This window comes from Nicotiana tabacum, chromosome 14 (genome assembly GCF_000715075.1).
Source record: "Nicotiana tabacum cultivar K326 chromosome 14, ASM71507v2, whole genome shotgun sequence".
NCBI lineage: Eukaryota > Viridiplantae > Streptophyta > Magnoliopsida > Solanales > Solanaceae > Nicotiana > Nicotiana tabacum.
Genome location: NC_134093.1, coordinates 109,198,380 through 109,270,468, shown reverse-complemented (window position 1 = coordinate 109,270,468; position 72,089 = coordinate 109,198,380). Strand labels below are relative to the sequence as shown.

At 37.9% G+C, this 72,089-nt stretch overlaps 1 pseudogene; it reads right to left on the bottom strand.

Annotated features, from left to right (window-relative positions):
- Nucleotides 1-37,987: 37,987 nt before the first annotated feature.
- Nucleotides 37,988-38,780, bottom strand: LOC142169161 (uncharacterized; annotated as a pseudogene).
- Between the last annotated feature and the right edge of the window lie 33,309 nt (nucleotides 38,781-72,089).

Genomic DNA, 72,089 nt, shown 5'->3' with positions numbered 1-72,089 from the left:
AGAACTACTCTGACTGGTACCCCAAATGATGAAGTTGTAACTACTAACATGGTCCTTTGGGTCAATGCTTGGGTGAATCATCTATGGGGATGCAAATTAGACCATGAAAACATCAAAGCTCACACCCTCTTGAGAATATCATCTCTGATCCTAATGCTGGAGTGCAAACTAGGTCATCTTTGAGAAAGCTATGTGCACTAAAAACATTCCTCTCACAGGGTGAGCATAAAAATATAAAGGAAGCTCTAAAGGATCTAGACTGGATTATAGCCATGCAAGAAGAGATGAATCAATTGGAAAGAAGCAAGGTCTGGCACTTGGTGCAAAGACCCAAGAATAAAACTATCATAGGTACTAGATGAGTGTGCAGAAACAAGATGGATGAGCAAGGAAATATCACAAGGAACAAGGCCAAACTGGTAGTTCATGGATGCAATCAAGAAGAATGAATTGACTATGATGAGACATTTGCACATATAGCCAGAATGGAAGCTATAAGAATGTTGATAGCCTTTGTTGCATACATGGAGTTGACCTTGTATCAGATAGATGTAAAGAGTGCATTTGAGAATGATTACTTGAAGGAGGAAGTGTTTGTTAAATAACCCCCTAGATTTGACCAAGCCCTGTAGGGACTTAAACATGCTCCAAGAGCTTGGTATGAGAGACTCTCAAAATTCCTCTTAACCAATAACTTTGTAAGAGGAAAGGTGGACAACACACTATTTCTGAGGAGTAAAGGCAAAAATCTTCCGATTGTACAAGTATATGTGGATGATATTATCTTTGGGGCTACTAATGAAGTAATGTGCAAGGAATTTGCTGAGATGACTGGGAATAAATTTGAAATAAGCATGATGGGTGAATTGATCTTCTTCTTGGGGTTGCAAATCAAGCAAACACCTAATGGAACCATGATTCATCAACAGAAATACATCAAGGATCTAATGAAGAAATTCAACATGAACTTTTCTAAGTCCATAGACACTCCTATTGCCATTACAACAAAGCTGGACCTTGATGAAGAAGGAAAAAGTTTGGAATAGAAGTTGTATAGAGGAATGATTGGGTCACTATTTTATCTCACAGCAAGCAGACCTGATATTGTATTTATTGTGAGATTGTGTGCAAGATTTTAGGCAAATCCCAAAGAGTCTCATCTGAAGGCTGTCAAAAGAATACTTAGATATCTTAAAGGGACTCCAGCTCTGTGGCTGTAGTATCCTAGAGGGTACAACTTTGATCCAGTTAGTTATGCTGATGCTAACTATGTAGGGTTTCATATTGACAGGAAAAGCACTTCAGGAACAAAACACTTTCTTGGTTCTTGCCTGGTGTCTTGGAGAATAAAGAAGCAGAACTCAGTGGCTTTGTCTACATCTGAAGCTGAATGTGTGGCAACAACATCTTGCTATGCTCCGTTACTGTGGATAAGACAACAACTAAGGGACTATGGTATTAATGTTGATTATATTCCTATTTTCTGTGATAACACTAGTGCCATAAATATTGCTGAAAATCCCTGCCAACACAAGAGAACTAAGCATATTGACATTAGACATTACTTTCCCGGAGACAATATTGAAAATAGGAATATCTCAATTAACTTTTATAAAACTGAAGACTAAATTGCTGATATTTTTCCTAAAGCGCTGAGTAGGGATCACTTTGAAAAGAAAAAAATAGAACTGGGTCTAATTAATACTTCCAACTATGTTGAACCCCAATGATTGGCAAGAAAATTTTATAATTAGATGTAGATGGTCGAGTATAATATGTTTGATTCAGTCTCGTGCATGTCTTGAGCACACATACTCGCCTAGAAAAGTCTAGGTGATAACTATGTCTTATGATACTAACCTATTATACTGAAGCTTTATTGCAAGATTGAGTAAGGAGTTGCTAAGGAGTTGGTTCTTTGACTCAGATACGTGCCATTTTGTCTTAAATCAAGGATTAAGGGGGAATCCTAGAGTAATTAGAGTCTAATACCTTCTAAAAGTCTAATAGTCAAAAGTAACCGTTATTAGAGTCCCGTTAGAACTCAAATTCAGTTACACTCTTTCTTCCAGTCAAATTAGGACTACCATTCTTTAAAAAGCCCTCTTGTGATCCATCTCTCAGACATCACTGTTACTCTTAAACCCTAAGAAAAAATCAAAGAATAATCTCTCTCATTTTTTCAGCAATTTCATTCTATCATCACCATGCCTAAATCAAGCCAAACTCCCTCTAAAGCAAAATCCTCATCCAAGACTGAAGCGAAACCTAAGAACATGAAGCCCAAACCTAAGAAAAGTGCAAAATCGACCAGTGAACCTGCACCTACATCTGTTCCCTCTCTACATATACCCTCTATTGTATCTGCACCATCGTCCCTTGCTCCCATTGCACCTGTTGTTCCTATATCTACTGGACCTTCATATCCAAAACTATCTTTCCATGCACATATGTCTGCTTCAAAAATGACCTCTAAACCCACTAAGATCAAGGCTACGTCAAGAAAATAAGTTAAAAGCGACAAGGTGGTGATTCGTGCTGTTACTAAGGAGGACATAGTGGTTACAGAAGCCATGGCTCAGGGGGAATCTATGTCAACTACTACTGATCAGGTAAAATCACCTCCATCAAAGTTAGATGTTCTGATTTTTGCTATTGAAGTTGTACCCTTAGAAATTGTTTCACTCATAACTGACAAACCACGAGTGGAGAAAACTGCTTTAGAAATAGAAATTGCAACTCAGGAGCAAGAAGGTCCGTGTGAAAGCAACAAAATCAGTTATCCCTACAAGAAAATAAGTGTCCCCTCCTGCTAGGACTCTTCTCCCTAGGAGTAAAAGAAAGGCTGTTGATGAGAAGATCATTAAAGAGTCCAGAGGTGCTAAGAATCCAAAAAAGCAAGCTCCTGTTATTGAACCTGTAGTTGAGTTGGATGAAGAGGATGAGCTGACTCTATTCTACAAGCAAATATACCAGCAAAGAAGAGAAATACTGTTAAACCCACCAGGGTATCTACCACATCTACGAAGGCCAGTGAAGGAAAGAAAAAGAGGGTTATACCTGTTGTGGTCGACAAGCTTACTGAATTCAGGAATAGAAAAGTGTTGAATGGAAAGATTCTTGCAAACACAGATGAGAAAGGTATGGCTCAGTTAGTTAAAAAAATTGAACAACAGGGATGGATACATATGTTTGTTAAGGTATTTCCTCCTGTGTGTGCCTGCTGTGGTGGAGTTTTAGGCAAACATTCAATTTGATGGCAAGGTGGTCAAGAGTTTTCCAAGGGGGTTTGAGATGGAGTTTGATGCTGAAGAGCTTGGGTTTCTACTGAATATTCCCTTCTTAGGATTTGACAACTATCTGAAGATGAAGTGGCCAGCTATAGACAATGATGTGGACACATGCATTGTGGTCACCAGAAAATTTTCTCAGAAGTTTGAGTTGGATGCTCCCCGGAAGGTGTACAAAAATAACATGACTCCTTTTCACAAAATGTTGTTACACTTTGTGAACTCCTACATACTATAGAGATCTGAGAGGAGACATGAAGCCACCCTACTTGACATGGTTGTGATGGAACTGCTGGATATTGGTAGAGCCATAAATCTTCCTAGCATGATGATTTAGCTCATGGCATGCTATGCCTTATGGATTCATGCTAACTAAGATGTTTGACAAGCTTAATATTGCCTTGCATGAGCTTAAGTTTGGAAACCACATTGATGTTATGGATGTTGTTACACTCAAGTAGTGTGGATATGGGGAGATTAAGGCTTGAGGACGAACAAGTTCTACTATTTTACCTGGTAACAGTATGGCTGTTGAGCTCTCTAAGAGGTTAGAGCTGGCTCTTGAGGAGAATGCTAAGCTTAGAGAAGACAATGATGAGTTGAGAAAAGAGACCAGACAACTTAGGGAAGAGCTCATAAGGGACAGAGAGGCTCATGCCCAACAGATTGCCACCCTTGTGAAAGCCTTGACCCCTTCTTCTTCTCACCCTTGAACCTGGTCCTTCACCCCATTTCTTCAGCTTGTTTTGTTATCCAGTGTTGCTTTATGTTTTTTTTTTCTTCTAGTTCTGAGTAGGTTGCATGATGTTTTAGTTTATTTTGATCTAATAATTTTAGTCAAGGCCCTGGACTTAATTTGGCACCACTAAATGAATCCATTTATGTTGTTTTAATGCTTCGCACATGGTTGTTTCATCAGCTTAGTATATTTGACTTGATAATTATTGAGATTGTATTATAGCCTCAATGGACATGAATCTTGCATTAACTGTGCTTAGTCTATCTAACATCTTTTTTGCCTATTTGATGATGCCAAAAGGGGGATGATAGAGTTGGGGTGTTGTGTGGTAATGTAGCTTGGTTGTGTGCTTGTTGTATACCTGTGGTACTTGCTCTGGATCATTGTGTGGTTGTGATGTAAGGTGATTACTTGGTTTTATGTGCACAAAGTTTGTCATCTTCAAAAAGGGAGAATATTTTTAGTATTGAGGTTTTGATGATTAAGAGAGTTTTTTTAAGAGAAAATTCTCTAACAACCAAGTCCTCAACGTAGCTGTTAACTACTCTTAGAACCAGGTCCTCAAGGTTGACGATTGCATGTTTTTATACCGGGCAATAACCTTATCACAAAGTTACCCAAGTCCGACGTCACGCCCCAAACTTGGGGGCGCGACCGGCGCTCAACTGACTGAACCCGGCCGAGAAAGCCTGTTAGATTTCCTTCTACCCAAACTCATCCATGAATAAAGAGGAGATGCACTCCATTAATCAAATAACGAAAAGATTTCATTAACAACTCCCATTTCATTTTCATTAGTAACTTCATACATGATTTCTAAAATATTACAAGTTTATAGATATAATGAAAAATATGTTTACCAAATACCAACATTTTTAGTTTAATTCCCAACATCATACACCACCCACAATCTATCTACGAAGCCTCTAAGTACAACAAAACAGTAGTATGGAAGTGCCGACAACAAGGCTCGTGCTATACCTCAAGACACAAAGTGTAACATCAAGTGACATTGGGCCCAGAATAGAGTAGAGCTCACCAAAACCTGCCGAATAAAGAGTGACTGCTATTGAGGACCAAAGTTTCCCACTGATGAACCACCTGTATCCATTGAGGATGCAGCGCCCCCGGCAAGAGGGACGTTCATATGGAATAGTACTAGTATGTAAAGCTAACTATTCACTTTTCAAAATAGAATGCCAATATAAGAAAGGAAAAATCATAGAAACAGCAAGTCACAATCAATGATATCCAAATGCCAAGTTAAAACATAATAATTTCCAAAATATGAAGATAATATATTTTTTGGTTGGGAGATCTTTAGCACCGATATACCACTATTTATTGGTTGGGAAATCCTTAGCACCGATATACCACTGTTCACAATACCATCATTCACAATACCAATACCACCGTACTTTTATCACGGAGTCTGATCACGACCCGGTCGGCTAGGCCATCTCATCTGAAATATCAACCACAATCACAATTTCAATTATAATTTCCAGCACAATCACCACCATGTGTGTGGCATGGTATCCAATCACGACCTGATCGGCTAGGCCATCTCACCATTATGTCATGTGAATCGACATCACCCTTTTCTATCAATCATCTCATCCCAATTAAGGGAAATAATTTTATCACATCAATCTCATCCCAAATAAGGGGAATAATTTTATCACATCAATCTCATCCCAAATAAGGGAAATGATCACAATCCACTCCTACACCGGCACATGTAGTTTCGGGGTTAGATTATTTCAAACTACCCTTCCTCGGTGACTATCAATACTCCCAAAAATATTTTTGATTTGCATACAAAGGAATCAACAATACAAATGCATTTACCTCATAACCTTTCACACCATTTATAGCCTCATTGGCATTTTCATCCTCTTACAACATCATTATTTCATTGGCTTTCTTGGCCATACATATGATTCTTCATTCATGGCACAATGGCCGTATTTCATATTCCACACTTTCATTTCTTCCCTTTCATGGATCATCATCATAAATATCAACAAATAAAATATTCCAGAAATCACAACTTTAGGTTCATTAGTAATGAATGCTTTAAATACAATGGATTCCTTTCCAAGAAATAGAGTAAAATGATTAGCAATCGAAGCACAAATTAAAATCATAAACAAGTAACACACCATTTATTCTTGAAATACTTTTCCCCAAAAAGGGCAAGACACTATTTTCACTCACGAATGTGTAAGAATGCAAAACACATTGAAAATACTCATAAAATATAGTATTAGTTAAAACAGCCACATTGGGACATTACTTGAGGACGTAAGATTTTAGGAAAATCTACTTTTGAAGCAATTTTGGAATAGTTGAATCAAGGCTCATTTTATAATCTTTCTCACATTATTTCATTTCATTGGAACCATTGGCCATAAGTATAACTTTCATTCTTGGCACGTTGGCCACACTTTTTATCCCCACTTTACTTATTTTACTTCCAACCATCTTTATAGATTATCAACAATAAGACATATCCAATCAAGACTTTAGGTACACATATGAGCAATTAAGAGTCTTAAGCATATTGGGATTTTCTCACATAATTTAGCATCATAACCTTATTTGGAAACATGACTCAAAGACATAGCATTTTAATACACATATCATTCTTGAACACATTCCCAAAGGATAACATAATGTGATGGGAACATTCGGAACATGTTTTGAATACATAATTCTCGACACTTTGCATATTCGGGAAAATCGAATTTAAAGGGAATAACTCGAGACATGAGAATAAGGAACTTGAGCCAACCATACTTGAAACTTACGGGAAGATCATGGAATTCCTTTCTAAAAGAGTAGTTTAGCCAACATACCTCAATTGAGCTTCCTTAAACTCTAAAATAATCCAGAATTCTTAGAAACTTCAATCTATTCTAGAAATATAACAAATTAAACCAAAATTAGGAGGATGATCATGGTTAAAGCTCATTTGAGTATTTTATCAAACACTAGGTGTACATTAATGTTTCAAGGTACTCCTATGGTGGATTCCATTATCCCAAACCCATTATCTACCATTCTTAGCTCAACAATCTTCTTACACCCGTTGATAAAACATGCAGGCAAGATGAACAACTCCCATGCCCAAATATTACCTTAATAAGTACCCAATTCTAGATAAAATTCAAGATTGAGGGTTAGGGTGTAGATTCTTACCTTTAGGATGAAGACCTTGTGGGGTTTCCTTGTTAATCTTTCAAGATTTGAGCAAGAATTGAAGAACAATTGTTGAGGAACACTTTCCCACTCTAGGGCACTCTCTCACTCTAAAAATATCAGGTTTTAGCTCAAGAAATGACTTAACCCCTCTCTCTACCCGGCCTTGGGGGTATTTAATGGGCTCTTACGTGTGCGATCGGGCACCTGGTCGCGCATCTGGTTGCACACCTGAGGCAGAATACCCTCTAATATGCGCGGCCGCGCATATGGTATTGGTTAGGTAAAATGACCATAACTTTCTGTAAATTTATCCAAATGACGAACGGTTTGATGCGTTGGAAATTAGTCTCAAAGGGATTTAATTTTATAGGTAGATCACCTCCTGAGTCTTTATATTTTTGTAGAAGCATGCGTTTGAAGTAGTATATTGTGCGAATTGAGTCATCCTTTCCACTTAATGTATCCAACTTGTTCCACACAAATTCTTGCCATTCACAAAACTCCTTAGTATTTTCCAACACACCTTAAACACATATTTTCATTTCAAAATGATGTGGTTCTATCCCATGGGTCTTCTTTAATATTCAAATACGTTATTCCCAAATACTGCTGGCGCACTTTAAAATCTTAAATCATTAGGAAATATTTAACGACGCCTTATTTTCTCCCCCGCTTAGGATCATTCGTTCTTGAATGAGGGTCAAAATTCATCATTAGCACCCAATGTGACTCAGTTGCTATAACATACACCAGCAATTCCAAATTTTTGACTAACTCCCTAAATTTCCTAAATTTTTGCCAGAGTCTCCCCTGTAATTGGGGCCTATCCGCCTGCTAGAGAATCCCAAACATAAGTGGTATCTAGACATGAGTTGCACATATTTAAATCATAACAAATAACAAGGAACATTTTGAACCACAACTATTTGGTTATACAGGCAAGAGAGAATACTTCCTTTACTTTGACGGAGGCAGATCTCAATTTCCGGACTTATCTAACAAATATGACAACTAGGTACCTCTAATAAGCCAATTACCCATTAACTTCACCTTCAATAGTTTCCACCGGAACGATAGGCAAAGGATTTCCAGCAACCTTCGGAAACCTAGATACATGATACATCGGGTGCATGGAGGACAACGATGGGAAAATATCATACTCATAGTTTGGCCTATTTCCTGCAATATTCCATAAGGCCTAATGTGACTACACATACTTTACCTTCCTTAATAATTCACCCAATATATTCATAGAGAAAATCTTGAGAATAACCCGTTCACTTTCTTCAACTCTAAATCCCTACACTGAACACCCAAACTAAACCTTTGGCGACCTCCAACAATTACTCTAAGATGTGCTAGCTTGAATATTACCATAAAAATTCCTATCCAATATATTTGATCATGGGATAGGTTATTATAAATAGGAACAACAAGGTCCGAGATTGGGATGGAATTTTTCAAGAATCCATTAACGTGCTGAGCTGGGCATTCTAGGAGGTTATATCCTAAGATACATGAAGATTACTACCAATAATGCTAACATGGTTAGTCATTGTGATGACATCATTAATTCGACAAATGATGCATAGAGTTTCCTAGTAGTCATTGATAATATAGGGACCATGTTCATGATTCTGAGATTTAAAAGAAATAAGTCATTTAGACATGTGATATATGGGAGGCATGGTTGGGAGGATAAAGACATTAGAGTTAGTTATTCTTGGAAGACTAAGAGTCATAAAAAGGACAACAACAATTGTTTCATTCTATATGTGCCTTGTTCGGCAATAGTAGGCCTCAAAGAGAAATAGCCAAGTATGTGACACCAGTTGCCTCTTGGAATATAGGAAAAATCAGTTTAACTCGAAATGAGAATATTCTAGCACCCTGAATGTGATATGGGTTTCAAAATACATGTAGTTGCATTACACTCCTAACATTAACTAACACAAGGAATAGATATGCCACAAGCCCATTAGGATGAAAAAATAAGTTGAACACTTGTGAGATTTTTATCATTCTCACAGCCTAACCCTTCACAATCGTTGATCCTATATGAGAGGACTAGAGATACAACAAACTTGTCTTTCAAATCAATATGCTTATCATATGTGCCAGAATCTGAAACATCCACCTGAAGTGGGGAGGAAAAGTTGTTGTAAGGTTGCTTAGCTTTTAACCACAGACCAGTGAAACCATGTAGCTAGGACATCTTAATATTTGGATGAAATCATGTATTGGTTAGAGAGAATTTACACTTTGCTATGAGCTAGACATGTCTCTGCCATTATAACTCTCAAGACGCAATACCAGGCCACTTTATGGGAAACTACAATACTAGGAACAAAGTGATCTACTTACTGCAGAATGATCTAAGTGGACATGAAAGTCATACTGAGATGGGCAAACAAAAAGATCTTCTTGTGATAAATTTGTAAAAATCTCAAATTTCCCAGAAACTTTTATGCGGACAAGTGACCCCTTTTAATTGACAGGTACACATATGATATGTGCTGAGATATGCTCTCATATTACTAGACAGTGAATAAAATTCATGATATTATTCACAAAGGAGTGAAGTGATTGTTCAAACCATAGGAGCCACATACACTAGAGAGAAAAGGAGTGGCTCAAGAAGGATCTCAATACTAGGCCGCTATACATTAGATTTGATACCACATAGGTAAACTTTATGACGGTACATGCATAAGCATAAGTGAGCAGATATTATCCATTTGAATCAAAAGGTTTTTGTAAGAAATTCATCAGGTATAGTCCATTGTTGAGAATTTAGGGAAGCAATGGGAAGTATTAACCTAGGGTTATAACTCATTCCTAGGAAATCATTATAGAACTGAATTCCTTAAGAGGTTGTAAATAAGAGAATTTGTGATAGAGTGGCTTTATGAATAATGCGTCTCATTTAGAAAGTAAGTACATGTAATGTTTTGTGATTCAGCGTCTTGTTAAGACTGTCTTTATGAAGGCTATTCAATATGGATGTACACATACAACAAGGAAAAATTATGCGTGTTCATAATGATGCATTAAGGAGTGACTTACTTGATGACTTTAGATTGACGGGGCAGTGCCTTAACTGAAGCCCCTCGACTCCATATCCATAACATACATTGGTACCATAGTGACATACCCCTGAAAGACATCTCTTACACTTCGCCATAATGAGGATGAGGTATGTTAAACTGACTTGCCCCACCGACCTGATATTTACCCTTTTTCTATACATCATAAGAATTCCCCCTATTCTTCCTCCAGGACCCCATGATGGGATTAACAATCTCTGCAACAACTCGTTGTATGGACTTTTGGAATTGCCCAAATCTACCACACCTAACATGCTTATGAGCATACTCACAACATGACGCAAAATGTTTCCGCCCGCATATCGGGCAGACCGGGATGGGTTTATCCAACTAAATGAATTTGTTCTTCTTGTTCCCCCTCTTTCCACAACCATAATATATTTCAAGAATCATCCAACATAAACCCGAGTGGCTCTTCTTTCATATCAAACATTTCGGCTTATTGATGCTAATAATCCTCTTTCATATCTTAGGTTCTCTCACCACATAATCCAGTGGCGCGGTAACATTAATAGGAACAAGGACACTTCCCCTAGCAACTTGTTCTTTCATTCCCTCCTTGCTTCCTTGAACCCGTGGGTTACTCATATGGAAAATGAGACATGACGAGGAATTTAGCTTCCTATCTTGAGCTCTATTGCACGATCTGGAGTATCAAAGAAGTGTGAAATTTCTAAATGCCCAAGTAGCCTCCTCATTATAGATGTGGTCGACAACACAGCGATAAGAAGGACTCTACTAGACACGGCTCCGAGACATCCTACGACACTTTAAAACCTTAGGCTCTGATACCAAGTTTGTTATGCCCCAAACTCGGGGAGCGCGACCGGCGCTCAACCGAATGAACCCGTCCGAGCAAGCCTGTTAGATTTTCTTCTACCCAAACTCATCCATGAATAAAGAGGAGTTGCACTCCATTAATCAAACACTGAAAAGATTTCATTAACAACTCTCATTTCATTTCCTTTAGTAGTTTCATTCATAATTTCCAAAATATTACAAGTTTATAGGTATAATGAAAAATATGTTTGCCAAATACCAACATTTCTAGTTTAATTACCAACATCATACACAACCCATAACCTCTTTACGGAGCCTCTAAGTACAACAAAAGAGTAGTATAAAAGTGCCGGCAACAAGGCCCCGGCTATACCTCAAGACACAAAGTGTAATATCAAGTGACATCAGGCCCGGAATAGAGTAGGGCTCACCAAAACCTGCTGAATAGAGAGTGACTGCTAACGAGGACCAAAGTTGCCCGCGAATGAACCACCTGCATCCATTGAAGATGCAGCGCGCCCGGCAAAAGGCACGTTAGTACATATGGAATATTACTAGTATATAAAGCTAACTGTCCACTTTTCAAAATAGAATGCCAATTTAAGAAAGGGAAAATCATAGAAACAACAAGTCACAATTAATGATATCCAAATGCCAAGTTCAAACATAATAATTTCAAAAATACGAATATATATATATATATTTATGGTTGGGAGATCTTTAGCACCGATATACCACTGTTCACATTACAATCATTCACAATACCAATACCATCGTACTTTTAGCACGGAGTCCGATATATATATATATATATATATATATATATATATATATATATATTTGTGGTTGGGAGATCTTTAGCACCGATATACCACTGTTCACAATACAATCATTCACAATACCAATACCATCGTACTTTTAGCACGGAGTCCGATCACGACCCGATCGGCTAGGTTATCTCATCTAAGACATCAACCACAATCACAATTTCAATTATAATTTCTAGTACAATCACCGCCATGTGTGCGGCATGGCGTCCGATCTAGACCCGATCGACTAGGCCAACTCACCACAATGCCATGTGGATTGACATCATCCTTTTCTATCAATTATCTCATCCCAATTAAGGGGAATAATTTTATCACTTCAATCTCATCCTAAATAATGGGAATGATCCCAATCCACTCCTACACCGGCACATGTAGTTTCGAGTCTAGGTTATTTCAACCTACCCTTCCTCGGTGACTATCAATACTCCCAAAAAATATTTTTGATTTGCATACAAAGGAAACAACAATACAAATGCATTTACCTCATAATCTTTCACACCATTTATAGCCTCATTGGCATTTTCATCCTCTTATAACATCATTATTCCATTGGCTCTCTTGGCCATACATATGATTCTTCATTCATGGCACAATGACTGTATTTCATATTCCACACTTTCATTTCTTCCCTTTCAGGGATCATCATGATAAATATCAACAAATAAAATATTCCGAAAATCACAATTTTAGTAATGAATGCTTTAAATACAATGGATTCCTTTCCAAGAAATGGAGTAAAATGATTCACAATCGAAGCACAAGTTAAAATCATAAACAAGTAACACACCATTTATTCTTGAAATACTTTTCCCCAAAAACGGCAATACACTATTTCCACTCACGAATGTGTAAGAATTCAAAACACATTGAAACTACTCATAAAACATAGCATTAGTTAAAACAGTCACATTGGGACATGACTTGAGGACATAAGCTTTTAGGAAAATCTACTTTTGAAGCGATTTTGGAATAGTTGAATCAAGGCTCATTTCATAATCATTCTCACATCATTTCATTTCATTGGCATCATTGGCCACAAGTATAACTTTCACTCTTGGCACGCTGGCCACACTTTATATCCCCAATTCACTTATTTCACTTCCAAACATCTTTATAGATTATCAATAATAAGACATCTCCAATCAAGACTTTCGGTACACATATGAGCAATTAAGAGTCTTAAGCATATTGGGATTTTCTCACACAATTCGTTTAAACACGACTCAAAGACATAGCATTTTAATACACATATCATTCTTGAGCACATTCGCAAAGGATAACATAATATGATAGGAACATTCGAAATATGTTTTGAATACATAATTCTCGACACTTTGCATATTCGGGACAATCGAATATATAGGGAATAACTCGAAATATGTTAATAAGGAACTTGAGCCAACCATACGTTAAACTTACGGAAAGATCATGAAATTTATTTCTAATAGAGTAGTTTAGCCAACATACCTCAATTGAGCTTTCTTAAACTCTAAAATATTCCGGAATTCGTAACAACTTCAATCTATTTTAGAAATATAAAAAAAATAAACCAAAATTAGGAGGATGATTATGGTTCTAGCTCATTTGAGCATTTTATCAAACACTAGGTGTGCATTAAGGTTTAAAGGTCCTCCTATGGTGGATTCCATCATTCTAAGCCCATTATCTACCATTCTTAGCTCAACAATCTTCTTACACCCTTTGATAACACATGCATGCAAGATGAACATCTCCCATGCCCGAAATTCATCTTAGTAATTACTCAATTCTAGATAAAATTCGAGATTGAGGGTTAGGGTGTAGAATCTTACCTTTAGGATGAAGACCTTGTGCGTTTTCCTTGTTAATCTTCCAAGATTTGAGCAAGAATTCAAGAACAATTGCTGAGGAATACTCTCCCACTCTAGGGCACTCTCTCACTCTAAAAATATCAGGTTTTAGATCAAGAAATAACTTAACCCCTCTCTCTACCCCGCCTTGTGTGTATTTAATGGGCTCCTACGTGCGCGATCGCGCACCTGGTCGCGCACCTGAGGCAGAATACCCTCTAATATGTGTGGTCGCACATCTGGTCGCGTATATGGCATAGGTCCGGTAAAATGGCCTTAGCTTTTTGTAGAAATATCCAAATGATGAACGGTTTAATGCGTTGGAAACTAGACTCAAATGGCTTTAATTTATTAGGTAGATCACCTCCTAAGTTTTTATAGTTTGGTAGAAGCATGCGTTTGAAATAAGATATTGTGCGAATTGAGACATTCTTTCCACTTAATGTATCCAACTTATTCCACACCAATTCTTGCCATTCACAAAACTCCTTAGTATATTCTAACACACCTTAAACACATACTTTAATTTCAAAATGATGTGGTTCTATCCCATGAGTCTCCTTTAATACTCAAATACGTTATTCCCAAATACCGCTGGCGCACTTTAAAATCTTAAATCATTAGAAATTTTTTAACGGGGCCTTACATCTGAGATCGTTGGAAGAGGACTGCTAAACATGATAAGAGTTGTTATCCAAAAATATATGCTTGCATATATTAGAGAGAAGAGTCCCAAGAATTGTGGAGTCCTTCGACCAGTAGGAGTCCTATCAAACGAGAAGCTGATTACGCATATGACTCCTAAAAGATCTCGGAGTCCAGGGAAGTTAAATATTATCTTTTTGGACTGCTGAAATCATCATTTTGTACATCAAATGAAGAACTACATTTTATATACTCAAGTCGAGTACCAGTGTTTGTGTTCTTCTTGAGTCAGACTAGTAAATATATTTTAGGAAATCGAGTTGTAATCAAAGTATCATATACAATCAGTAAGTTGGAGTGAGTGTTTGATTTTGCAAGTTAGAGTAACTTGTAAGTCAAATAGTTGAAGGAGAAGAACTGGAGAGTATTGAGTTATAGATTTATAATCGATACATTTGGCTCATTATTTTAGTGAAGTTGAAGGTAAAATACTACGTGGTAGGTCGTGGTTTTTGTACCTTTGAGCCGGGTGATTTTTCACGTAAAATTCTTTACTTTACTATTTATTTTTGCTTACTCTTAAGGAGTAAGGTAACGAACCAAGTTCTATAGTAATCGATAAAGGCGCTCAAACTAACATTGTTAGACGTCCAAAATATGAATATATTTAATTATGTTTTACATCATCTATAAAATCTTTGTTATTCAAGTCAAAATACATCGATGGCCTTTTAAACATGACAATAATTTCCATTTAGGTAGTTAACTTGCACGACAAGAGGGGTTGCTCTAGTGGTAAGCAACCTCCACTTCCAACCAAGAGGTTGTGAGTTCGAGTCACCCCAAGAGCAAGGTGGGGAGTTCTTGGAGTGAAGGATGTCGAGGGTATATCGGAAACAACCTCTCTAAATTTCACTAGTGGGATTATACTGTTGTTGTTGTAGTAGTTAACTTGCATGGGATTGGACCTATTGAGCACATTAATTATTAAATGTGAGTTTATTTTAATATGATCGTACAAATGTGAATATCATGTATCCTACGCCTCTTTTCTTAAAGGAAGACAAGAAGAAAATATTATTTAAACGAAAATATTGGACATAAAGGAGAATCTAAATATATATATATAATTGAGGGGCTTTGGGTAGGTGATGTGGCATGTCTTACAAACAAGGAATCCTATTTATCTTTTTACAGGATTTTTTTGACGTTTTCTCCTAATTGGTGTAAAATTACAACTACATCTTATACATATCGGAAGGTGCGACTTTCTCGACAAGCGGCATAATATCTCTGTCAAGTGGAAAGAAATCTCCATGTGGAGAACAACAACAAGGTTCCACCTTTTCGATTTTTCCTGTTTCCCCTCCAAGACACTTTCTTTTTCCCCTTCGATATATTCTACTTTCCTCAACTAATGAATTCCGCCAAAAGAACAAAGAAAAGGAAGTAAAAGAGGGGAAATATTAAACCATCGGTTTCTTAGAGTTTTCTCTTCTACTATATAAAATTTTTATTATTTAATTTTGATTTTGTAACATATATGAGTTCCAATAGTACAAAATACAGTAAACCGGGTGACATTTGCTTTTGATACAATTGAGTAGGTAGATGAAACAAGGTTAACAATTTGATCCATTGTGCTTGAGAATATAATTGGCTTTTGAACATTGAGAATTGTGCATAATTGTTATCTTATTGTTTAAAAAAAAAACAAAATTGTTTTTTCTTTTCTAATTTTTGGTGATTTTGAAGCTTGAGAATAGAACTAATCTTAAAACACTGAGAAATGTATAGAATTATTACTATTTAGAAACTAAAGAAGAGAACAAAATCTTAGTTTATCTTCATTTTGCTCTTCTGATTTTTTGTTCCTCTTCTTGATAAGCAGAAAATGTAGATGACATTAAGTACGTCCCCAAATTTTGAAGATTATTTACCGAAGACTACATGTAATCTTTTTTTATTAGTTAATGATCGAGAATTATTTGCTTCAGTTTTGCGCATGCCATAGAATTTGATGTTATGTTTGAAAAAAGTTATCATTTTTCTCTATGAGTATGTACTCGTGCGTGTTTAGATTTGTGTTGAATTTACGTATGACTTTTACTTAAATTGATACTATTAGTTTTGAATTTAGCCAAATATACGTGAGTACATGACCATAAAAATTTTGAACAGTGTTAAAATATGCTAAAATGACTTAATTTCTCTATAGATGGATTAGATAAATTCAATATTGTACATAGCTAATAAATGATTGAATTTCTTTGTAGATGTTGGATGAACTCAATATTGTTATAAATCATAAACTCAAGCTTGTACTTATTTAATTGTGCTGTACTCCGGCTTTTGCATTTTACAAGTGTAAGTTTAATTTATTGTTTAAAAGGGATTTGAAATCCTGGTCTGGATATATAATTTCTATAATATAGTTCTTCAACTTAATTTCTAATGAATGGTTATAGGAGGTGGAATTGATATTTGGGATGCAATTCGTGATAACAAGAGCAACAAAATAATTTTAGGGCATCTACTTCTTGATTGTGGGGAAGAACAAGGAAGCTGAAAATATCATTGCTGGTGTAACTATTACACTTGGTTGCATACTTCCATATACAGTATACTAGCTCGGTTTGTTGCCTAAAAAGACTTTTTGCTGCTAACTAAAAAAGTATATATTTCATTTGTATAACTTTACTCTCAATGTACAAAAGAAAGAAATAAATACTTTTATTTGTACGGTAATTAGTAGTTTAGTGATGAAATTTACCTTTTAAAAATCCTTACAAGTATCAAGGACCCCATGTCAACAATGAAACTTAGCTTCGCATGAGCTATTTTTACTTACGATGTCTCAATTAATGATTTCAGAAAGATCAACTATACTATCTCAGAAAAGCTTCTTTAAGGAATTTATGTAGGATGCATTATATTTGCACTATGATAAATGAAAATACCTACTTATCATATAAATCACACATTTGTACATATATACGCTCACACCTTCCCCCTCCCACACAAACACACATAAATATCTTGAAAAGACTTTCTTTTTTTAACATGAAAAAGTTATTTCTTCTATATATATTGACTAAAGTTATGAAAAGTATATTTCTAAATTTAACAAAATAATTGACTAGTAAGTTAATAATTGAAAGGATAAAGTGACATGGTGTTTCTAAAGTCCTTGCTTAGTTGGCATATTTTGAGAAATGCCGTGAAAATGTCTATAATATGGTAAGCACCCTCCTCCAACCAAGAGGTTGTGAGTTCGAGTCACCCCAAGAGCAAGGTGGAGAGTTCTTGGAGGGAAGAATGTTGAGGGTCTATTGGAAATAGTCTCTTTACCCCAGGGTAGGGGTAAAGTCTGCGTACACACTACCCTCCCCAGACCCCACTAGTGGGATTATACTGGGTTGTTGTTGTTGTTGTTAGATAGGATATTTAATTTTTAATACAAAATAGGAGGGAGAAATGTTTGACATGTTATTTTTTAATTATTAGCGAGAGATAGACGTAAGTAGAGATTAGTACTATATTAAAAGTATGAAACTCCTTAGTTATATATTATTTTATCTTTTTTTTACCTTTTAAAAAAATTTACATTGGACAAAATGATAATTTAATTTACTTTTCTAATATTTAAAACTTTAAAACCAGTCAAAATTTTGGTATCATATATATTAGACAAGGTGGTGATCTTAAAAATATACAAAGTTTCTTTGCAAACGAAAGTTAATTGCTATACATATATTATTCTAGGTAAGAGAATTGTTGTTAGTCATTGAGAATCTTATATATCATACTTCTCTATAACAACATCCCTATATAACAACCATTTACTATAAAAGTCAAGTTTTTCTCAGAACCGATTTTTTATGTTATATTTTACCCCTCTATAATAACGTTTTACCTATAACAGGAATAACCATATTTATAGCAAAACGCTCTTTGTAAAATTAGTCCTCTATAACAACCATATAAAATTTATAAGATTACTACTAATAATTCTAAAAATATACACACAAACTTTTTTATTAAACAAAGTTTCAATCTTGCATAATATATAAGATTTGAAGATTTGCACATGATATCCTTTCTATTGGACAAATTCCAAAAAATATTTAGATAGAAAATTTAACTGTTAAGCTCTTAGATTGTTTTCAAGGGAAAGCCATTGGATACCTTTTTGCTGAAAATTTGGACACGAACCTTCGCCAATTCAAGCATTATATTAGTAAGAGAATAAAATCTACGAAACAAGCTACAATTACAAAGTTCTTCCATCAATCTTGAAAGAATTTATTTTTTAGGTAGCTTTGAAATGTCTGCCTTAGCGTTTAAATATGTATTGGTGTAGTTATGAATTTGTGATGACCCGATAGGTCATTTATAGTTTAACCCTTAATTCTGTGATTTGAAACCTCAAATAGCTCTGTTTAGCCTTCCTCGATTTGCATTCGCAGTCCGTGTCTTTTTCCGGAAGGCTTTTATGTGAAAAATTGAGTAAAATGCGAAATCGTGCCTTAAAACTTATTTGAATTGACTTCGGTCAATATTTTGAGCAGACGGACCCGAATTAGTATTTTGACGACCCCGGTGGGTCCGTATCGTGATTTGGGACTTGGGCGTATGCCCAAAATCGAATTCGGAAGTCCCTAGCTTGATTTATCGCAATTTGTTGACAATTTAATGTTTATAGGTTTAAAAAAAATTTAAGTTTGACCGAAGTTTGACTTTATTGCTACCGGATCCGAATTTTAGTTCTGGAACTTGGTATAGGTTCACTGCTATATTTCTGACTTGTCTGTAAAATTTAGTGTAAAACGAAGTTGATTTGACGTGATTCGGACGCCCGGTTGTTAAAAATGAAAGTTCTTAAGTATCATTAAAACTTTCATTCGTTTTGGTATCTGATTCGTAGTTCTAGGTGTTCTTTTGGTATTTTAATCATGCGAGCGAGTTCGTATGATAATTTTGGACTTGTGTGCATATTTGGTTTGGATCCCCGAGGGCTCGGGTGAGTTTCGGATAGGCTTAGAAGTGGTTTTGAACTTAGAAAATAACTAGTGAAAAATCTGTTCTGGTGTAGGTCTCTAACCTCGCAATTGCGAGGCCAGTGTTCGCATTTGCGAAGAATCAAATGGTTGTCATGCTCGCAATTGCGAAGATGGGTTGGGTCAGCTTTGATCGCATATGAGATCAAAAAGGTTGCATTTGCGAACAAATCATCGCAAATGCTATCAAAAGCTGAGATAGACGAGATTTTAGCTTATTCTTTCAAATTCTCAACCCTAAACACCTTAGATACGATTTTTCCAAGAGCTTTTCGTCCTAATTCCTTTGGTAAGTAACCTTAATCTACTTTATTTCAATTACCCATTACGTTTCCTAAGTTTTCATCATTAAATTTAGAATTTTCATGGTAGAAATTGAGGATTTGGGTAGAATTAGGGGTTTTAGAAAAATTGGGATTTAGACCCCGAATTAAGGTTGGATTTCGAAACAAATTACATAACCGGACTGGGGGTAAATGGGTAATCGGATTTTGTTCCGAATTTTGGATTTTGACCATGCGGGCACGGGGCTTGACTTTTGTTGGATTTTTCAATAATGATCTAAATTGAATCTCTTTCCTTCATGAGTAGCTTCTAAAGCTTTTTTTGAATCATTTGGTCAATAATTTGTTAGACATTTTTGGTTTGGAGACTTATTCGAAAGGCAAGGCCGTGGTTGAATTTTGAGTTAAATGCGGAGTGAGGTAAGTGTTGGGTTAACCTTAATTTAAGAGAATTAGGAACCCTTGAACTATGTGCTATGAAAAATTCATATATTGCGGCGTATATGCAAGGTGACGAGTGCTTATACGCTGCCGAATTACTTGTTTCCCTGATTTTCCGCATTTCATTAATTATTCCCTTTCATGCCTTAACTGTTATGTGCTTTAAATGGTTTCCATGACTTTATTTGCTACTTGTCACTTATTATTCTCGTGTTAAAGATGTTAGATTCTCCCATGCTTTCATGACTTACTGCTACTTGCCTTAAATGACTTACTTGTACCCTTAGTTATCATTTATTTGAATTGTCTTGCTGTTTACTATTCATTATAGTGGATTCTTAATTTGAGACAAGATTTCCTTTCTGTTTCTGCTTCATATCCATTAATCATAGAGGATTCTTGTGATTTAAGTTGTTAAGTTAAATGCACTTATTGATTTATTCATATTGTACGGTGGTATCGGGTTGCACGCCGCAATAGGTGAAATAAGGGTGGATTGATATAGTAAAATAAAGGTGAACTTATATTGATACGGTGGGATTGGGTTGCACGCCACAACAGGAAAAATAAGGGTGGATTGATATGGTGAAATATAGGTGAATTATGGTATTATTTTTGATTATATGGTGGGATCGGGTTTCGCGCCGCAATATATATATATATATATATATATATATATATATATATATATATATATATATTATTGTTGATATTATTATGGTGGAATAAGGGAGGATTGCGTTGTACGGTGGGATCGAGTTGTGCGCCGCAACAATCTATGTATTTTCTATTCCTTATTGTAGTGTGTTGATTTTCATTATTTTCATACGAGATTCTAAGGATTGGTATTTCTGGTAGTTACTGATTTTCCTTCGGAGATTGAATTACTTTCATATGTTAACTATTTTAATTCGTTACCGTATCTTTCTTTTCGGTCTTTATTTTATATTGCGTACAGGCCGTCACTACTTCATCGAGGTTAGGCTCGGTACTTACAAAGTACATGTGATCGGTGGTATTCATACTACACTTTACACTTCTTGTATAGATTTTGGTACTGGTCCCAACTGTACGTGAGGTGCATCAGCTCAGATTATCACATTTGGAAACTCAAGGTAGAGGTGTTGACGTCCGCAGACCTTGAAGTCCCCTTCCTCTTTCCTCATTTATTGTTCATTTCATTCGAAATAATTGTATTTATTTCAGACTCTATTTGTAGAACTTCTAGTAGCTCGTACACTTGTAGCTCCAAATCCGGGGTTGTACTTAGATATTTTGGTTGTTATACCTTTAAGCACATTATTTCAGTTTAATTGGTTTTAATTACTTGAATTGTTTAAAATGGCATAAGATTTACTCTAACGCTGACTTTCTTAACGAGTGAAATGTTAGGCGCCATCACGGCCCCGAAGGTGAAAATTTCGGGTCGTGACAGAATTTATTAATAATGTATTAGTTTTCTGCTATATTTAACTAGTGAAATATGCATATCTTTTGAGATTTTAAAATTTGAATAGTTTTCTTATCTTTTATATGTAACATTAAAAGAGGAAAAAATTGATTTTTGGATAACCTTTATCTATAACATCCAAAAAATATTTAAACGTCAAATAGTAGTGTATAACAGCCATTCACTATATAAGAGCCAAAAAATATTGGAACAGGCGAGATTGTTATAGAGAGGGTTGACTGTATTATTGTTTTTCAGATATAGATATTGTTAAAATCCAAATATCTTGTATCAGACTATTAAGGTGTGTTATCTCTATTCTTTAACTCAATTGAAAGCTCAATTCTATTACAATATTAATTATAATCATTAGCTCAGAATGTATTTTGTCTATAAATTCCAAAAAAAATAAAAAATCTATGAAAAATTTCAAATCTGAATATGAAAACTCGGTAAGAAAAATCATTACAAAGAGATATTCAATTACTTTGAATTTAACTACTATATTAATGTAATAACACTCATTTTTTTTAGGATTTAGATAAATAGGATCAATAATAATTCATCTTTTTCAAGAACTCAATATTTTTTCACTAATTCTCTTTAGTACTTCAAACACATTATTTTAATAATATCTATAACATGACTTTTATTAAGTTTGTATTTAGTGATCTAAGAAGTGCGCAACGCGTGTACTCTAAAATGAATGGCTTTTTAAAGTGACGGGAATACTTTATTTAAGTGAAAGAAGACGTACAGAATAAAATTAAAATACATAAATTAAAGTAGTTAAAAGAACTTAAAGTAAACAGAAAATTGACACAACAAATAATATGGTAATTATCTTCTCTCTGTTCCCATTATGCTGAACACCTTGGGATTTTCATCTCTTTATTCCCGTGGTGTTCGGAGGTGTGAGAGGTTGACCCTGGAGGGTGTAAGGAGAGGTAGATGTAGGCCGAAAAAGTATTGGGGAGAGATGATTAGGCAAGATATGGCGTTCTGATTACAATACTGAGTTTTCGTTTTGTGTCTATGTATTTTTACTTCGGTTTTCTAATTGGTGTGCTTGTTGCTGCCCTTCTTTTTATCTTTCATAAGCCGAGGGTATTTCAAAAATAACCTCTCTTCCTCCTTGAAGGTAGGGGTAAGGTCAACGTACATATTACCCTTCGCAAACCCCACTTGTAGGATTACTCTGTGTTTGTTGTTGTTGTTGCTGTTACATGGTGTTCGGAACAATATATGCATTGTCAGCTAATTTATGTCAGGACCTCAATTTTCCTCCCTAGGACGTTGTGATGGCACCTAGTCTATAAGACTAGGTAAGCCTAACACTTACTTATCTAATAATATATTTTAACCAAATAACTATTAAGCATGAAACAAAAAATTCTATAATAAGCCAACAATCCAAGGTAGATACATAACATCTCAATTCGATAGTACAAGTCATAAGCTCTACTGAGTTCACTAGGAAATTTCTAAGTACAATTATTCCGGAATAAAAATAAACTATACAAAATAACTTCAGAAGGTGACTCAGAGGCCTACGAACGCGATGGCAAGTATACCTTGAGTCTCCGCAACAATGCCTGATCAGCTAGCTAATGATCAACAAACTCCGATGTACCTGGATCTGCACAAAAATATACAGAAAGTGTAGCATGAGTACACCACGGTGGTACCCAGTAAGTATCAAGACTAATCTTGGTGGAGTAGTGGCGAGGAACAGTCAAGACACCTACTAGACATAATAACCTGTACGAGTATAAATATGAAACTAACACGGAACAATATCAATATAAAAGTAAGCATGGTAAAAACGACAACAATACTTGCAATGAAAAACTAGAAGCAACAATTAGCAACAAGGAACAAGCAGGTAATAACGCCGTAGAGTAAGCTGAATACAGTCAAGGTCCGATGAAACCAAGTAAGGAAAAATAGGTAACAACCCAATGAGAACAACCGTTTTCGCACAAGATTTATTCGAGAACTTTCGCGAGGTACCATACCTCATAATCACAAATCATGAGTCCCAATTCACGAACCCTAATCACTTGACACCTTATGCCCACATTACAATCACAACAGCACGGACAACTAATATTCTTCACGGACAACTCACGTGCCAATACCATTAATACCTCATATCTGCACAGACAAATCACGTGCTAAGGGAGTTACAATATCTCATATCCGCACGGACAATTCACATGCCAGCAATAACAATAATTCATAACCGCATGAAAAATTCACGTGTCAATAGTACAACTCTCACACATAAAGCAAGTAAACGAGAATACATGTAAATGATCAACAAATATTAGGATTTATCTTCTTAAACCGATATGAGTGATTAATTAGGTGTTTGCTTGTGCAAGGGTTCTATCACAACTCGAGTCAACAAGTAAGAGTGGAGACAACGAATGGCACATAGAAAACAACACAACAAAACGTAAAATGCATAACTCACACAAGGTAGGCACATCACTACACAAATATCATCAATAACAATGCCCCTAGGCCATCACAAGTCATCACAAATCACCCCGACATAGCACCCTTGTCTCACCCCGTGCGCAACAATAAAGTAAATGCCCGCCTTATATCGCCATTCTCACCTTGTCTCACCACATATGCAAATCCACATATATAGCTTGCCTTGTCATGCCGCATGTGCATATATCAATAATAATAATAGTACGGATAACTCACGTGTGAACACCCGGACAATCCTCTCAACAGTATCACGTGTGCCAAAAATATAACAACACAATATAACAACTCGCACCATATGTGCCCATATACCACAACATTTCCTCAAAACAATTCCAATACCACAATCTCACATAGTCCTCGGCTCAACAACACCGAGTACAACAATAACAATAATAACACGAGAGTACGGCAAGTAAATCAAGACAAGAATTAAAAAACACAAAGAATTGGTAGAACATGCTCACAATGAAAGACATGACAAGTAACAATGGTTTCAACAAGAATAACTCAACAATGAGAGAGATAGTGTGTAACAACGATGTCAAATAAGAGTAACTCAGCAATTGGAGAGATAATCAACAATAAGAGAGATAACATGTGGCAATGGCTTCAAATAAAGATAAGTCAATATTGGAAGAGATAACAATAACATCAATTAAGGATAATCAACTACGGAAGAGATACATGGCAATGAAAGGGGTAACAACTTCAATTAAGGCATATAAGAGTATGTTTGGAGATAAAGGGGTGCAACTTGAACTAACCAACTTCAAATAAGACATGTAAGGGTAAATTTGGCAATGGAGGATTTAACATGATAAGACAACTTTATTTTAATGTACATAATAACCTAAGAATCTAAACCGGTCAATTTTCACATATAAGTAGTGCACACGCTTGTCACTTCGTGTACACATCTTTCACATAGTTCAAATAATAAAAACAACCAATCCATAGGGGGTGGTTTCCCCACACAATGTTAGGCAAGATACTTACCTCAAGAGCTCTCAATCAACACTCTAAACTAGATTTTCCTTTACAATTCATCTCCGCTCGGCTCAAATCTAACCAAAATAGACTCAATAACATTAAATAATGCAAGAGAAATCAATTTCAATAATTAAAGCTATGATCTTTACACAATTACTCAAAGGTCAACAAAAGTCAAATCTGGGCCCGCCCTGTCAAAAACTCAAACTGTTATTTTTCAAAAACTTGACAAATTTTCAGTTTGATTCACATGATTTTGATGTTAAAATCTAAGATATATTGATGGAATATGATTAGCAATAGATTAGAATCACTTACCCAAAGTTTATAGATGAAAATCCCCTCTCCAAATCGCCTCCCGCCGAGTCTAAGGTTCCGAATTATGAAAATAAGACGAAACATCTCGTCCCTCACCTTTTGTCCAGCCGCAGGTGTCGCAAATGCGTACCCAGCAAATGTGAAGTAATTATCGCAAAAGCGAAACTCTTCCCATCCCTCCTGTCATTGCAAATGCTACGACTGGTTTGCAATTACAAACTTTGGACCTTCGGAAAAGTTATCAAGATGATCTCAAATGCGATCAGTGGTGAACCCAGACCACCTTCGCAAATGCGAACACGGGGTTCGCAAATGTGAACCTAGCAGACTAAGCCAAACATCCTAAATGTGATCTCCCACCTTGCATTTGCGAGGCCTGCAGCACATGTTCACACCAGCAACATTAAAACTCTCCCAAACATTCCGAAATGCGTACGAAACTCACCCGAGCACTCGGGCTTCCAAACCCAACACCAACACAAGTTTAATAACATAACACGAACTCGCTCGCGCTATCAAATCATCAAGATAACATCCGAAATCACAAATCAGACCTCAAAACACATGAATTCAACGTGAAACTCAAGAACTTTTAAAAATACAACCGTGTATCTGATTCCTATCAAATCAACTCGGAATAATGCCAAACTTTGCGGACAAGTTTCAAATGACAAGACGGACTTACTCCAAGTCCCGAAATAGAAATCCAAACACGATAGCAATGAAGTCAACCTACGAACCTCCGAAATCGATTCCGGGCATATGCCTAAGTCTAAAATCGCAATACGAACCTATCGGAGCCATCAAAACACCGCTACGGGATCGTTTTCATAAAATTCAAACCTCGGTCAACATTTTCCACTTAAGCTTCTAAAGTGAGAATCATTCATCTAATTTCATTTCGAATCATCTGAAAATGAAATCCGACCATGCATGTAAGTCATAATACACAATATGAAGCTACTCAAGACCTCAAACCACTAAATGGAATCTTAAACCTCAAAACGACCGGTCGTGTCGTTACATTTTCCCCCTTTTAAACAAACGTTCATCCTCGAACATTCCAAGAATCTTTCCCAAGCCATCAAATCACTGTATGAACTCATCGTGCACATACACATGGGTGATCCTACGTTACCCCAATCCACACAAGCCTGACAACACTATCTCAACCGCAAATTATTTCTTCCACTCATGCCGATAAGCCTTAGAATCAAATCTCCACATCTACCAAGGGCCTTATTATCACACAAACACAGTGTAAAGCCTTTAACTAGCTACAACGGCTCATGCATACACCCACAAGATATAACCACACGACATAACACATCATCCATATGGCCATAGCAACAACTCTGATCGCAATAGCCGCCCATTACCAAACCTGATTCCGGCAAACAGACTCATATCGACTAGAACCTTGTTCCAAAACTTCACAATGCTGCAAATAAAAGCATGAAACATGCAAAACTCATAACTACTCATCCGATCAACAAGCGACCTCAAACACCACCTGGGCATATATATCGCAATCCAAACCCAACAAGCACATCTCGGATATGACTAGATAGGAAAAGAGGAACACATAAGAGAACTTTTAAACAAGACAAACATGCACAACTCCCCACTGATACCGTACTGCGGATCCAATCCTCAAGGAAGAAGCAAGATACATGCAACAACCACAACAAATCTTACCTTAATATGACCCATCCGCGACAGCACAAACATACTTATCAATCAGGAACACTCTTTAACTCGGAATTACAAGTAAAATAAACATCTTATCAACTAGGACACTCTACCAACTAACCCCATAGAAGCAAAGACACATCACGAAACAAACTTCGCATACCTATAGAACACCCGAATCATCTATCGTGCCCAAACCACCTAGGAATCACGTCAAAACCTATTGTATTTAACTAACAGAAAGTCCACCCAAGTCTCATGACCTATAATAGGAACCAAATCAGAATGATAGACACGGGCTATCACAATAAAATTCTCAATAGGCATGAATACATGAACAGAGTACCGGGATCATAAAACACAACCATATCTGATGTAAGGTAGGATGAATCTTACCAATTAATGGGACCAGATCAAAGTATCACAAATGCATCTCTATACTCAACTGAAACTGTACAAGAAGAGCAGAACAATGGGCCCAATCTCTGCCTCTAAGGTGAACTCTACTCGCCTGACTTCCACCCCAAGCTGGCGGTGCAAGTATATCAACAACTAGAGCAGAACTCATAGCATGAATACCCCACTGTGACACATTTGTCCAGTGTCTAGGACAATTTATCACCATGTGGCTGGTATCTCCACAATCAAAGCAACCTCTCCGCTGTCGTGGCTGTGGAAGCTGTTAGGTATAGGTACTCTAAGATCCATGGATAATTGAAACACTGCGTGATGCTTGAAGTGCAAACTGAATTGTCTGACCCATAAAACCTCTACCATGACATACCTTGCCTCCAAAATAGGGATAAGTAGATCCTCCCGGTCCACAGGGCCTCTTAGCCTCCATGCGCTCTCTCTCCTGGCCCCACATTCCCTCTAATCGGCGAGCAGTCTCTACCACCTGCTGAAACGGAACATCCATTTCCAACTCCTGAGCCATGCTGAATCGAATACCATAACTGAGCCCCTCAATGAACCTGTGGACTCGCTCTCTAATTGTAGAAACTAAAGCAGGTGCATGCCTAGACAAATCTCTAAATCTAACTGCATACTATGACACTAATATAGTACCCTGGCGCAACTGCTTAAACCCCACGTGCCATGCATCTCGAAGGGTCTGGGGAACAAACTCTCTCAAGAACATCTCTGAAAATTGAGTCTATGAAAGTGAAGCTGCATCGGCTGGGCTATCCTCCCCGTAAGCCCGCCACCACTGATATGCTGCTCCGGATATATGGAACGTAGTAAAAGCAACCTCGCTCGTCTCCTTAATACCCATGCTGCGGAGAATACAATGACACTTCTCTTGAAATCCGTGTGCATCCTCTGAATCTAAGACACTGAAAGTAGAAGGATGATACTTCTTGAATCTCTCAAATCTAAGATGCTCCTCCTCATATGTTGTTGCCCTAACTACGGGTGAACCGAAACAACAGGCTGTACTGGAATAACAGGTTGTGCTAGCACGACACCTGGAACCTGACCAACATGGACTCGCTGCTCTGGAGTACGGGCGACGGGAGTCTGAGATCCTCTCCTAGTATGTGAAGTAGTTGGTGAAACCAGAATCAATTTCGCATGAGCTAATGTACCAAACATGCTCAGGAACTGCACTAAAGTCTTCTGAAGTCCCGGGGTAGCAACGGGCGCCTCCGGTGACTGTCCCCTAATCGTAGTTATTGGTGGCTCCTCAACTGCTACTCTGACAGGTGCTCTAGTTGTAGCACGTGCTCCTCCCCGGCCGCTGCCTCTGCCTCGGCCCCTAGCAACACCGGCTTTGGGGGTAGAATCATTAGTAACTGTAGGTCGTATTCTCACCATCTGTGAGAGAATAGAATGACAAAGGCTCAAACTCCGAAATAAATAAACTCGCACGATAGGAATGAAATAAGTGAAGTTTCCTAATAGTTTCGTAGCCTCTCGAAGATAAGTACAGATATCTCCGTACCGATCCGCAAGACTCTACTAAACTCGCTTATAACTCGTAGCACCTATGAACCTAGAGCTCTGATACCAATGTGTCACGACCCCAATTTCCCTCCGTAGGACGTCGTGATGACACCTAGTATCTAAGACTAGGTAAGACTAACACTTACTGATCTAATAACAGATTTTAACCAAATAACTATTAAGCATGAAACAAAAATTTCTATAATAATCCAACAATCCAAGGTAGATACATAATGTCCCAAAACCGGTAGTACAAGTCATAAGCTTTACTGAGTTCATTAGGAAATTTCTAAGTACAATTGTTCCAGAATAGAAATAAACTATACAAAATAATTTCAGAATATGACTCCGATGCCTGCGAATGCGATGGCATATATACCTTGAGTCTCCGCAGCAATGCTCGATCAACTAACTAATGATCAACAAAATCCGAAGTACCTAGATCTGCATAAAAATATGCAAAAAGTATAGTATGAGTACACCACGGTGGTACCCAGTAAGTATCAAGACTAACCTCAGTGGAGTAGTGATGAGGAATAGTCAAGACACCTACTAGGCATAATAACATGTACAAGTATAAATGTGAAACTAATAGGGAACAATATCAATATAAAGCTAAGCATGGTAAAAACAAAAATAATACTTGTAATGGAAAAATAGAAGCAACAATTAGCAACAAGGAACAAATAGGTAATAACGCCATAGAGTAAGCTGAATACAGTCAAGATCCGGTGAAACCAAGTAAGGAAAAACATGTAACAACTCAATGAGAATAACTGCTTTCACACAAGATTTATTTGTGAACTTTTCCAAGGTACCACACCTCATAATCAATAATCACGGGTCCCAATTCACGAACCCTAATCACTTGGAATCTTGTGCCCATATTACAAATGAAAACTACAAGGACAACTCATGTGCTGCACAAACAACTCACGTGCCAATACCATTAATACCTCATATCTGAATGGACAACTCACGTGCTAAGGGAGTGACAATATCTCATATCCGCACGGACAACTCACGTGCTAGCAATAATAATAACTTATAACTGCACGAACAACTCACGTGTTTATAGTACAACTCTCACATGGAAGGCAAGTAAACGAGAATACATGCAAATGATCAATAAACATCATGATTTATCTTCTTAAACCAATATGAGTGATTAATTACATGTATGCTTGTGCAGCTGTTCTATCACAACTCGAGTCAACGAGTAAGAGCGGAGACAACGAATGGAACATAGGAAAAAATACAACAAAACGTAAAATGCATAACTCACACAAGGTATTCACACCACTACACAACAATGAAGAAAACGAAGCCCCCCTGTCTCGCCACGTGCACAACAATAAAGTAAATGCCCATCTGGTCCCGCCACATGTGCAACCCCACTTATATGTAGTCCGTCTTGTCACTCCACATGTGCAAATATCAATAATAATAATAGCACAGACAACTCACGTACGAACACCCCGACAATCCTCTCAACAACGTCACGTCTTCCAAAAACATAACAACGCAATATAACAACTCGCACCACATATGCCCACATGCCACAACATTTATTAAAATAATTCAAATACCACAATCACACATATTCCTCGGCTCAACAACACTAAGTACAATAACAACAACAATAACACTAGAGTGCAGCAAGAAAATCAACACAAGAAATACAAAACACAAAGAAATAGAAGAACGAACTCACAATGAAAGACATGACAAGTAACAATAGTTTCAACAAGTATAACTCAACAATGAGAGAGATAGTGTGTAACAACGATATCAAATAAGAGTAACTCAACACTAGAAGATATAACATGTAATAATGATTCCCAATAAGAATGACTCAACGATAAGATAGATCATGCAACAATGATTCCAATTAAAAACAACTCAACAATAAGAGAGATAACATTTAGCAATGGCTTCAAATAAGGATAACTTAACAATGGATAAGATAACAATAACTTCAATTAAGAATAATCAACTACGGAAGAGATACATGGCAATGAAAGAGGTAACAACTTCATATAAGGCATATAAGAGCATTTTCGGAGATAAAGGGGTGCAACGTGAACCAATCAACCTCAAATAAGACATGTAAGGGTAAATTTAGTAATGGAGGATTTAACATGATAAGACAACTTTATTTTAATGTACATAAGAACATAAGAGTCTAAACCAATCAATTTGTACATATAAGTCGTGCACACACTCGTCACCTCATGTACACGTCTTTCACGTAGTTCAAATAGTACAAACAATCAATCCCTATGGGGTAGTTCCCCCATACAATGTTAGGCAAGATACTTACCTCAAAAGCCCTCAATCAACACTTTAAAATGGCTTTTCCTTTATAATTCACCTCCACTCGGCTCAAATCTAACCAAAATAGACCAAATAACATCAAATAATGCAAGAGATCAAATCAATTCTAATAATTAAAGCTATAATCTTTATACAATTACTCAAAAGTCAAATCCGGTCCCGTCCGGTCAAAACCCAGGTCCAATGGTAGATTTTGACTACCCATGACCCCACGAGTTCATATATGTGATTAGTTTCAAAATCCGAGTCCAAATCGACTCTCAAAACTCAAATTCTTATTTTTCAAAAATTTGACAAAGTTTCACAAATTTTCACTTTGATTCACATGATTTTGATGTTAAAATCTAAGAAATATTGATGGAATATTATTGTAAATAGATTAGAATCACTTACCCAAACTTTCTAGATAAAAATCCGCTCTCCAAATCGCCTCCCACCGAGTCTAGGGTTCCAAAATATGAAAATGAGACTAGAATCACTTACCCAAAGTTTGTAGATGAAAATTCCCTTTCCAAATCGCCTCCCACCGAGTCTAGGATTCCAAAATATGAAAATGAGACTAAGTGGGCATTTGGACATAAGAATTGTGAAGTTCCAAAATAGAGGAAAACAATTTTCAAGTGAAAATGGTATTTGAAATTTAGAGTTGTGTTTGGACATAAATATAATTTTGGGTTGTTTTTGAAGTTTTGTGAGTAATTTGAGTAAAAAATTTGAAAAACAATTTTTTGAAATTTTCGAAAAATTTTCAAAATGCATCTTCAAGTGAAAATTGAACATTTTATGAACAAACGCTGATTTCGAAAAAAAGTGAAAAATTTTTGGAAAAAAGGAAAAAAATTTCTTATGTCCAAACGGGCTCTAAAAATCTTGTCCCTCAGCTTTTGTCCTGTCACAGGTGTCGCAAATGCTACCTGGGTTCGCAAATACGGACCCCGCAAATGCGAAGTAATTATTGCAAAAGCAAAGCTCTTCCCATCCCCGCTGTCATAGCAAATGCGATGGCTGGTTCGCAATTGAGAACTTTGGACCTTCGCAAAAGCGATCACTTATGAACCCAGACCACCTTCACAAATGCGAATACAGGGTTCACAAATGCGAACCTAGCAGACGAAGCCAAACATCGCAAATGTGATCTTCCACCTCGCATTTGCGAGGCCTATAACACCTGTTCACACTAGCAACATTAAAACTCTCCTAACACTTCGAAACGTGTACGAAACTCACATGAGCCCTTGGGGATCCAAACCAAACACCAACACAAGTCTAAAAATATAACACGAACTCGCTCGTGCGATCAAATCATCAAGATATCATCCGAAACCATGAATCGGACCTCAAAATACATGAATTCAGTATGAAACTCAAGAACTTGTAAAAGCATAACCGCTCACCTGATTCCTATCAAATCCAATAGGAATGACTCCAAACTTTGCGGATAAGTTCCAAATGACAAAACAAACTTATTCCAAGTCCTGAAACAGAAATTCAAATACGATAGCTATGAAGTCAATCTACGGACCTTCGAAATCGATTTCGGGCATACGTCCAAGTCTAAAATCATGATATGAATCTATCGAAGCCATCAAAACATAGCTACATGATCATTTTCATAAAAGTCAAACCTCGGTCAATATATTCCACTTAAGCTTCTAAAGCGAGAATCATTCATCCAATTTCATTCCGAATCAACTGAAAAGAAAATCCGACCATGCACACAAGTCATAATACACAATATAAAGCTACTCAAGACCTCAAACCACTAAACGAAATCTTAAAGCTCAAAACGAACTGTCGGATCGTTATAATTTTACGGGTATCTATAATCTTTCATGTCACGACCCAAAATCTCACCTGTCGTGATGGAGCTTATCTCAATACTAGGCAAGCCGAAAATTTTAGTAAACCACCATATCTTTTAAATTTGAAAATATAATAATTAAATTCAGCGAAAGAATCTCACAAATACAAATATAAACACTCCTAAAATCTGGTGTCACTGAGTGCATGAGCATCTAATATGAATACAAAGTTTGACTGATAAAAATACTGTCTAGAAGTATAGAACAGTACAATAACTGAAAGAAAGAGAGTCAAGGTCAGCGGACTTCAGGCAGCTACCTTGATTGTCTCCAACTGATAGCACTCTGAGATCTAACGGTCGCCGTATCCAAAAGCACCTAGATCTGCACACAAGTGTAGTATGAGTACAACCAACTCAATAAGTAACAAGACTAACCTCTGGGCTGAAAGTAGTGATGAGCTCTGCAGGCACAGTCAAGTACATAAATAATGGTACATAAATGTAGGCATGCTTTCAAGTTCAACAGTTAAACTCAGTACAAGCAAAAATAGGTCAATACTGTATGATATAAGGAATATGACATCTCAGTGGAAAACCTCATGTACTACTGTTCACAATTCATTCAGTCACTCGGTACTGTTTATGGCCAATCCAGCCCAGGGATATTTCATCACGTACATGTATATTCACATCGACTAACAGTTAGTCACTCAGTAGCGTATAAGGTCAATCCAGCCCTGAAAACTTTATCCCCAAATGTAAATGATACGGACAAGATCCATGTCCATGGAAATTCATCATAATATAAATAAGTAAGGCAAGTCCATGCCCTAGGAAGTGCATCCCGAATATATATAATCATCTACGCTCACTATGAGTGTGTAGAGACTCTAGAGGGGCTCCTTCATCCCAAGCGTCATATAAAGCCGATATAGCCTGCTGCAGGTGGGCATCTCCGATTTATATGATGATAAAGTCTTTAAAGCCTGTTGCAGGTGGGCACCTCCATTCCATATAATAATAATATATATAAAGTCGATATGGCCTGCTGTAGGTGGGCAACCCCGATCTCATAAATACCCTCACAATGGATGAACATGACTGAGTATGAAATATACATTTTTAAAATAATTAATTCAACAGCAATACGACCCCATGGGTTCCAAAATATCAGCACGTAGCCTAAACATGATCTTTAATAAGAGCCTCAACTCAATTTCCCTAACACGTAAAAAAATGTTCAAATAATAACATGATTCTTTAATTTTTCAACTTCACAGGATTTATTCAAGTCACAATTTCTATGGTGCACGTCCACATGCTCGTCACCTATCGTATGTGTCACCTCCAAACAATTTATATCATACCAAATTCGGGGATTCATACCCTCAGAACCAAGTTTAGAAGCGTTACTTACCTCAAACCGCATAATTTCTTACTCTGCTATGCCCTTGCCTCGCGAATTAGTCAATCTTTACCCATTTGAACTTAATAATCTTTTCACAAACCTTATTAGCACGTGTATGAATAAATAATACTCTCACACCTAAGGATCATACTCTTAATCTCCCATCTTTTACCCCAAACTCGAAATTGAAGAATTGGGGGAAGAAATTCTTACCTCTTTGAAGCCCTAGCAAGATCCTTATGAAATCGTCAAACCTTGAACAAGAATTGATGGACAAATGACTAGGTCTTCACTTTCTCTCTTTAAGATGATCTCACATCTCTTTAAAATATCAGAATTTTGCTCCAAAAGAGCCCCTTTGCCTCAATATATCGAAATAGGGTTGGGTCAAAATTAGAAAAATTGAAGCCCGACGCAGATCTGCTGTCACATATGCGACTGCATAACACGTCTACGGTCCGCATATCGACCGCATAACTGAAGCTCTACCCCGGCAAGTCAAATAACAACCGTAAAGCACAATTTGAGCAGTAAATAGGGAGACGGGCTTGTAATACTCGAAACGACCGACTGGGTCATTACATTTCATTAGTACTAAAACACCTTGAGATTATTAATCCTAAGTCGTAGCATATGTAGCTCGAGATATATAGTTACAACTAATTGATTGTTCATTTTGGCAAATAAAAGTACAAAACCATAGACAAATACCTATATTACGGTAGTATTTGATTGAAATTAAATATGAAAAGCAAGAGCTATATCCATAAATACATCTTTATTTAATTAGTCCCATAAATACATCTTTATTTAATTAGTACTAATATTTTTTCCTAATAAAACATAACTTAACACATAAAATAGGAAAAGACAACACCAATGACTATTGGAACTTATAGCATGATCTTGCTTACTTTTAGCTTTTATTTTGACTATTCACCAAAGTTCAAGACGTTTCCTCATCATCTTGGAACTCCTCTTCGTTCTGATTGTTACGCACAAAGTTGTTGTTGAATTTATTGGTATTTGTTGCGAATTCTTTTGAATTTTCAAAGGGATCTTTGGCATATTTCTCAGTGTTGACATCATAAGAGTACTTCCTATTTTCGAAGCAGGTGCGACACATTTTATCCCATGCCCGCACGCACAGGTGTGGCCCTTGGCTTGCAGAAGTAGACTCTATGGACTTAAGTGAAATCCACACCTTCGATGATTTTTCGCAGGTGCGGAACCGCAGATGCGGCAGTAAGGTTACATGTGCGACATAACTCGGTAGAAAAGAGGATATTTCGAGAGTTGCTTCATTTTTATTTTTGGGATTTTGAGAGCTCGGATTGAGATGAGATTTTGAGAAATTTTCAGATGAAGCATTTGGGCAAGGATTCTTGACTCGTTTTTGATTAATTCCCATAAATCTACTATTAATTACACCTTTTAATTATGATTTTGTAGTTTAAAATTGGAAAACAAGTGTAGAAGTTCTTAGACCAATTTTATGGGTTTTGAAAGGCTAAATGAGGTCGGATTTGGATAATTCTTGTATGGTTGGACTCTATATTGAATGAATGTTCGGATTTTATGATTTTGGTCGGGTTCCGAGACGTGGGCCCGAGTCAACTTTTTGGAGTGATCTTTTCCAATTCTTGCAAAATTCATTATTTCATTATTTAAACCAGCTTCTTATAGTTATAATTATAGTATGAAATTGTTTTGGCTAGATTCGAGCCGTTTGGAGTTGGAAAATCGAGAGAAAGGCCTTCTAATTGATTGATTGAGCGAGGTTTGAGGTAATTGACTTGTCTAACCTTGTGTGGAAAATATTCCCCGTAGGATCTGGTAGTTGGTGATAATTTGTGATATGTGAAGGCCATGTACGCAAGGTGACGAGTGCGTGCACGGTCTAAATGTTGAAATTCAAATTTTTACTGCATAGTTTCCTTTTCATGCCTTAATTGAGTTACTTTAGCACGTTATAGTCATCATGATTAGCCTAATTTCATATGCCTACTCATCTTATCTCCTATTTGTAACTTGTTTCACATGTTTAGTTGAATTATTTGCTTTTCTTGATTTTTGTATTCATTACCTAACTGTGAAAATTCTTTACTTGAAATAGCTATCCTTGAAATATTATTTATTTAGTTATTATGTTTTGGCTTTCGTGTTGTTGTTGAAGTGATTGTTTGGTTATTTGCACGAGGTTTTTGCCGTGCTGTTGTTATTGTTGCACGAGATTTTTGATGTGCGGTTGTTATTTTTTGCACGAGGTTTCTATCGTGCGGTTGTTATTGTTTCATGAGGTTTCTTCCGTGCCATTGTGATTATTGATATGCATGCGGTGGTATAAGGTCCGGGTGTTGAAACGCATGCTGTGAGATAAGGTGAGCTTGATACGCGTGGATAGTGTGAGAACTACTAGAAGCCATGCGGTGTGATAAAGGTGGACTAAAATCCGAGATGCTATTTCGGGTAAATAATTTTCAAAAACCAAATATAAAGGGTCCCGCGGTGATACAAGGAAATACTGTTATTTGGGATTACGAGGCGGTACCTCGGGAGTGCCCCTGTTGATATTCTTTTTTTGCTGTATTGTTTGGTTCTTGTTTTCCTTTCATGTTGTGTTAGCTTTCCTTGATTCCTTGTTGTTATTTCCCGTAAATTCTCTATTGTTCACTTTCTTATCATTTTCATTATATCATTATATCTTCTGTCTTGTTTTTTATTATCTCCAGTAGGGCCTTGACCTGACCTCGTCACTACTCTACCGAGGTTAGGCTTGGCACTTACTGGGTTCCGTTGGTGTACACATACTACGCTTCTGCACATGTTCTGTGCAGATTCAGGTATATCATATCAGCCTCGGTATTAGTGCTTTGTGTTGCTGCTTGAAGACTTCAAGGTACATCTGCTCGTGTCCGCAGGCCTCGGAGTCCCCTTCTACCATGTTTTCCTTATTTCTTTATGTTTTTGATAGACAATGATGTATAGGATTGTTCAGCATTGTATCTAGAGCTTGTGACTCATATCTCACCGGATTTTCGGAAGTTGTACGTATTAAACTTATAGTCTAATGATGAAGTTGTTGAAATTTTTGAAATTTTAAGTTTTTATTTGATGTTTTCGCATATTGTTAGGCTTACCTAGTGTTAGAGACTAGGTGCCGTCACGACATTACCTAGTGTTAGAGACTAGGTGCCGTCACGACATTACCTAGTGTTAGAGACTAGGTGCCGTCACGACATCCTACGGAGGGGATTTGGGGTCGTGACAATCACAATGGGATAGCACTTACTGCAACTACAAAAATCAGCAACAAGGCTTGATTTGGGATAAAAAACCCCACGACCATGTATCAAACTATCATAAACAATTACTACAATAACAACCAAGAACAAAGCAACCCCACAAACTATAATCACTACAATGGCAACAGGGTGCAGCAACAGAGCATAAGTGACAAGGTCTCCCTGTTGTTGTTGTTGTTGTTGTTGTTGTTGTTGTTGTTGTTGTTGTTGTTGTTGTTGTTGTTGTTGTTGTTGTTGTTGTTGTTGTTGTTGTTGTTGTTGTTGTTGTTGTTGTTGTTGTTGTTGTTGTTGTACTTCCACCATTATAGTACTCCTCGTTGTTGTTGTTAGTACTGCCGCCATTGTAGTTTTTCTCGTTGTTGTTGTTGTTCTCATCGTTCTTTAGGACTGTGACATGGGCCACATGGTTGTTATTCTTGAGAAGGTACTTGTTGGGAATATTATTAGTTGGGATGGTGATGGGGTTAATTTCTTTGTAGGATTTCTCTATATTATTAGTAGTGGTTGTGGATGGAGGAATTTGACCAGACTCATGACCTTATAGGCCATAGCCATTATTTTCATTTTCATTCAAGAAGTTTGGTTCTTGTTCTTTGTTGGAAATAACTACTTGTGTATTTTTTTCAGTATTGTATTCACTGGAGATTTTGTTAAAGAATTGGCTTTCTCTTGCATGGATTTGCAATGAAGAAATGGGGATAAGAAGGAGGAAGATGAAGGAGAAATGATTGGTAAAGGCAGCCATGAGAGAAAGTAAAAAGAAAATAAATTGTATAATATCTGAAGTGTTTGAATCTTATTTTTTAAATTAGTTTGAAACTCTATTTTCCTTTCTTCTTCTTCTTTGTCCCGAGGGGGGGATTGGGGGTTGGGGGGGGGGGGGGTTGGAGTGATTGTCGTTTCTTCCAAAGTTTTCTGTTGATCAGGGGCAATAGCAACATGCGAAATGGAGGAAAATAGTGGTCCTCTTATATTGATAAGGAAAGTACCAATATTTGCGTTTTACTTTGTATATTGATAATATAAAAGTTCTTTTTAAAATTATTTAAAAGTGATTATCTGTAATTAGTTAATTTAGCTAAAGAAAGAATAAAGTAAATAATTTTTTATAACATATTAAATTACACATATAAAAGTTACATTACCTCATCAGGAGATACAAGTGCTTACTGATTATTTCATTTCTTAGATATCGATAATCCTCTTTCTTTAGTTTTTACTATAATTTTCTACTTTAGAAATAGGAAGGGAGAAACAAAAGGAAAATGAAACATAGTGCGAAGATGAACGAAAATAGAAAAGGTAATAAAGCGTGGATTTTGGAAGAGTGAGGGGAGGGGAAAAGAAACTTCTATAGTAGGAAAATTGAAAATTACGACACTAGATGTGCAGTCAAAAATCAAACATTACGTGCTCATCTCTTAATAATGTCTACTAGAAAGTGCATCCCTAAGACCTAACCTTTTTTCCATTTATGGTGTGTTTGTTGACCCTCCTCATTCTATTCAATCTCAATTTGCATGCTCATTTAAGTACATCCAACAATAGTTGATTTATATTATATTCCACTTCAAAGTGTGTGTCTAGAAGAAATAATGTGTATTTTAAAAAAATAATATTAAAATAATATTTAGTGGCTTATTGCGTATTTACACCAAATCATAATGTAACGACCCGACCGATCGTTTTGAGTTTTAGCGCGTCTCGGCAGTTTGAGGCCTTGAGTAGATTCACTTTAGCTATTATGACTTGTACGTGAGGTCGGAATTGAATTTCGGAAAGTTCAGGATTGATTTGGAAAGAAAATTCTAATTTCAGAAGCTTTAAGTTTGACGAATGGGCTAAGATTTGACTTTTGAGTAAACGACCTCCGAATCAGAATTTGAAGGTTCTAATAGGTTCGTGTGATAATTTCGGACTTGGGCGTATGTTCGGGTTGAGTACTGGGTCGCCTGGAAGCATTACAGAGCTTGTTGTGGAAAGTTGGCATTTGGAAGGTTTTAGAAATTGTTAAGTTTGGCTTGAAGTAGGCTTTGGTGTTATCGATACGTATGGGATTCCGAGCCTAGGAATAGGTTTGTATTGTGGTTCATGACTTGTACGCAAAGTTTGGCGTCATACTGGAATGTTGTGGTATGGTTCAGACGCGTTCGTCAAAGTTTAGAAATTTAACATTTTTAAGAAGGATTTTGCTCGCCGATTCATAGTTTTGATGTGATTCGAGGCCTCGAGCAGGTTCGTGTCATGTATTGGAACTGGTTGGTGTGTTTGGACGGGGTCCCGGAGGCCTCGGATGAGATTCAGATTGGAATCAGATCGAAATTTGAAGTTGAGGAATGTTGGTTTTGGCCAATTGCTGGTGCAATCGCACCTACGGAAACAGGGCCGCAAATGCGACACCGCAGAAATGGCTAGGCAAACGCAAATGCGGATTTTGCTGGGGGAAGTCTAGACCGCAGATGCGGTCGAGTGTCCGTAGAAGCGGAACCGCACCTGCGGATGAGGCATCGTAGAAGCGATGAAGTGAGTCGCAGAAGCGACTGGAGGTGATCAGGGCAGAGGCCGCAAGTGCGAAGCAATTCCCGCACCTACGGGCATATGCGGTGCTTGGAGCACAGAAGCGGGTAGGGCTGTTGGGCACGATTTCGCAGAAGCGTGGACTTCACCGCAGAAGCGGCCAAGATGATCGCACAAGCGGAAAGTCGTCTGGGCAGAGGTGTTTTTATAAAATTGGGATTTGGCCCACTTTCTTCCATTTTCACTTGGCGGGGGCGATTTTGGAGAGCTTCAAGGGGAGATGTTCATCAAGCAATACAAGGTAAGTGACACCCACCTATTACAAGTTAAATACATGTTTTGTATATGGATTTAGACATGAAAATTAGTAGGAATATGAGATTTTAGTAGAAAACCTAAAAATTGGTATTTTCGTATTTTGACCACGAAATTGGACATGGAATTTAGAATAAATTACATATTTGAGTTTGTAATGTTATGGGTAATACTTATCTTCAAACAATTTCAATATCCGGGCACGTGGGCCCGAGGGTTGATTTTATAGACTTTTCGAGTGGAGTTGGGAATTATTATGAATGGAATTATTATGATCATTGGAGTATATTTTGATTGATTTGCACCTTGTTTGACTAGTTTTGGATAGAGGGGCTTTTGTTTGAGGTGTTAGAGAGGCTTTGGAGCTGGTTATGGAACTTCGGAGCGTGGTAAGTCTCTTGTCTAACTCTATGGGGGGGAAACTACCACTAGGTGATGTATTTGTTATGTGCTACTGTTTGTGGGGGAGGGGGGCTACGTACGCACAAGGTGACGAGACTCCGTGCGTAGCTAGATTCATGTTATGTCCAGGTAGACTTAGGTTCCCGCCATACTATAACTGTACTATTTGAGTTGTCTCTTGCCTATTAAATTCTTCTATTTTACGTTGTGACTTATGACTAGACTTGTGTAGAGTGATAGACTTGCTATTGTAGAGATTTGATGGGTTTCATGATTAGCCGCAAAATAATTGTACTCCTATTACGAATTTCTCCCGAATTATGCGTTCTCATCGAAAGGTTTCCCTTAAAAATTTATAACTCACATTTCTATTCGTGAGTGGGGTCAAGGACCCATCAAAGCTTCTTATTCCAATGGGATCGGGACGTTTGCCTCAGCAAGATAGATACATCTATGGTTCGTGTTGTTCGACCCTCGGTAGCGCGCACATTGTGATGGTTCGTTTTGTACGCCTCGGAGGGATTTTGTATCACACTCTCATGGGAGAAGGCTGTTCGCCTCGGCAATATAATAGATGTATCTATTGTTCGGAAATATTATGATGGATCGGGTCGTACACCTCGACATTTCTATAAATTACTCTTATAAAATCGTGCTTAATAATTGATAAGATGGCAGTATATTTGTGAGTTTTCCTGAATTGAACTGTGGCGACCTATCTGGTGAGGCTCACTATATATACCCTAATTGAGGAGGTAACTACTAGCTGAGAGTTTGAGTTATTGCTGAGAGGAGAATTCTACCATGTATTTATACTTGTTATTTCGTTTATTTGCTCTGACTCACATCTATCTACTTCTATTGTATCTGTTTTATTGGACCACTAGTAAGTGTTGATGTCGACACCTCGTCACTACTTCTCTAGGGTTAGGCTAGATACTTACTGGGTACGCATTGATTTATGTACTCATGCTACACTTGCTGCACATTTGGTGTAGGTACATATATGTCTGGTGGTCTTTTGGGCACCGAGGCGCGACTATTGCGGGGATTTTACCATGAGCTGCATTTCATGTTACGATCTGCAACCTCCAGAGTCTCCATTAGGGTTATTTATATTCTCCTGTCTAATTTGTATTCTAGGCAGATGTTGTATTTTATTATATTTCCTAGTTGATGCTCATGCACTTGTGATACCGGGTTTTGGGGGTTCCTACGGGTTGTTCATTATTGTAGTTCGAGTAAATATTACCCTTTACCTTGTAAATTCTATTTCATACTATTTAATTAATGAAAATTATGATTTTAAAATACTCAAATGAGTAATTAAGTGATCAATCACTGTTAGCTTGCCTGACATCGGTGTTAGGCGTCATCACGACCTTTAGTGGATTTTGGGTTGTGACAGCTTGGTATCAGAGCATTAGGTTCACTTAGGTCTCACGAGTCATGAGCAAGTTTAGTAGAGTCTTGCGGATCGGTACAGAGACGTCTGTGTTATCTTCGAGAGGCTACATGGTTGTTATGAGCACTTCCCTTCTTGATTCCTCATCGTGCTATTTGATTTCATTAGGGCTTGTGCCTTTATTTCCTACCTACACAATCTTATGTGACATGAAGCGCTTGTTGTCAATTAGGCATCGAGTAGTGATATTGATACTGCAGACGTAATGCAGGATGTTTTTCCCTACGTGTTTGGGAAGGCTATTATCGTCGCCTTGCGGAAGGGTGTTCTATCGTTTCAGTTCAGTATCGGTAATTCCTCTGGGTTTGAGGCTATGCACAGATTGCTATGATATTCATGTGTTGTTATCGCACAATGTTGGTGTAATGGTAAGGTGCTTGGTTATGTGTCGAGGCAGTGAATGACTCGAAAGTAGGATTTCTCAATGCATGATTTAGAGGTTCAACATTTAATTTCAGCAAAGGAAAGGCAATCGAGCTATGGATGTTCATGTTTTGGTCGATGGAGTAATGAGACTTGAGATTTCAAGCGTGGTGAAATTTTTGTTGTGATGCAGTAGCGTCGTTCTTATTAGAACACATTTCGGTTCACTGGCATTATGGTCTCCTTTGATTTTGCCTTCGGGGCAGAGTGTTGTGAAATGGTGCATGAGGGGCGGTTGTCAGAGATAGCAGTGTGCAGCGGTTCGGAATCGAATTGGTATTTCTAATATTGATGGCTCGAGAAAGATGATCTTCAAAGAGGCTTAGAGTCGTTAACAATTTATTTTTTCAGGTGCTACAAAGATGGATTTTTGATTTGATGCAATATTTGGGCAGCGAAGTATGAGGAAGGACATGGCGGGAAGTGTTTCGCGGTGGTTGAAGTACTAGCAAGTCAAGTATGAAAAGCAGAGGTTGAGAAGTTGCTTAAAGGAGATGGTTTAACTGAAGTAAGAGTGGCAGATTAGCATATGGATTCTGTGGTAGGATAGCCGCGTGCCTTGAGAAGTGTAGAACGTTTTGGGAATCGTGATGGAAGGTGATCTTGTCTGCGAATTTTATTTGGAATGATGGTTACTGTACGAAGAAAGATTGAATATGCAAGAAAGGAGTTTCTTGAAATGAAGAGGGGTGTGAAGATTTGCTTATCATTTCTGATGCAATATGACTTGAGTTTGGAAGGTATTGTTGAACTTTTAGTCGATATCAATGGGGAAGGGATAGACTTATACAGCTTGTGGGCGAGCATGGGCTCTAGAGAATTTACTGATTACGTGGTAGTTGTACCCAGTGAAGCGTCGTTGTAAGATGTCGGTAAGGAATCCCACATATGGGTTATCTCCTGTGAGCAGGTTAGCGGTTGTATGATGTGGATGAAGCTTCTGCGAAGAATATTACTTGCTACCTAGTAAGAGGTCGAATATGTGATTGTGACTGATAATTCGGAATGTTTCATGAAAAGTTTAACAAAAGATTTTGAGAAATTTGGCGGGCTAGAGGTGCGAGATCATGGTAACTAAGAAGGAGGAATCCTCGCGGGTTCTAGGTTTATGTAATGGTAGCTTAAAACTAAGTGGGGGAGCCCCACCATTTACGATTGGATCGCGTGGTTGTCTGCTTGTGCGATTTCTGGTTATCGATGCGTTGGAGGATTAATTATGACTAGGGAAAAGGAAAAGTCAGGAATAATTCGAACAAGGAACTCGATGAATGTGTGCTATACTTTTCCTTATCGATTGAGGTGCATGATTTGGGAAGACTCAGAGTTTATGCTTCATATGAATGTAGTGTAAAAGGAAATGAATTCAGTCGGTTGCTTCTTTGAGAGGGTGTTCATGTACTCGCAAAGCGTTGGTGTTCGGTCATGTTCGGGATCAGGTCGGAGTGGGTGACTCTGAATAACGGTCCTAGTGGGTTCAGGGATTAAAGTGCAGTGCCTAAGGATTTCGAGTCCATTGTGTAGTTAAGGATCGAGTTTTCATAGTAGATTGTGAACGGAACTTGGAATGTTCTATGTCACCGGCTGGGTCGTTACACGGAGGCCTCGGGTGAGTTTCGGATTGGAATCAGATCAAAATTTGAAGTTGAGGAATGCTAGTTTTGGACAATTGCTGGTGCAATCGCACCTGTGAAAACAGGGTCGCAGATGCGACTCCACAGAAGCTGCTAGGCAAGCACAGGTGCAGATTTTACTGAGGGAAGGCTAGACCGCAGATGCGGTCGAGTGTCCGCAGAAGCAGAACCGCGCATGCATATGAGGCATCGTAGAAACGAGGAAGTGAGTCGCAGAAGCGACTGGAGGTGATCAGGGCAGAGGTCGCAGGTGGAAAGCAATTCCCACACTTGCGGGAGCGCAGATGCGGTGCTTGGAGCACAGAAGCGGGCAGGGCTATTGGGGACGACTCTGCATAAGCGTGGACTTAGCCGCAGAAGCAGCCAAGATGATAGCAGAAGTGGAAGGTCGTCTGGGCAGAGGTGTTTTTATAAAAATGGGATTTGGCCCATTTTATTCAAGTTTCACTTGGTTGGGGCGATTTTGGAGAGCTTCAAGGAGATATGTTGATCAAGCAACACAAGGTAAGTGACTCCCACCTATTACAAGTTAAATACATGGTTTGTATATGGATTTAGACATGGAAATTAGTAGGAATGTGGGATTTTTGTAGAAAACCTAGAAATTGGTTTTTTTGGATTTTGACCACGAAATTGGACATAGAATTTGGAATAAATTACATATTTGAGTTAGTAATGTTATGGGTAATGCTTATCTTCAAAAAATTTTGAAATCTGGGCACGTGGGCTCGAGAGTTGATTTTATAGACTTTTCGAGCGGAGTTGGGAATTATTATCAGCATTGGAGTATATTTTGATTGGTTCGCACCTTGTTTGACTAGTTTTGGATCGACGGGCTTTGATTTGAAGTGTTAGAGAGGCTTTAGAGACGGTTATGGAACTTCAAAGCGAGGTAACTGTCACACCCCTTTTATACCCCCAAAAAGATATGTATTATGGATTATTATGGGTTAAAGAGTTTTTTCAATTAAAGTGACAAATTTGAGTAGGGATTATTTTATTTACAGAGTCGCCATTTGGAATTGATTTTTTAGGTGTTCCAAATCACCTTTTATTTGAATCCCTAGTCAAATGAAGGTTTGACTCTATTATTATTGGTCTGCGAAAACCAAGTTCGGGTAAGGAATTCTGTTGACCGAGGAAAAGGTGTAAGGCATTCCCTGAGTCCCGTGGTTCTAGCACAGTAGCTTTATTGACTATAATTTGGCTTCAATTAATTTTAGATAAACTATAATTTATTGGTTTCCATATTTTATATATCCGCTTTTATATTAAAATATGGAATTATCTTTGAAACGAATCACGTGTGTGAATCCATTTTATTTATTGTGCCAAAATCATGTCACGTGTACGTGCACGCAATTAATAGCATTTTTGTTATATTAAGATTGTTTTGACCAAAGTTGCGCGAAAACATACTTCGGTTTTAATTTTAAAAATCACAATTATGCCACGCGAACGTATACATAATCGCGATAAACTAATTAAAAGCGCACCTAATGCACTCTAACGATGTTTATTATTCTTCCTAAACTTTGAGATTATTGTGAGATCATGAATTATGGAATTACTTGTGGAAGAAGTGTATGATTTTAGATATTTGAATAAATAAACCATCCTATACCAATACCCTATAACCCAACAATTGAAGCCCAAACTTATTAGGGTCTAAATCTTTCCAACTTTAAAGCAAGTTTGAATACCATATTTTCAGAAACATAATTAAGCATATAGCTTTTAAGGACTAATTTATATTATTATTATCAAAATTTAAAGGCAAATAAATAAAATCACATGAAATAAGATAAAAAGAACAGATGAAAGAATAAACCCTTAATGCAAAATTTTCAATTAAATGAGTCTTCAAGAACAGGTACAATAACTCAGACGAACGCCGAACAAGCATAAGCGACGAATAACATCAAACCTAGTGAATGGAGCTCCAACGGAATCCTCAACCTCGACTATTGACTCCACTTTTTGGAATGTATGTGAATACCTAATTTTTGACGGCACCCAAATTCGATATTATTTTAGTGTAAATATTTTTTTTAGGTCTAATGTTGATATTTTAAACTTTTATCTTACTCTTAATTGGTTTTATTTGAAAAACAAATTTAACTACCAAAAAAAAAAATAATAATACTTGCCTTACAAGTTTTATTTCTATTGGTTAAAAATAAAAAGAAAGTTTACAAAAAATATATAGCTTTTTTTTTCTTCTTAGTATAATTTAAACTATAGTGTAAATATTGGGTTTTTTATTTATATAGTTTTATTTAAGTCTAAAAGTAAGTTAGTTATATATTTATATATGCATTTTACCTTCTTTTTTTTAAAAAAAAAGTTAAGAAAAAAAAATAAACCTAAGCTAACGAAAGCAAAAGACAACAAAAAAATGGGTAAATCTTGAAAGATACAAAATATATATATATATATATATATATATTATCTTTACTAACTTCCCATTTTTTGCTAAACTCCCTTCTCCCTCACATCTCCTCTCTCCACAATCATAATTCCCTCACGTCCCTTTCCCCACTTCCCCCACTCAGCACTACTCCCTCACATCAATTACTACAACCAACATACATTTATATATAATTGACATCTTGGAACAGAAGGAAAAAAAAAACGAGATTGAGAGCAATGTAAATGAAGGGAATCTAAAAAAAAATCAACATAGGGAAGGGAACACAAAAAAAAAGAGAGGAGAAAACCTAGCAGCTAGAGGAGAAACGGAGAGAGGACAACAATTTCATGGGATAAAAATGCAGCAGCCACTGCTTCTTTTCTTTTTCCTTAACCTCGAGTTGAATCCGTTCGAGGTTGCTAATTTCGGTTCGAGTTCTGATTTGTAGCTTGCTTGTAGATTAATATTTTAGATCGTATTTCACTGTACCTGTTGGGAAAACTATCAGCAATAAAGGTTCCATTTTTTCATACTCTATCTCTTTATTTTGTTCTTATCTGATGCTTGAATGAAAATGCTTGAACACTGATTCATGTTTAATCATAGTGTATCGAGTTGAAATTTTATTTTAGTTACCTCTGTTTGGTTATCTAGACATTAAAATGAGAAGGTCGTTGGTATATTATTCAGTACTTATCATCATGATCTACTGGCTATTTGTCAATATGAATTTGTGCAATCAAGATTAGACTATTAGCTCAATATGAATTTGTGCAATCAAGATTAGACTATTAGCTTTGGTGTTAAATTGGCATATATGTTGTAGATATAAGATAAGCTGACGTGATTTTTTTATATGTTTCAGCTTTGGTTTCCTTTAAGTTAAATGTTTGTTGTTTTCGACTTCTTTTCCTACGCTCATTGAATGATATTTTGTTGCTTTGTGTGTTATCACTAATTTTAATTCATTATTCTCCACTGTTATGCTTATATTTTTTAATGTTGTTTCAAATATAGACTTCTGAGATAATATTTTGAGCCATGTGAAGTCGAGGGAACCGTTTGGTTTATTAAGTTATGACATTTTTAATAGTCTTTTTAATTCCAAGTAGTCAAATTTTACACCTCCTCTACAACTATTTTCATAAATCATGACCTCATAACGATCTCAAATTAGTTTAGAAAAATAACTCTAAATACACTAGAAAATATTTAGACGCACTTTTAATATTAGCCCATATGTTGATGCCCGAACCTTGGATTGATATGCTTAAACAATAAAAGGATCATGTGTGCATTCCGCGTCTCGATACCTTTAAATTTAAAATAATTATGTTATAACCATGTGTACATTCCGTACCTTGGTTTAACATTTAATTTTAAAGAAGTACCTTGTGTGCGTACCGCATCTTGGTGAACATAATTAATAAAATATAATTATTAATTATGCGATAATAAATAAGCCATAATCAATAAAATACAAGAATAACTAAAAATTAATTTAAGCCTTACATTAGTCAATAAAGCGACCGTGCTAGAACCACTGGACTCGAGGGGTGTCTTATACCTTCCCCTCAGTCAACAGAATTTCTTACTCAGTCTTCTGTTTTCGTAAACCATAAATTAGGAGTCAAATCTTTCTTTTGATAAGGGAGTCAATAAAAGGTGACTTGGAACACCAAAACTCAATTCCAAGTGGCAACTCTAAATAATAAATTATCCCTTTTCAAAACGTCACTTTTATTGGAAAAACTCTTCTAACTCAGCCTCGTAATAAGGGCTGCGGGAAAAAAGAGGTATGACAGCTTTGGTGACTCTGCTGGGGAACAAAACCCAGAATCTCTGGTTCAGGGTTTAGGGTTCAGAATTTGAGCTTGTAATGTGATATATACTTGGCTTTATTGATTTGATGTTATTACTGTATTTTTGGGCCTAATGTGCTAATTACCGCTTTGATATTATTTGAACTGTATTAAATTGTCTTCTTACGCCTCCCTTCTGAGTCTTCTGAATTTATGGTGCACACGTGCGCGTGGCCCACTTTTCTGTTAGAAGTCATACCAATTAGAACGAGGCTGGGTCAGTAACTAGGCCGGGTAGACTTTCGTGCTCCCGGTATATTGCTCCCACCTCGGCTGGTGTTGTCCGCTTGGGTAAGTCATGTCTAGAATACACCCCCAGGTTTAAACCTAGAATAACATAGCCTCATGCCGGATCCCTAGTAGGAACGTTTATTTGCATCATGTGCATTTGACTTTGGGGACTCAACACAGGGGTTGGGTCTGTCTAGAACAGGTGTACCTGAGAATTACAAGACCATCCTGATGCATCTTATGTGCTACTTGTGCATTATGTTTGATTTGGTTTGTGCATATTGACCGGTTTCTAAAATAAAAATAAAAATATAAAAATATTGAGGGAAAACCAGAAAGAAGAAAATATGAGGGAGAAAATTTACCTGGTTTTCGAAAATCTCAGTATTTACCCCAAAAAATATAAGCCTGAATTTTTCAAAAAAAGTATCATCCTATTCCTGAAATATTTACGAACTACGCGGGTCTGATTCTCACCGGATGTGAGATACGTAGGCAACCTTCATAGGGTTCGGCCCCATTTTTATAAAATAACTAAAAAAAGAAATGTGTCTAGTGTTTTTTTTAATCAAAAAACAAATAAGCAGACCCAGCTTCGGTTAATCCCAAATCGTTCCTGTCGGAATATCCTTAGAACATCTTCAAAATTGTTGAAGGGCTGTTCTAGCAAGAACGGACGTGTCTGTCAATCGGAAATCACTTTTACCATAATGCCCTTCTTCCGATCCTAAAGCTATCCTTGAAAGTAAGAAGGGGCCATAGTTGCAAAAATAACCACCCTTTCTTCGGTCACAATTGCAAAAATAGCCCCCCTTCTCGTTGATTTTTCTTAAAATTGAGTTATTTACAAAAGATTGTTTGCAAAAGGAGTGCATTGGTTCTGTCTCTTGAGACTAGTGTCAACCTTAACCTTAACCACCCACAGGTACAAAATGAGCACTGTCCAGAACACACCGTTCACAGTTGTAGACGAGGCTCCACTTCAGCTTCGGATGTGGTGGTATAATTTAGGAGAAGATGGTCAGAAATGGGTCACCAAGCACCTGGGAGCCCACACAGATATTATGAAAATTAAACCACGAGACGATTTGATTGAGGCACTAGTGACTTTTTGGGACCCTGTTCACAATGTCTTTCGCTTCTCCGATTTTGAGCTAACTCCCACTTTAGAAGAGCTAGCTGGATATTCCGGGTTTGGCAGGGATTTGAGAAACCAGGAGCTCATATTCCCGAGGGCTCTTTCTGTACACCGATTCTTCGATCTTCTGAACATCAGTAAGTAAATTAGAAAGACCAACGTAGTCGAAGGGTGTTGTTCTTTCTACTTCCTGTACTCTAGGTTTGGGCAGCCAAATGGGTTTGAAATGCATGAAAAGGGCCTTAACAACAAGGAGAACAAAGACACATGGCAGATTCATCGTCGCTTTGCCTTCATAGTGGCGTTTCTGGGAATTATGGTCTTCCCAAACGAGGAGCGGACAATTAATACCCGCATAGCCAGGGTTGTACAGGTCCTCACTACCAAAGAACATCACACTCTTGCCCCGATCATTCTATCAGACATTTATTGGGCGTTGACTTTGTGCAAGTTTGGGGCAAAATTCTTCGAAGGGTGCAATATTTTGGTACAAATATGGTTGATTGAGCATCTCCGACATCACCCCAAGTTCATGAGCTATGGTCCGAGCAAGGATAATTTCATTGAGAGTTACGAAGAAAGAGTAAAAGATTACAACTCTCCAGAAGGGGTGGAAGCCTGGATATCCCACCTAAGATCTTTAAATGCAAGTCAAATTGAGTGGACTTTGGGATGGCTCCCGGTAAGAGAGGTGATACATATGTCGGCCCTAAAAAGTTATTTGTTGTTGTTGGGTTTGAGAAGTGTCCAGCCATATGCGCCACACAGAGTTCTAAGACAACTAGGAAGGTACCAAGTAGTACCTAAGGATGAAGATTTGAGTGTGCAAGTGATTGAGCTACACCTCGAAGCCCCACTCCCCGAAGCTTTAATCCAGCAAATTTGGAATGGTTGTCGCTACTTGAAAGATGATACTCAGGTGCCAGATCCTGCGAGAGGTGAGGTAGATCCGGGTTATGCTATATGGTTTGGGAAGAGGTCTCGCGTGGATGATGTGCCAGAGCCCAAAAGGCCCACAAAAAGGCCGCATGTTCAAGCCTTTGATGATAAAATCCAAGAACGGTTGGCCTGGGGTGAACGGGAAAAGGGATACAAAACAACTATTCATGCCTTAGAAGAAAGGCTGAGAAACCTTAATTTTGAGAAAGACTTGCAAGAACAAGAAGCCGAAGGGGAAAAGAAGAGTCTGATCCGCAAAAATGAAGCCCTTCGTACTCAACTTCAACAGATGAAGAAAGCCTCTGAAGTGCCAGTGAGAAGTTGGAAAGACCAGAGAACCATTGCCAATCTGATGGAAAAGGTGCAAGATTATGATTCCCTCTTGGCAAAGACTGAAAAGGCGTTGGACAAAGCCAAGGAAAATATCGTACAGCTAAATGAGAAGGCCGAATCAAGTAAGGATTGCCAAGTAACAAAATTTGAAGAAGAGAGGGCTCAATTCGAGAAAGAGAAGGCCCATTGGGTACGTTCAGAAGCTCAGCTCCATACACAGTTGGAAGAAATGAGAAGGTACAATAGAGAATACCAGCATGCAGATTTTGATAGGGAGATGGCTCAGGCGAGACTCGAGCAGACTAGACTTCGGGCTCAGTTGGAGTCAGCCTTAGATCGTGAGGGCCACATAAGGGAGATAGCCACCGCTCGCCAGCAGCACTTACAAGATCGAGATCAGAATTTCCAGTACTTCAAAGAGCAAGTCCATAATTTGGCTGTTTATACCGCTCAAAGTTATGTGAACTACCAAGGGATGGATTATGAGAAGTTTTTGGAGCATGCACCTACTTTTTCCCGTCATCTTGCAGCAGAGTTAGAAAGGATGTACCGTACATTAGGGGGTCAACCAGGGCAAGCCCCACCATGAGCAGATGTTCCAGTGTTTGAAAGCAAGAAGATTGTGGAGTTGAAATATAGTCGTAGTTGTTAGAACTTTTCATGTATTAGTTATGTTTTAGTTTGAGTCATTGTTGAATCTTTAAAATCGCTGTCTTTTAGTCTTGTCAGAGTCTGGTAAGTCATTTTCAATGTAATGTCCTTTCTGTTATTGTATTATTTCATTTTGTTAAAAAAAAAAACTATTATTATTTTTCCCTGAACTATGTAATGGTCTGATTCATGCGGCGTTATGATACGTAGGCAATCCTCATCGGATGCGATCATAACCATAATTAATCTAAAAAAAATGAAAAAAAATGTTAAATTTAAGATGAAAATAAACCAATAAATCAATAAGCCGGGATGAAATATAAAGTCTTCCAAGATCATTTTAGAAATGAAAATGGCATTAAGTGCATGACATATAATGTATGATTAATATCTGCAGAATGCCTAACTCTAACACGTTTGTTGTTTGTCATTTTAAAAGATAAAGTAAAACAGAGTTGGTCGGTTTGTGGTTTAAACTGGCGACTCACCCTTACAACACGAGATCAAAAGGAAAAAGTAGAATGGCAAACAACAGTGAGAATGAGTCAGATAATGATGATGTTCATGGACAATTGGTTGAACAAGGTTCAGGACTGGTTGAAGAAGTAAGAGTGTTGAAGCAACAATTAGCAGAGATGTACCAAGCCTGGGTGAATGGACAAGCACTTCCCTCACTACCCATAGGGCCTTTGGATAATCTTCATAATGTGTCAGTTGCCACTCAAGTACCTATCTCCATAACAAGTAACCCATTATACCAACCTGGATTCAGTCCGAGCATTAACCTTCCCACTATCCCCAGTACCTTTATTCCACGTCCTCCAATCGCACCTCTCAGAAATGACCCACCTACTATACCCGTTGTCCATACTTTCACTGTCTCTCAACTGGCTCTTGCTCAAAAGTCCAATAATGATCCACAACTGGATGCTCATGACGCCCAACATTACTCTCCAGAACTGACTTTAAAGGTTCCGGATTCATACAGACATACTCCTCATAACGTCTTCCCAATTGAGATCGAAAAGCACGAAAAGAATATGGAACAAGAGGTAATGACCAGAAAAATGAAGAGCTTGGAACAAACCATGAGAAACATACAGGGTTTGGGGGGCCACAAGAGTGTTTCGTTTAACGATCTATGCATGTTTTCCCATGTTTATTTGCCACCCGGCTTCAAGACCCCCAAGTTTGACAAGTATGATGGGCATGGTGATCCCGTTGCCCATTTGAAGAGGTATTGTAACCAATTAAGGGGAGCGGGAGGCAAAGAAGAATTGCTTATGGCATATTTTGGGGAAAGTTTGACAGGAATTGCTTCAGAGTGGTTTATAGATCAAGACATCTCTCACTGGCACGTTTGGAATGACATGGCTCAAGATTTTGTCCAACAGTTTCAGTACAATATTGATATAGTGCCAGGCCGCTCCTCTCTCGTCAACATAAAGAAGAAACCAACAAAAAGCTTCAGAGAATATGCAATCAAGTGGAGAGAGCAGGCTGCTAGGGTCAAACCACCAATGAAAGAGGCAGAAATTATTGACTATTTTCTCCAAGCTCAGGATCCTGATTACCTCCATTACATGTTGGCCGCCATTGGTAAACCTTTCGCTGAGGCGATTAATATTGCTGAAATAGTTGAGAATGGCATGAAGTCCGGAAAAATTGTGAGTCAGGCAGCCCTTAAGGCGACCACACAAGCAATTCAAAGCGGGTCAGGCAATTTCGGAAATCGAAAAAAGAAGGAGGAAGGATCCATGATGGCATCTGGGTTCGGGGGAGTTCAAAGAGGAATAACTCCTTCTTACGTGCAATTCCAACAAGGAAAATACAATTCTCCTCAACATTATTATCTGCCTTAAGGTCTCCGATACTCAGTTCCCCTGCAACAATACACAGTGTTTAATGCTCAGGCTTATGCTAGGCCTCCCAATGACCAATAATTCGGGCATCGATTCCACAAAGCTCCCGTCAACTCCGGCCGAATTTTTAGGCACCATATAATCCTCGTCCCCGACAAGAATATGTCAGAGAACAGGAGCCAAAGAAAGAGTTCACCCCAATTAGAGAATCGTATACAAGCCTATTTCGAAAGTTGATACAGTTGAAGTTGATTGAACCTATTATGCCGCATTATGTGAATCCAAATTCAAAAGGTTATGACTCAAATGCAAGATGTGAGTATCACTCTAACACCCAAGGGCATAGTACTAAAAACTGTTGGACATTAAAGAAAGCCATTGAAAATTTGATTGAAGCAAAGGCAATTGTGGTAACAAACAATGAGGATACTCCTAATATCACAAACAATCGGCTCCCAACTCATGATAATACACATTTTATTGGGATAATTTGTGATGATCGGGATTATAAATAGTCTAGCAAGATAGAGATGGTTGTTAGAACCATAGGGCCAGAACCAAAAGTGATAGTGAGCCCACCGCAATTGGCATCGTTGATGGTGAAAGGTGCGAGTTCTAGTTTGAACTTGGCATGTTCTGAAAAAATGATTCTCTATGTTCCTGGAAGCACAAAAAAGGTTGAGGTTCAATTGGGTGGGCCAAAACTTTACATCCCCGGGGGCATTCAAAAGATCATTCCAAATAATGGTTTGAGGAATATAACAGCGCCAGTCGTGATCCGACATGTTGCCCAACTCCTAGTGACAAACACAAAAGCTATTCCCTGGAATTATAAAAAGACTGTCATGACATACAAAGGAAAAGAGATAGTTGAAGAAACAGGTGAAATGGGGGGCTTGACCCGCTCTGGAAGGTGTTATTCACCAGAGGAATTGAGAAAAGCTAAGCAAGCCAGGGAAAGTCACTTGCTAGTGAAAGAACCCGTTGCAGAAAAAGAAGCAGAGGAATTCCTTAAGAAGATGAAAATGCAAGACTACTCAATCATTGACCAACTAAGGAAAACTCCTGCTCAGATATCTTTGTTATCTCTGCTTTTGCATTCAGAAGAGCATCATCATGTGTTGATCAAAACTCTGAACGAGGCATATGTCTTAGAAAAGACAACGGTGAATCAGCTAGAAAAAATGGCTGAAAGATTCTTTGAAGTAAATAGAATTACTTTCAGCGATGATGATTTGGTTGAGGAAGGGGCTGGCCAAAATAGAGCTTTGCATCTTATGGTCAAATGTGAAGGGCACTACGTAAAAGGAGTCATGATTGACAGAGGCTCAAGTGTAGATGTGTGTCCTCTTTCTACTCTACAACAGCTGAACATTGACACTAATAGAATTCGAACCAGTAATGTCAGCATCAGAGCTTTTGATGGTTCAAAAAGTGACACTATTGGGGAAATCGAACTCACCATGACAATCGGCCCGGTTGATTTTAACATTGTCTTTCAAGTGTTAGATATGGAAACTTCCTATAATTTTCTTTTGGGAAGGCCGTGGATCCATATGGCCAGAGCTGTACCATCCACCCTACATCAAATGTTCAAATTCGAGTGTGACGGGCAAGAAATTATTGTTCATGGGGAGGACGACTCATCCGTCTATAAAGACCCGTCCATTCCATATATCGAGGCCAAGGAAGGATGTGAATCCATCATATATCAAGCATTTGAGGTGATTGAGGTGGACCAAGTGGAAGAAGGAAAACCAATTTTGCATCCCCGTCTTTCAGCCACATCTATGATGGTAGCTTCGTTGATGTTGAGGAACGGCTATGAACCAGGAAAAGGATTGGGATCCTCTCTGCAAGGAATTGCGAACCCCATTGCTCCCTTTTCGAAGAAAAATACCTTTGGCTTGGGCTTTAAACCAACATCAGCTGACATAGACAGAGCCAAGGCCCGCAAAAAGAATGGTTGGAATCTGTCCAAACCAAACCCTCACATAGCCTACTCTTTTGTCAAGCCACAATTTGAAGAAATCCAAAATCCTTCTACTCAGGATGACATTGACGGAGTTTGCCAGGGTCTCAAGGAGATGTTCTATGAGATCAATATGGTTCAAGTTGGGGAGGGCCGTAGCCGTGCAAGTGTTCAACTGATTGGTCCAGATACCTCGCTCAGCAACTGGGAAGCAACTCCTCTTCCCATCGGGAAGGAGTCTTGGTAGCCTATTTTGTTGCTTTTTCTGTATTTGGATTATTTTAAGGGTTGTAATCCAGATATTTTAGTTTAATTGCTTTGCTATGATGTTAACCCTTCTATCCTTTCAAATTCAATGAAATGAAGTTCCATTTTCGTAGTAAAATTCTATCTTTTTATTTCCCTAATTTTTGTTAATTTCTTATCATTTTCAGTTTCGATAATGCTGGCTTTTAAAACATGACATGCACGCGGAATTCATGCCCAGATCTTAAAAAGCTGTCTAATCTCGAAATAATGAATCAAGAAGTTGAGTATGACGAAGATGAGGCTTTTAGAGAAATAAAAAGGGAATTGGATCAATTTGAGAATAAGCCTAAGCCTAACTTAAATGAAACTGAGGCAATTAACCTGGGAAGGCCTGAAGAAACCAGAGAAACAAAAATAAGCATTCATACTGAACAAAAGATGAGAGATGCCATAATTCAAGTTTTGTTCGAGTACAGAGATGTATTTGCTTGGTCGTATGATGACATGACGGGTTTGAGTGCCGATCTAGTGGTCCATAAGCTTCCCACACATCCTAATTTTCCACCAATCCAGCAAAAACAAAGGAAGTTTAAGACAGACATGAGTGATAAGATTAAAAAAGAAATCACAAAGCAACAAAGTGGAAATGTGATCAGGGTCGTCCGATACACTACATGGTTAGCAAATGTTGTGCCAGTGCCAAAGAAGGATGGAAAAATCAGAGTTTGTGTTGACTATAGAGATTTAAACAAAGCAAGTCCAAAGGACAACTTTCCCTTACCCAACATTCATATCCTTGTTAATAATTGTGCTAAACACGAAATCCAATCTTTTGTGGATTGTTATGCCAGATATCACCAAATTCTGATGGATAAAGAAGATGCAGAAAAGACCGCCTTCACAACTCCATGGGGAACTTATTGTTATAGGGTCATGCCATTCGGTTTGAAGAATGCAGGGGCAACTTACATGAGAGCCATGACTACCATATTCCATGACATGATGCATAAAGAGATTGAAGTGTACGTTGATGATGTGATCATTAAGTCGAGAACACAAGCTTACCATGTGCAAGACTTGAAAAAGTTCTTTGAAAGGCTACGAAGGTACAATCTCAAACTCAATCCAGCCAAATGTGCATTTGGAGTTCCTTCTGGGAAGCTTTTGGGTTTTATAGTTAGTCGAAGAGGCACTGAGTTAGATCCCTCCAAGATAAAGACCATTCGAGAGCTGCCTCCCCCAAAGAACAAAACAGAAGTCATGCGTTTACTCGGGAGGTTGAATTACATTAGCAGGTTCATCTCGCAGCTTACAACCACATGTGAGCCTATTTTTAAGTTGTTGAAAAATAACGCCGCTATCAAGTGGACAGATGAGTGCCATGAAGCTTTTGATAAGATCAAGGAGTATTTGTCAAATCCCCCTGTTTTGGTCCCGCCGGAACCTGATAGGCCTCTGTTTTTATATCTGTCAGTAATGGATAGTTTCTTTGGTTGTGTTCTGGGTCAACATGATGCCACAGGCAAAAGGGAACAAGAAATATATTATTTGAGCAAAAAGTTCACCACTTATGAGGCCAAATACACTCTTTTGGAAAGGACATGTTGCGCCTTAACTTGGGTCGCCCAGAAGCTTAGGCATTATCTTTTGGCCTATACAACTTACCTCATATCCCGAATGGATCCCCTGAATTACATCTTTCAGAAGCCGATGCCAACAGGCAAATTGGCAAAGTGGCAAATCTTGCTCACAGAGTTTGGTATTGTTTATGTCACTCGCACTGCCATGAAGGCACAAGCTCTGGCTGATCATCTGGCAGAAAACCCAGTTGATGATGAGTATGAATCTTTGAACACATATTTCCCAGATGAAGACGTTAATTTAGTTAAAGAAGTAGTCCAAGATGACAGTCAAATTTGGAAACTATACTTTGATAGGGCTGTCAACATCAAAGGCGTAGGGATTGGGACAATTCTGGTATCACCTACTGGGCAACATTACCCTGCTACGGCGCGACTTTGTTTTTTCTGTACAAACAACACAGCAGAATATGAAGCTTGCATCATGGGTCTGAACATGGCAATAAATCTAAATGTGCATGAACTGTTGGTGATGGGAGATTCAGATTTGCTTATTCGGCAGGCTCAAGGTGATTGGGAGACTCGAGACATCAAGCTCATTCCATATAAACAATGTGTGGAGGATCTTAGCAAAAAGTTCAAGTCCATCGAATTCAGGTACATTCCCAGGTTTCATAATGAATTAGTTGATGCCTTGGCCACATTAGCCTCAATGCTTCCATATCCGGGTAATACTCACATTGACCCATTAGAAATTCAAATTCGGTATCAACATGGTTATTGCAATACAATTGAAGCAGAACCAGATGGTGAACCATAGTATCTTGATATTAAACATTTTCTGAAAACAAGAGAATATCCAGAACATGCTAATAGGGATCAAAAGAGAACTATTAGGCGACTCTCTAATGGTTTCTTTTTGAGTGGGGAAATCCTATACAAAAGAACTCTGGATTTGAATTTGTTGAGATGTGTGGATGCCAAAGAAGCTGAAATGATTATGAATGAGGTGCATTAGGGAGTTTGTGGTCCGCACATGAATGGATATGTTCTAGCAAAGAAAATCCTTCGGGCAGGATATTATTGGCTTACTATGGAACGAGATTGCTTTTGTTTTGTTCGCAAGTGCCACCAGTATCAGATTCACAGTGATTTGATTCACTCGCCACCTTCAGAGTTATATCCTATGTCGGCTCCTTGGCCTTTTGTTGCTTGGGGAATGGACATCATTGGCCCAATCGAGCCAAAAGCTTCAAATGGGCACAGATTCATCTTGGTTGCAATTGATTACTTCACCAAATAGGTGGAAGCTATTACATTGAAAGCAGTTACCATGAAAGCAGTAGTAGACTTTGTTCACTCCAACATCATCTCTCATTTTGGTATTCCAAAAACCATTATTACAGATAATGCTGCTAATTAGAATAGTTATCTGATGAAGGAGGTATGTGAACAATTTAAAATTGAGCATCGCAATTCTACTCCTTACCATCCCAAAGCTAATGGAGCTATTGAAGCTGTGAATAAGAACATAAAGAAGATTCTTAGGAAGATGATCCAAGGGTCTAGACAATGGCACGAGAAACTGCCTTTTGCTCTTTTGGGATACCAGACAACTGTCCGTACATCAGTTGGCGCAACGCCCTACTTATTGGTTTATGGAACTGAAGCGGTCATACTTGCTAAAATTGAGATTCCCTCTCTCCGAATCATTGTTGAAGCAGGGATTGAGGACACTGAATGGGTGAAGTCCCGATTGGAACAGTTGAATTTGATTGATGAAAAGCGTTTGGCGGTAGTTTGTTTTGGTTAGTTATACCAACAAAGAATGGCACGCACTTACAATAAGAAATTGCGCCCAAGACAATTCGAGGTAGGACAACGTATTTTGAAACGTATCTTTCCGCACCAGGAAGAAGCAAAAGGAAAGTTCGCCCCAAATTGGCAAGGTCCTTACCTCGTCAAGAAAGTATTGTCAAAAGGATCTCTACACTTGGCAGATATAGAAGGAAAGGTGACTGATATATCCGTCAACGCAGATGCGGTCAAGAGATACTATTTATGACATGGCTCTGTTGGGGCATTCTTATATTTAGCATTTTCAGGTTGGGATGACGAAAGGCTATCATTCTCGCTACCCAAACACTGGTCAACCCTAGTTATCCCTTTGAAGCCTTGTTTATATTTCTTTGTTTTCCCCTCTTTTGGATTAAAAAAACAAAAAAAAACAAAAAAAGGAAAAAAAGGAAAGAAAACTCAAAAAAAAATCATCAAAACAAGTTCATGTTAATTGAACTATGTCTGACCTGATTCCGAAAGGATACGTAGGCAGCCTCACTCTGGGGTTCGGTCATACCAAAACAAAAATCCACATTTCCCCAGTATTCAAAGAAACTAGGGCATGGTTTTATTTTATTTTCGATGGTTGGTCCAACAAAATGGTTCCAAAAGTTGTAATTCAGTTGAATAGTTCTTTTTACCTTTCCCTGCTAAGACCTTCTGATCAACTTTCGAGAATGCTAAATCAGTATACTACGGTTGATGCCTCAACCATTGTAAAAAGAGGAAAATAAATGAGAGAGTCTTATTAGTGAAAACCCTCACGGTCACTATAAGGCAATGGTGAGTTGAGAGAAAGACAAATGAGAGAGGTCAATTGGTAAAAACCCACAAAGGGCATCATTGATCGATTTAGGTCTTCATATATCTTGGTACAAGCATGGTTAAGACAAAGAACTCAGTTTCAAAGTGAAGTTTACAACAGATTTCGAGAATTAGACTGTTCAAACGGATCGGGCATCCAGTCCAAAATGCATGTCATGTTCATTGAAGTCAGCATATTCCTCTAGATAAGTCCTTTCTTTTTTTTTTCCCCTGAAAGGGACACTTCTTGATTAAGTCGTAATACATGTTAGTTCACTTTCTTGTTTTCTTTTGCATTACTTTCATGAGTCCCGTTCAGTCTAATTTTGTCAAAGCAAAGCAAAGAAAAGGCCACAAAATTAGTTATAGTTTCCCCGTTATATAAAGCAAAGATTGCTGGGCATAAACCGTATGGGCAAAGGCATAAAGCCATCTGTGATTTTCCTTGACGAGCAAAAGGCTGGAAGGATTGAACAATGTTCCAAGGGTCAACAAAAGTTACTCAGTTAAAAGATTTTTGGGAGCAAGGTTGTTTGCACCACAAATACAAATGGTGATAGGCACAAAATAGTCAGGTTTCGATGCTGAGAAAGAAGATCTCCAGAAAGTAAGGATAGAATCTCCCGGCAATTTATACGAACATCGACTGAGTTAGTTTTTCTAACAAGTGTAATGGACGCAAGGTCAAGTCACTCAAGAAATCAAGTCCACAAACTGACCACCATTTTAAAACTAACGAATCTTTCTTTGTTAAAAACAGGAACTGAACAGTTTTAGGAAACAATTCGTGAAGGGACGAACCCCACCAAGAGAAGTTCTCAAAATCCTTGTTTTCCTACCAATATACATATAATCATGTTATTTTTAGTTTAATTTTAGGGAATCAATACCCTATCTTCAATACAGGGTACTACATCCCTTGGTTGCATTATTTATTGCTACATAGGGTATGCCATTCCCTAGTAGCATACCAAAGTGCTACGAGCCTCATTTTATTTCTAACATAGGGTACTACATCCCCTGGTCGCATTATGTTTTGCCTACGTAGGGTACGACATTTCCTAGTAGCATTCCAGAGCGCCACGAGCCTCATCTTATCACCAACACAGGGTACTACATCCCCTGATTGCATTACTTTCTGCCAACATAGGGTACGACATTCCCAGTAACATCTCAAAGTGCTACGAGCCTCATTTTTATTGCAAACATAGGGTACGACATTCCCTAGTAGCATCCCGAGGGCCACGAGCCTCACCTTATTCCCAACAAAGGGTACTACATCGCCTGGTTACATTTCTCATTGCCAACATAGGGTACGACATTCCCTAGTAGCATCTCAGAGTGCCACGAGCCTCATCTTATTGCCAACACAGGGTACTACATCCCCTGGTTACATTTCTCATTGCTAACATAGGGTACGACATTCCCTAGTAGCATCTCAGAGTGCCACGAGCCTCATCTTATTGCTAACATAGAGTACTACATCCCCCGATTATATTTCTCATTTCCAACATAGGGTACGACATTCCCTAGTAGCATCTCAGAGTGCCACAAGCCTCATCTTATTGCTAACACAGGGTATTACATCCCCTGGTTGCATTTCTTATTGCAAACATAGGGTACGACATTCCCTAGTAGCATCCCAGAGTGCCTCGAGCCTCATCTTATTGCCAACACAGGGTACGACATCCCTTGGTTGCATTTTTTATTAAAAACATAGGGTACGACATTCTCTAGTAGCATCCAGAGTGCCAAGAGCTTCATCTTATTGTCAGCACAGAGTACTACATCCTCTGGTCGCCTTCCTTCTTGTTAACATAGGGTACGACACCCCTTATATATATATATATATATATATATATATATATATATATATATATATATATATATATATATATATATATATATATATAACTCTCATTTCTTTTTCAATTCTTTATTTTGCAATAGAAAGATAGTTTATTGTATTTTCAATAACCCACAAAAATTTTTCTAGCGCAAACTGGGGCAGAAAATATTTGTTCGTTTTGTTTGTTTCTGATGGCTTGCAGGTTTTTCTGCAAAGTATGGATTGGATGTGCAAGAAAAGACTCCAGCTCTCGCCAGAGAAAGTGGAACATTTGATTTCAATACGAGCCGCAACCAGCTTTTACGTAATGCATGCGGAGACATAGGGTCTCAAGATCCATCTTCTCATCATCTGATCAAGAATCAAGCCTGGGAGAATATTTCATAGTTTGTTACATCGAGAGCATCAAGTTTCAGTCTAAAGTCAATGGGGGAAGCAAGTCAAGAATCAAGACAAGACTCTAGATGGCATTTAGATAGAAATTTTGTAACTTATAGATTTCAAGAGTATGTAATTTTCTTTTTATTTTGATGTAATAGTAGGAACCGCAGATCGAAACCTCGACGGAACTTCACTCGACTCCCCCTCTAAGCACACTCCATCACTCTTCTTCCACTTGAACTACACGCGACTTGATTCCCTTATAACCCGGGATATGTAGGATGCCTAAAATCAAGGCTCGGTCGCAACCTCTCCTTTTCCTTTTTAAATAATAGTGATGTCAAAAATCAGTCACCTTGTTCATTTTCTTTGCCTGAAAACTCTTCATGTTTCCAAGCAAAGAGGGGCATGCTGTGAACACCTAATTTTTGACGGCACCCAAATTCGATATTATTTTAGAGTAAATATTTCTTTTAGGTCTAATGTTGATATTTTAAACTTTTATCTTACTCTTAATTGGTTTTATTTGAAAAAGAAATTTAACTACAAAAAAAAAAGTAATACTTGCCTTACAAGTTTTATTTCTATTGGTTAAAAATAAAAAGAAAGTTTACAAAAAATATATAGCTTTTTTTTTCTTCTTAGTATAATTTAAACTATAGTGTAAATATTGGGTTTTCTTATTTATATAGTTTTATTTAAGTCTAAAAGTAAGTTATATATATGTATATATATATATATATATATATATATATATATATATATATATATATATATATATATATATATGCATTTTACCTTCTTTTTAAAAAAAGAAGTTAAGAAAAAAAAAACCTAAGCAAACGAAAGCAAAAGACAACAAAAAAGGGGTAAATCTTGAAAGATACAAAATATATATATATATATATATATATATATATATATATATATATATATATATATATTATCTTTACTAACTTCCCATTTTTTGCTAAACTCCCCTCTCCCTCACATCTCCTCTCCCCACAATCATAATTCCCTCACGTCCCTTTCCCCACTTCCCCCACTCAGCACTACTCCCTCACATCAATTACTACAACCAACATATATTTATATATAATTGACATCTTGGAACAGAAGGAAAAGAAAAATGATTGAGAGCAATGTAAATGAAGGGAATCTAAAAAAAAATCAACATAGGGAAGAGAACACACACAAAAAAGAGGAGAAAACCTAGCAGCTAGAGGAGAAACGGAGAGAGGACAACAACTTCATAGGATAAAAACGCAGCAGCCACTGCTTCTTTTCTTTTTCCTTAGCCTCGAGTTGAATCTGTTCGAGGTTGCTAATTTCGGTTCGAGTTCTGATTCGTAGCTTGCTTGAAGATTAATATTTTAGATCTTGTTTCACTGTACCTGTTGGGAAAACTATCAGAGATAAAGGTTCCATTCTTTCATACTCTATCTCTTTATTTTGTTCTTATCTGATGCTTGAATGAAAATGCTTGAACACTGTTTCATGTTTAATCATAGTGTATCGAGTTAAAATTTTATTTTAGTTACCTCTGTTTGGTTATCTAGACATTAAAATAAGAAGGCCGTTGGTATATTATTCAGTACTTATCATCATGATCTACTGGCTATTTGTCAATATGAATTTGTGCAATCAAGATTATACTATTAGCTTTGGTGTTAAATTGACATATGTGTTGTAGATATAAGATCAGCTGACGTGATATTTTATATGTTTCAGCTTTGGTTTCCTTTAAGTTAAATGTTTGTTATTTTCGACTTCTTTGCCTACGCTCATTGAATGATATTTTGTTGCTTTGTGTGTTATCACTAATTTTAATTCATTATTCTCCACTGTTGTGCTTATATTTTTTAATGTTGTTTCAAATATAGACTTCTGAGATAATATTTTGAGCCATGTGAATTCGAGGGAACCGTTTGGTTTATTAAGTTATGACATTTTTTAATAGTCTTCTTAATTCCAAGTAGTCAAATTTTACACCTCCTCTACCACTATTTTCATAAATCATGACCTCATAACGATATCAAATTAGTTTATGAAAATAACTCTAAATACACTAGAAAATATTTAGACGCACTTTTAATATTAGCTCATGTGTTCATACCCGAACCTTGGATTGATATGCTTAAACAATAAAAGGATCATGTGTGCATTTCGCGTCTTGATACCTTTAAATTTAAAATAATTATGTTATAACCATGTGTACATTCCGTACCTTGGTTTAACATTTAATTTTAAAGAAGTACCTTGTGTGCATACCGCATCTTGGTGAACACAATTAATAAAATATAATTATTAATTAAGCGATAATAAATAAGCCATAATCAATAAAATACAAGAATAGCTAAAAATTGATTTAAGCCTTACATTAGTCAATAAAGCGACCGTGCTAGAACAACGGGACTCGAGGGGTGCCTTACACCTCCCCTCAGTCAACAGAATTCCTTACTCAGTCTTCTGTTTTCGTAGACTATAAATTAGGAGTCAAATCTTTCTTTTGATAAGGGATTCAATAAAAGGTGATTTGGAATACCAAAACTCAATTCCAAGTGGCGACTCTAAATAATAAATTATCCTTTTTCAAAACGTCACTTTAATTGGAAAAACTCTTCTAACTCAGCCTCGTAATAAGGGTTGCGGAAAAAAAGAGGTGTGATAATGTAAAAAGGGATGTTATGAAGTATTTTTGTTGGGTTTTGAGTAACGACTTGCTGGATTGTTTTGAAAGAAAGACGAAGAAAGAATGACACGAGTAGAAAAATCCCTTAGCGTAGAAGAAGAAAAATAATTTCTCGCAATTCCTTCCTCCCTTCTTTTTTGCTCCTCACATTTCTCTTCTATTTATAGAAAAAAACTTTCGGAATTTTTTCAGATTTTTTATTTTTTATTTTATTATTTTATTATTTTTAATTAAAAAAAATTCCCACTTCCCATTTTTCTTCTTTTTTAAAAAAAAATAATTCCCCACTTTCCTTTACTTTTATTTTTTAATTTACTTTTTTTTATTTTTCACTTATTTTACTTTTTTTTGTTTTTAAATTTCCAATTATTATACTTTTCTTTTTTAAATTTCCACTTTCTTTTACTTTTTTTTAAAAAAAATTTCAGCTACCTTTACTTTTATTTTTTAATTTCATCTTTCTTTTACTTTTCATTTTTTTAAATTTCCACATTCTTTTACTTTTATTTTTTTAATTTTTCACTTTCTTTTACTTTTTTAAAAAAATAATTTCCACCTACTTTTAATTTTCCTATTATTTTATTCCCATCCGAAAATTAAAAAAAATATTTAATTGTTTCGTTTTTTTAATTTTATTTATTTTAAAATAAAGATAAAAAATAAAAATAATACTAATAGTAATAATTTGACCTTTTAATTTTTTTTAATTCTTACCCTATATAAAAATAATGTAACAAAGCTAAAAAATATATATTAAATTTCTAAAAATATTTACATAGTAGAAGGTGGTAAAAATTCAAATATAGTAAAAATTTAGGTGCTCACAGATGCCCCTCTTTGCTTGGAAACATGAAGAGTTTTCAAGCAAAGACTAGGTGAGCCGTGTGACTAATGTTTTACAAAACCATTATTCAAAAGAAAAAGAAATAAAAGATAGGGTATAACCGAGTCCTGGTTTTGGACAGCCTACATATCCCGGGTTATAGGGAAATCAGGTTACGTGTAGTTCAAGGAGAATGGTGCAATGATGAGTTGAGGAGTCGAGTGAGGTTCCGTCGAGGCTCCGGTCCGCGATCGTGCTATTATAAAAAATAAAAAAAACAAGCCTATCAGCTATGAGTTACAAGATTCCTATCTATGAGTCTTCTGAAACATGATCTTGAGTTTTGACTGGTTCTTCGTGCAGACTCTGATCTAAACCTTGATGCTCGCTAGTTGTAGGTGCTAGTTCATTGTTCTATAGCTTCTTCTAATCAAAATAGGACTCTAATGCTCATGGCTTCAGTCATGTCTTGAGCATTCCACATCTTTTCAACTGCTTTTACATTTTGGATTCACCTATTTTTTCTTTTCTTTTATTCTAAATTAAGAATTCTTCTTTTGGCCATCTCGAACCCTGTGCCTTGAGGTAAAACCTACTCAGATATCAAAACAAACAAACGAACGAAAGTTTTCTGCCCCAGTTTGCACTACAAAAATTTCTTGAGTTATTGTAACAAAATTCTAAACTACTTTATTGAAAGAAATAAAAGGTCGGGAATAGTGTACCCCCAAAAAAAAAGACTAGGGAATGGAGACCCTATATTGAAAAAACGACTAGGAATTGGTGTACCGTGATACTGGTAAGTAAATGTAACCAGGGGTTGATACCCTGTATTTCGAAAAAGGAATATAATCACGGGTTGGTACCCTGCATTACTGAAAAAAATGTAGTCATGGGATGGGGCCCTGTATTACTGAAAGGAAATGTAACTAGGGGATGGCACCCTGTATTTACGGAAAAGAAATGTAACCAGGGGTTGGTGCCCTGTATTATTGAAATGAAAATGAATCCACTGGGCGAAAAGGTTCTACCTGGGTTAAGCTGCAAAAAGCGAGCCTGGGCAAAGAGTACTTCTACCCGGAATATGAGATGGATCCCCCTAGGAGAAAAGGTTCTACCTGGGTTAAGCTACGAAAACCAACCTGAGCGAAAAGTACTTCTACCCAGAACTATGAGCTGGATCCAACTAGGCAAAAAGGTTCTACCTGGGTTAAGCTACATAAAACAACCAGAGCGAAGAGTACTTCTACCCGGAACTATGAGCGGGATCTCCCTAGGCGAAAAGGTTCAACCTGGGTTAAGCTACGAAAAACAACCTGAGCGAAGAATGCTTCTACCCGAAACTATGAGCATGATCCCCCTAGGCGAAAAGGTTCTACCTGGGTTAAGCTATAAAAATCAGCCTGGGCGAAGAATACTTCTATCCGGAACTATGAGCTGGATCCCCCTAGGTAAAAAGGTTCTACCTGGGTGGCAAAAAGGTTCTACCTGGGTTAAGCTACGAAAAATAACCTCAGTGAAGAGTACTTCTACCTGGAACTATGAGTGGATCCCCCTAGGAGAAAAGGTTCTACCTGGGTTAAGCTACGTAAAATAACCTGAGCGAAGAGTACTTACCCGGAACTATGAGCTGGATCCCTCTAGGCGAAAAGGTTCAACCTGGGTTAAGCTACGAAAAACAACCTGAGCGAAGAGTACTTCTACCTTGAACTATGAGCTGGATCCCCCGAGGCGAAAAGGTTCTACCTGGGTTAAGCTACGAAAAACAGCCTGGGCGAAGAGTACTTCTATCCAGAACTATGAACTCGATCCCCCTATGCGAAAAGATTCTACCTGGGTTAAGCTATGTAAAACATCCTGAGTGAAGAGTACTTCTACCCGAAACTATGAGCTGGATCCCCTTAGGCGAAAAGGTTCTACCTGGGTTAAGCTACGAAAAACAAGCCGGGGCGAAGAGTACTTTTACCCGGAACTATGAGCTGGATCGCCCTAGGTGAAAAGGTTCTACCTGGGTTAAGCTACGAAAAATAAGCCTAGGCAAAGAGTACTTCTACCCGGAACTATAAGCTGGACCCCACTAGGTGAAATGGTTCTAACTGATTTAAGCTACTGTAAAACAACCTAGGTGCAGAGTATTTCTACTCAGAACTATGAGCTGGATCCCCCTAGGAGAAAAGGTTCTACCCAGGTTAAGCTACAAAACACTACCTGAGCGAAGAGTACTTCTACTCGGAACTATGAGCTGGATCGCCCTAGGCGAAAAGGTTCTACCTGGGTTAAGCTACGATAAACAACCAGAGCGAATGGTACTTCTACCCGGAACTATGAGCTGGATCCCCCAAGGCGAAAAGGTTCTACCTGGGTTAAGCTACAAAAAACATGCCTGGGCGAAGAGTACTTATACCCGGAACTATGAGCTGGATCCCCCTAGGCGAAAAGGTTCTACCTGGGTTACGCTACGAAAAATAAGCCTGGGCGAAGAGTACTTATACCCGGAACTATAAGTTGGATCAACATAGGCGAAATGGTTCTAACTGAGTTAAGCTACTGTAAAACAACCTGGGTGAAGAGTATTTCTACCCGGAATTATGAGCTGGATCCCCCTAGGCGAAAAGGTTCTACCCGAGTTAAGCTACGAAACACAACCTGAGCGAATAGTACTTCTACCCGGAACTATAAGCTTGATCCCCCAAGGCGAAAAGGTTCTACCTGGGTTAAGCTACAATAAACAACCCGAGCGAAGAGTACTTCTACCCAGAACTATGAGCTGGATCCCCCAAGGCGAAAAGAATCTACCTAGGTTAAGCTATGAAAAACAACCTGTGCAAAGAGTACTTCTACCCGGAACTATGAGCTGGATCTCACTAGGCGAAGAGATTCTACCTTGGTTAAGCTACGTAAAACAACCTGAGCGAAGAGTACTTCTACCCGAAATTATGAGCTGGATACCCCTAGGGGAAAAGGTTCAACCTGGGTTAAGCTACGAAAAATAACTTGAGCGAAGAGTACTTCTACCCGGAACTATGAGCTAGATCCCCCGAGGCGAAACTGTTCTACCGGGGTTAAGCTACGAAAAATAGCCTGGGCGAAGAGTACTTCTATCTGGAACTATGAGCTGGATCCCCCTAGGCAAAAAGGTTCTACCTGGGTTAGGCTACGTAAAACATCCTGAGCGAAGAGTACTTCTACCCGGAACTATGAGCTGGATCCGCCTAGGCGAAAAGGTTCTACCTATGTTAAACTACGAAAAACAAGCCTGGGCGTATAGTACTTCTATCCGGAACTATGAGCTGGATCCCCCTAGGTGAAAAGGTTCTACCTAGGTTAAGCTACGAAAAACAAGCATGGGCGAAGAGTACTTCTACCCGGAACTATAAGCTGGAGCCCCCTACGTGAAATGGTTCTACCTGAGTTAAGCTACTGTAAAATAACCAGGGTGAAGAGTATTTCTACCTGGAACTATGAGCTGGATCCCTCTAGGCGAAAAGGTTCTACCCGGGTTAAGCTACGAAATACAACATGAGCGAAGATTACTTCTACCCAGAACTATGAGCTGGATCCCCCTAGGCGAAAAGGTTCTACCTGGGTTAAGCTACGAAAAACAACATGATCGAAGAGTACTTCTACCCTGAACTATGAGCTGGATCCCTCTAGGCGAAAAGGTTCTACCCGGGTTAAGCTACGAAATACAACATGAGCGAAGATTACTTCTACCCAGAACTATGAGCTGGATCCCCCTAGGCGAAAAGGTTCTACCTGGGTTAAGCTACGAAAAACAACCTGATCGAAGAATACTTCTACCCTGAACTATGAGCTGGATCCCGCTAGGGAAAAAGGTTCTACCTGGGTTAAGCTACATAAAACATCCTGAGCGAAGAGTACTTTTACCCGGAACTATGAGCTGGATCCCCTCGGAGAAAAGGTTCTACCTGGGTTAAGCTACGAAAACCAACCTGAGCGAAAAGTACTTCTACCTAGAACTTTTAGCTGGATCCCCCTAGGAGAAAAGGTTCAACCTGGGTTAAGATAAGAAAAACAACCTGAGCGAAGAGTACTTCTACTCAGAACTATGAGCTGGATCCCGCTAGGGGAAAAGGTTCTACCTGGGTTAAGCTACGTAAAACATCCTGAGCGAAGAGTACTTTTACCCGGAACTATGAGCTGGATCCCCTAGGCGAAAAGGTTCTACCTGGATTAAGCAACGAAAAACAAGCCTGGGCGAAGAGTACTTCTACCCGGAACTATGAGCTGGATCCCCCTAGGAGAAATGGTTCTACCTAAGTTAAGATACTGTAAAACAACCTCGGCGAAGATTACTTCTACCCAAAACTATGAGCTTGATCCAACTAGGCAAAAAGGTTCTACCTGGGTTAAGCTACGTAAAACAACCAGAGCGAAGAGTACTTCTACCCGGAACTATGAGCTGGATTCCCCTAGGCGAAAAGGTTCAACCTGGGTTAAGCTACGAAAAACAACCTGAGCGAAGAATACTTCTACCCGAAACTATGAGCTGGATCCCCCTAGGCGAAAAGGTTCTACCTGGGTTAAGCTATAAAAATCAGCCTGGGCAAAGAGTACTTCTATCCGGAACTATGAGCTGGATCCCCCTAGGCGAAAAGGTTCTACCTGGGTTAAGCTACGAAAAATAACCTCAGCAAAGAGTACTTCTACCTGGAACTATGAGTGGATCCCCCTAGGCGAAAACGTTCTACCTGGGTTAAGCTACGTAAAACAACCTGAGCGAAGAGTACTTACCTGGAACTATGAGCTGGATCCCTCTAGGCGAAAAGGTTCAACCTGGGTTAAGCTACGAAAAACAACCTGAGCGAAGAGTACTTCTACCTCGAACTATGAGCTGGATCCCCCAAGGCGAAAAGGTTCTACCTGGGTTAAGCTATGAAAAACAGCCTGGGCGAAGAGTACTTCTATCCAGAACTATGAGCTCGATCCCCCTAGGCAAAAAGATTCTACCTGGGTTAAGCTATGTAAAACATCCTGAGTGAAGAGTACTTCTACCCGAAACTATGAGCTGGATCGCCCTAGGTGAAAAGGTTCTACCTGGGTTAAGCTACGAAAAATAAGCCTGGGCGAAGAGTACTTCTACCCGGAACTATAAGCTGAACCCCACTTGGTGAAATGGTTCTAACTGATTTAAGCTACTGTAAAACAACCTAGGTGCAGAGTATTTCTACTCAGAACTATGAGTTGGATCCCCCTAGGAGAAAAGGTTCTACCCGGGTTAAGCTACGAAACACTACCTGAGCGAAGAGTACTTATACCCGGAACTATGAGCTGGATCGCCCTAGGTGAAAAGGTTCTACCTGGGTTAAGCTACGAAAAATAAGCCTGGGCGAAGAGTACTTATACCCAGAACTATAAGTTGGATCCCCATAGGCGAAATGGTTCTAACTGAGTTAAGCTACTGTTAAACAACCTGGGTGAAGAGTATTTCTACCCGGAATTATGAGCTGGATCCCCCTAAGCGAAAAGGTTCTACCTGGGTTAAGCTACGAAAAACAAGCCTGGGCGAAGAGTACTTACACCCGGAACTATAAGTTGGATCCCCCTAGGCGAAATGGTTCTAACTGAGTTAAGCTACTGTAAAACAACCTGGGTGAAGAGTATTTCTACCCGGAATTATGAGCTGGATCCCCCTAGGCGAAAAGGTTCTACCCGGGTTAAGCTACGAAACACAACATGAGCAAATAGTACTTCTACCCGGAACTATGAGCTTGATCCCCCTAGGCGAA